Source organism: Schistocerca americana, chromosome 2 (assembly GCF_021461395.2).
Source record: "Schistocerca americana isolate TAMUIC-IGC-003095 chromosome 2, iqSchAmer2.1, whole genome shotgun sequence".
NCBI classification, from domain to species: domain Eukaryota; kingdom Metazoa; phylum Arthropoda; class Insecta; order Orthoptera; family Acrididae; genus Schistocerca; species Schistocerca americana.
In genome coordinates, this window is record NC_060120.1 from 109,480,234 (window position 1) to 109,552,322 (window position 72,089).

A 72,089-nucleotide genomic window follows, 5' to 3' on the forward strand; every position below is an offset into this window, starting at 1 on the left:
GTGATTGCAGACCGAGCGCCGCCACACGGCAGGTCTAGAGAGACTTCCTAGCATTCGCCCCAGTTGTACAACCGACTTTGCTAGCGATGGTTCACTGACAAAATACGTTCTCATTTGCCGAGACGATAGTTAGCATAGCCTTCAGCTACGTCATTTGCTACGACCTAGCAAGGCGCCATTATCAGTTGCTATTGATATTGTGAAGAATGTACAGACAAGAGCTACGTTCAACATTGATGGCTTAAAGTTAAGTATTCCACCAAGTACCACCTTTTTTGTGAAGTCTGAATTCCTTGTCCTGTTCCAGACCTCACGCCAGCCTGCGTGAGCTTAACTCCGTGGGTTGGCTCCTGCCAATCCACAACACGGGTCGTTCTTCGTCTCGTACTAAGCACACTACAGAGTTGCCGTGCAATCAATGTGAGACGCGTTGCCACACAAGTCAATAAGTCAGTAACCCACTAGGGTATAAATAGTTGTCGATTTCATCGTGATTCAGCTATGGCAAGCGGTCTCCAAGTCAGTGTAGAAATTTGTGTAATGACGTTCACAGTTATCGAAATAGCCTTCGATAATGTGGTCAGTAAGGGGTTACGATGTAGACGAGTGTGAAAGGCTCGGTGATAACCGCGAACGATATGCGCCAAGCATGTTCTCATCGTGTATTGCTGTTTCAGTTATTTATCTTCAAAAGGCACCACAGTTAATAGCTTTTAACTGTTGCACCAAATTAAGTCGAAGAAAAATACAAGTGGAGCGTTACGTTATTCGCTTATCGCTCTGCCTGTGCTTGTGTAAATCCTATTAATATCATTTTGCGAATATTAATATTCCTGATTGATAATGGGTTGCAGAGATTTGCAAGAGGATGTCTCTTTTAACTAGTAAATGTTACGATACTGTATCAAATTTTGCGCTAAATATCTGATATGCATTCTTACGCGACCACGTCAACGAATTTAACTTTCAACTGTTATTAATTGCGAAAATTTCAGCACTGTGTTGTAGGAAAGAATCAAAACTAGCGACTAAACGAAATTCTTTTACAGGGTTCTAAAGCGTATATGTACACGCGTTTCAAGAATTGCAGAGGAATAACTTCTGTATACTTCGTAGAAACTTTCCCAATAAGTACCAAAATTCTTTTGTACACGGACAGGATATTTGGTAAAGACGTAATCCATCGAAAATAAAAACAAGCACAAACGTATGTACCCTCCTGTTAGTAACAGATCAACGAGTCGACGAAGATTCATGTCACAATCTGCGAAGTGTGGCCGCTTACATAATTTTGGGAAACGACGGAAAAGTTTAATCAGGATGGCCACATGGGGATTTAAATACAATCAAACCAGAATAATTATCGAACAATTTAGAAACTGTCCTACTTCGCTATTTTGTGGAAAATTAATAACGAAATTCATGAAATGATTTCACTTGAAAATCATCATGAAATACTGTGAATGCTTGCATTGCTCATTCCCATGCAGTTATATGCCTTGAGTGGGGGTATTCCATACCCACACTTTATTGATTAACGCGATACTCGATTATTTATATTTTGCATTTAAATGTGCCTCATTCTGTTCACATGCAAACAGCATAGTGAATACAAGCACCAGGGAAACTGAAATAACGTATTCATAAATATTTCTTTCATTCCGTTTTCTGTTTTGGGTACTATACCCGTAATTGATAGACCTAGGATTTTTATGACCAATATATTTGGCGAAAAAGTTGCTAACAGGTGCCAGTTACAAACGTGTAAAGCGTACGAGAGGCGTTCGATAATTAATGCAACACTTTTGTCGGTCAGTTCCGATTGAAAAAAAGCGGAATTTGTTGTGGGACATTGTGGAATATTCCCGCTTCAACCCCCATAGTTTCATGAAGTTCCGATGGGTGGCGACGCTCTACGTAAACTACAAAATGGCGTCTGTAACAAAGGTGTGTTCTAAGCAGAGAGTTGTCATTGAGTTTCTGTAGGCAGAAAACCAACGATTCGCAGATATTCACAGGCGCGTGCAGAATGTCTATGGGCACCTGGCATTGCTGCGTTCTGTTACCTAGGAACTCTTCAATCCAATCACACAATTGGTCTGATAGTCCATATGCTCTTACTTTGTTCAAGAAACACGACACGTACCTGGGAACCAGTGTCTATGGCCCTCTGAGTCTCGTGGACGAAGAGGGCGAGCTGGGTTTCACACGATCGCCTTTTTCGAAACCCATGCTGATTCCTACATTGTAGATTTCTAGTTTCCAGAAAAGTCATTGTACTCGAACAGAATACGTGTTCCTAAATTCTACAACTGATCGACGTTGGAGATATAGGTCTATAGTTCTGCACATCTGTTCGACGTGCGGAATTGTACGCGTCATGAGGCTGATTGTTCAAATGGCTCTGAGCACTATGGGACTCAACTGCTGAGGTCATTAGTCCCCTAGAACTTAGAACTAGTTAAACCTAACTAACCTAAGGACATCACAAACATCCATGCCCGAGGCAGGATTCGAACCTGCGACCGTAGCGGTCTTGCGGTTCCAGACTGCAGCGCCTTTAACCGCACGGCCACTTCGGCCGGCCGAGGCTGATTGTGGCAAGCTCTTGTCGAACATCGTCACAGGCGACGATACATGGGTTCATCACTTCGAACCGGAAACAAAACGGCAATCCATGGGGCTGCACCACATCACATTTCCTCTGAAGAAAAAGTTCAAAGTCGCACCCTCAGCCGGTAAAGTAATGGAGACAGTCTTCTGGGACTCTGAAAGGGTTATCCTGTTTCATGTCCTCCCTCATAGTACAACGATCAACTGTGGAGTGTACTGTGCTATCCTCACCAAACTGAAGAAACGACTTCAACGTGTTCATCGCCACAAAAATGCAAACGATGTCCTCCTCCTCCATGACAGCGCAAGGCCTCACACAAGGTTGCGCATCCGCGAGGAGCTCCCAAAACTGCATTGAACTGTTCCACCGTGTAGCCCAGATCTCGTTCTTTCCGATTTCCATCTATTTGGCCCAATGAAGGATGCACTCCACTGCAAGCGTTACGCGTATGATGACGTTACTGATGCAGCAAGATGTTTGCTCCAACGTCGACCTCTAGAATGGTCCATGCGGGCATACAGTCTCTCCCAGTAAGGTGGCGTAGAGCTCCGAATTGAACGGAGATTACTTTGAAACTAGGGATTTGTAGCTGGAAGACTGGAGAGTAATATAATGTATTGGAATCCTGAGTAAAACTAACCTGCTTCCAGAATGCCCACCGTGTAATGAAATGTGTACACAAGTCATTAAATCACTCATCCCTCAAAAGAATTCACTCATAGAAAAATGCAGTAAAACACATCTCAGAACATACTGATGTACATATATGACTCTTTCAGACAACTTTCGTCACAAGTGACATTCAGCATCTGAGACATGCAGGCTGAACTCCTAATCCGTCAAAAAAATCACAGGTTTTTCACTGATATTTTCTGAGTATTTTGGCATAAGGAATCCGTTGTCTCCGATTTCTTGATACAGAGTAATCATGTAATTACGATTTATTCGAATTTTATCTCGTTGTCATGAAAATACCTTGACAACACTGAAGAAGGCTGTAATATGCAATTACTAACACGTCAACAGAAAACACAGAGTAATGCAACAACCATCAGACGCAACACGTACACTGTAAAGTTTTCGCTGTCGCTGGAAGACCTTTCAGCATAGCATAACGTCGTTGTGTCGCGCTAACTTTGCACTGGGTGAACCCATACAAGGGGTCCGTATTGACCAACTTTTCATCGGAGAACCTATTCACGCTGTTGTTTACACCTTCAACGTAAAAGTAAAACTGCTGTACAACTGCAACAGACCCAATACAGGACAGGGCAGTACTGAATGCGGCCTAGAGGGCTAATAGCAAAGTGGGCATCAGTGTCGTCGACAAAAGCACCGTGAGTGAATAGAACAAAGTCGTGCACAAAAAACACACGTAGCGTATACAGTCCACATTTGCACTACTGTGCAGGCACTTCCGGTGCAGAACAGATGCAAGATAAAAAGGGGTAATAACGGGAGCGAAACTCAAGTACACTGTAACGGATTCCCGGAGATTAGAGGTACCTTATACCAAAATACTCAGAAAATATCCGTGACTAATCTCCGAAATTTGGTCCATGGAGGTCGTGTTCAACATGTATAATCGAGATAGAGTTGTGGTGATCTACCCATTGGAAAAAGATATCAGATTAGGCCCCCATTTTGATCTCCGGGAAGGACTGCCAAGGGGGAGGTAACTATGAGAAAAAGATAGAATAACAAACTAAAAGATAACATACCACGAAACGGACCAAGGAATTTCAGGAGTTTTAACGTGGTGGGGAAGGTAAAAAATTCGAAAAGGAAATATAAAGTTTCGGTCTAGATATAGTGGATATCATTGAAGTGAAATGGAAAGATGGTAAGCATTTATAGTCAGACGAATATAGGGCAATAATAATGAGCATTATCTCATCATCAGCGACAGCAAACCAACGCCAATAACAATAGTTCAGATGTTCATGCCAACGTCACAAGAAGAATATAAAGAGGAAGAGAAAATATGCAGAAGTATCGAACGGGTAACTTGGTAAGAAGAGATAAAAGTAACAATCATCGAGGACTGCAAGGATTCAGTAATAAAAGTAATGAAATACACAGTACGAGGTTGATAGTTGGGAAGAGAGAGGAGAAAGACTTCTTTGAATCATCCAGCAAATTTCAGCTAATAATAAGACACTGCTCGAGAATCACAAGAGGAGGAGGTACACTTGAAACAGGCGTGGAGACATGGGAAGATTCTTACTGAATTGCATCATCTTGAGACAGGGACTCCGAAATCAAATATTGGCTTGTATGAGGGCACAGGAGCTGTTGATGCGCGTTTACAGTTCTCTGAGGCTGTAGACACAGCGATAATGAATATCACGGCAAGCAGTTCAGTTGAAGAGGAATGGACATCTCTAAAAGGGCAATCAGAGAAATTGTACATACAAGTATAGATACAAGAAAGGCAATTGCAATGAAAACTTGGGTACCAGAGTAATCCATTTATCGAAGAAAAAATGAAACTTAATAATACTCAGAAAAAGAAATGAGTACAGCAAAATAAGACCCTTCCGGATACCAACAGGAACAACATAGAAGTGAAAGCGACGTGGCTGCGGGAAAAATGTGAAGAAATCGAAAAGGAAATGGCCTTAGGATGAACAGATTGATCACATGCAGAAGACAAATTTAATTTCGTAGAAGTTGAAGGCAAGGGCGTCAACTTTAAGAATACAAAAGGAATTCCACTGGGACGTCCAAAAGGGCGTGAGAATTGGCTTTCAGGTCGAGCGTGGAAGCATATCCGAAACGGCTAAATTTGTAATGTGTTCGCATGCGGTCGTCGTTAAGTATATCGCGCATGGTAAAAGGTACTATCTCAAACCGGCGCGGGGGCAACTGCGGTGCACCACTGGCCATCGATAACAGGAGGAACGACGGCTGGAGAGATGCGTACGGGCGAATAGATTGTAAGTGTTGAGCAACTGGCCGCCCAGATGGAACAAAGTGTCTCCTCAACGACCATTCATCGAACGTTGCTGCGTGTTGGCCTCCACAGCAGGCCCTTGGTGCATGCGCCCAAGGTGACCGCTGTTTATCTGCGACGAAGACTGGAATTTGCACGCCAGTACCGCAACTGAGTGGCGATAGGTGGCTTTTTCAGATGGCAGATGGCCATTGGCGTGTAGGCGTGAAACGTCTGGAAACAAAAACCTAATCGTCGGAACATCTACATCCATACTCCGCAACCCACCTGACGGTGTGTGGCGGAAGGTACCTGCCGGCAGATGTGGCCGAGCGGTTCTAGGCGCTTCAGTCTGGAACCGCGCGACCGCTACGGTCGCAGGTTCGAATCCTGCCTCGGGCATGGATGTGTGTGATGTCCTTAGGTTAGTTAGGTTTAAGTAGTTCTAAGTTCTAGGGCACTGATGACCTGAGATGTTACGTCCCATAGTGCTCAGAGCCATTTGAACCATTTTTTAGGGTACCCTGAGTACCTCTATCGGTTCTCCCTTCTATTCCAGTCTCGTATTGTTCGTGGAAAGAAGGATGGTCGGTATGCTACTGTGTGGGCTCTAATATCTCTGATTTTATCCTCATGGTCTCTTCGCGAGATATACGTAGGAGGGAGCAATATACTGCTTGACTCTTTGGTGAAGGTATGTTCTCGAAACTTTAACAAAAGCTCGTACCGAGGTACTGAGCGTCTCTCTTGCAGAGTCTTCCACTGGAGTTTATCTATCATCTCCGTAACGCTTTCGCGATTACTAAATGATCCTGTAACGAAGCGCGCTGCTCTCCGTTGGATCTTCTCTATCTCTTCTATCAACCCTATCTGGTACGGATCCCACACTGCTGAGCAGTATTCAAGAAGTGGGCGAACAAGTGTGCTGTTCAGGCCAGAGGAGGGATCATTATGGTGTGGGAAACGTTTTCGTGACATTCGCTGGGCGATCTCTTCTGGAAGGCACAAGCGATCAACTCAGGTATTCATCTATCCTTGGGGACTACGTCCTACGCTACATACAGTTTTTTATTGCTCAACACTATAGCATCTACTAGGAGGACAATGCAACATGTCACTCAGCTCGTAATGTACGTGCGTGGTTCAAAGAGCACCAGGATGAGTTTACTATAGTGGCATGGCCACCACACTCCCCGGATTTAAAACCAGTCGAGAGTGTATAGAATCACATCTATCGATCTGTTCGCGCCATGGATTCTTAGCCGGGAAATTCAGCGCAGCTCGCCACAGCACTGGAATCGGCTCCACATCCCTGCCGGTGTCTTCCAGTACCTCAATGGCTCTTTTCCTGCACGCCTCAAAGTGGCCTGCACTGCGAAAGGTGATTATTCATTCTTTTGAGAGGTGGCCACAATAATATGATTGGTATGTATATATATAATAGCCAGTCGCTGTGGCCGAGCAGTTCTAGGCGCTTTAGTTTGGAACCGCGTGTGACCACTACGGTCGCAGGTTCGAATCCTGCCTAGGGCATGGATGTGTGTGATGCCCTAGGGGACTGATGACCTCAGATGTTAAGCCCTATAGTGCTCAGAGCCATTTGAACCATTTTGAACATTTAATAATATGTTATGCTAACTGAGATTCGTCTCAGTGTGCATTGCCTACGTCATGTTTTCATGTGTGCTGAGACATTTGGTGACGTTGCCATTGACCATGACTGTGAAGACTATTTGCATCAGTTAGCAACAGGCTATGTAATATCAGCGGCTGCCGGTGCTCAACGTTAAGAATATGTAACCGCTGCGTCATGGCTGTTACTCGCAGCTTCTCTCCTCCGCAGATCAAACGAGCAAGAACAAACACTTGGCATGCGGCGACGGCAGCAGCCATTGATGCCCGTCTCTTTCTTCGTCGCGGTTTCTGGTTTACTGGCATGTAAACTGTGTTCCTCAGTAGCTTTCTTCTTCTAAAAGTTCATTTGTCAGTTGAAAAGATTTTGGACTGATTCTTAAAATAATTGCACGCAACATCGTCGGAATATATTTTCACGTCTGCAAACGTTTACTTTTCTTCCCCTTCTGCTCTTCAGAGTTTAGGCACTTGTGCCTGTTCCGTCTTCACTTTTCACGGGTGCCTCGTCGTGGGTACTCCTACGTTCTTTCTTCCTCTTGGTTGGCAAAGCATAGCCTGACGTGGGATTCTCTCTACATTCATTCTTTGTAGGGGATGTTTCCATGACATTTTATTTGCTTCAATCTTTTCATTAATATTACATATCTTTAGGTGATTACATATGGTGCAAACGGCTCTGAGCACTATGGGACTTAACTTCTGAGGTCATCAGTCCCCTAGAACTTAGAACTACTTAAACCTAACTAACCTAAGGACATCATACACATCCATCCCCGAGGCAGGATTCGAACCGGCACGAATCACAAGTACCGCCGTGTTCTCGACACTGAAAGAAGTGCAGATTCCACCACGTATGAACGTCAACTGCCCATGGGCCCTGGCCACAAAATCACCACGTTGCAGCGCCGCCGCGTTCCTCGTGCAACCCGGCCTGCACCGTGTCATCACCGTCCTCTGCTACTACACTCCTGGAAATTGAAATAAGAACACCGTGAATTCATTGTCCCAGGAAGGGGAAACTTTATTGACACATTCCTGGGGTCAGATACATCACATGATCACACTGACAGAACCACAGGCACATAGACACAGGCAACAGAGCATGCACAATGTCGGCACTAGTACAGTGTAAATCCACCTTTCGCAGCAATGCAGGCTGCTATTCTCCCATGGAGACGATCGTAGAGATGCTGGATGTAGTCCTGTGGAACGGCTTGCCATGCCATTTCCACCTGGCGCCTCAGTTGGACCAGCGTTCGTGCTGGACGTGCAGACCGCGTGAGACGACGCTTCATCCAGTCCCAAACATGCTCAATGGGGGACAGATCCGGAGATCTTGCTGGCCAGGGTAGTTGACTTACACCTTCTAGAGCACGTTGGGTGGCACGGGATACATGCGGACGTGCATTGTCCTGTTGGAACAGCAAGTTCCCTTGCCGGTCTAGGAATGGTTGAACGATGGGTTCGATGACGGTTTGGATGTACCGTGCACTATTCAGTGTCCCCTCGACGATCACCAGTGGTGTACGGCCAGTGTAGGAGATCGCTCCCCACACCATGATGCCGGGTGTTGGCCCTGTGTGCCTCGGTCGTATGCAGTCCTGATTGTGGCGCTCACCTGCACGGCGCCAAACACGCATACGACCATCATTGGCACCAAGGCAGAAGCGACTCTCATCGCTGAAGACGACACGTCTCCATTCGTCCCTCCATTCACGCCTGTCGCGACACCACTGGAGGCGGGCTGCACGATGTTGGGGCGTGAGCGGAAGACGGCCTAACGGTGTGCGGGACCGTAGCCCAGCTTCATGGAGACGGTTGCGAATGGTCCTCGCCGATACCCCAGGAGCAACAGTGTCCCTAATTTGCTGGGAAGTGGCGGTGCGGTCCCCTACGGCACTGCGTAGGATCCTACGGTCTTGGCGTGCAACCGTGCGTCGCTGCGGTCCGGTCCCAGGTCGACGGGCACGTGCACCTTCCGCCGACCACTGGCGACAACATCGATGTACTGTGGAGACCTCACGCCCCACGTGTTGAGCAATTCGGCGGTACGTCCACCCGGCCTCCCGCATGCCCACTATACGCCCTCGCTCAAAGTCCGTCAACTGCACATACGGTTCACGTCCACGCTGTCGCGGCATGCTACCAGTGTTAAAGACTGCAATGGAGCTCCGTATGCCACGGCAAACTGGCTGACACTGACGGCGGCGGTGCACAAATGCTGCGCAGCTAGCGCCATTCGACGGCCAACACCGCGGTTCCTGGTGTGTCCGCTGTGCCGTGCGTGTGATCATTGCTTGTACAGCCCTCTCGCAGTGTCCGGACCAAGTATGGTGGGTCTGACACACCGGTGTCAATGTGTTCTTTTTTCCATTTCCAGGAGTGTATTTCCGGCGGCGATCTCCTCCAAACCCAGCACGGCGTGCCTCTAAATACGCTTCTCACCGGCCACCACTGCCCTCTCCCGGCGTAAGTCCAAGGCTCCGCCCAGCCAAATTAATGAGTATGTGCGCGAAGTATCGATATCGAACTGGCCCAAACTGACAGCTAGTTGCGAATGGCGCAACTAGTTGAGGAAACAGACGCCTCTGCTGATGATCTAATAGATCCAAACTAGTCATAAAATAAAGGAAAAGTAGACTACTTTGGAGGATTAGCCGAGCGGTCTAAGGCGCTGCAGTCATGGCCTGTGCTGCTGGTCCCGGCGGAGGTTCGAGTCCTCCCTCGGGCATGGGTGTGTGTGTTTGTCCTTACGGTAATTTAGGTTAAGTAGTGTGTAAGCTTAGGGACTGATGACCTTAGCAGTTAAGTCCCATAAGATTTCACACACATTTGAACTACTTTGGATCTCACAAGCGCACATTTGACTTCCATACAAGTGAACCGGGAATTTCTGCAGAAAAGACTTCCTAACACATTTATATTCAGTGTCAGGATTCCTGATTTTATTTCATTTTATATCCTATCAAGTTCAGCAGCGGCGATTTATTTGCTGCCCAAGGAGCAAGCCTCATCTACTACATTTAGTGTTTCTTAATCTAATCAATCCTCATCGTCTGATTTATTTCTGTTACTTTGCATACCCTTATCTTTTGCTGATATTCGTGCTCCAGTACCTATTCAAGACACTATTCATTTCCTTCAGTTGGTCTTTTTCGTCTCTCAAAGAGCTGAAATGTCACCAGCAAACGTCAAAGTTTGCAGTTCTTCACCGAGAAATGCGTTTCCCTTTCAAAATTTCTCATTGCTCTTCTTTACTACTTGTTTAATTAACACAAGGAATAATATAGGGAGCAGGATAGAAACCTGATCCACTCTGTTATCAGCTACTGCTTCCATTTCGTTTCGTTCGATCCATATAACGGTAGCATCTTGTAGAAAGATAAACTAGTACTCGTGTTTTGGAGTGTGCATTATAAACAGCACTGCAGCACCAAGCAACTGAGCAATTGTGGTGACAATGCAGTCTTCTGCTTCTATTCGCTAGTGGTCAAATGTTTTGCCGCCTGTTGCGTCTTTCTTCCCCTCCGTGTCCCACGCTGGACGTGTCACCGACCAGTGCGAGCGAACCAAACTTGCGATTCGTTCGGCTCCAAGCTGTCGCAACGCTTACGCTTTTTCCAGAGTTTTCCTTCCTGCTGGCTGTCCCTGCGCCAATACTGCTTGGCAGGCCATTCACCCCTCCGTTGTCACAGTAGTTCCAAGTTTCATTGTATTCACAAAGCAAGCTTAGCCGTTTTACTGTCACTTGCAGATTGTCTCTCATCGATCATCGCCACGAAGGCTCCAAATCCAATTGAAATGAGTAGGTGAGCCATATCTTGACATTCTAGAGCGTTACTGCGAGACTGTTATCAGCCTGAATCGACTATTACCCACCAAGGTCACCTTTATGTAGGCTACTGCAGTAACAACACTCGCCATTATGCAGAACCTATCAATCTAGTCTAAGTGACGGTCCACACAGTGCTTATTAATTACATGATTTTATCTTTCTAACACTGGTGTCGCATTCAGTTCCTTGTTACCATAATCTGTTTCTTAACATATACTGTGAGATTTGTGTTTTATAATAAATCTTTGTTAATGGTTTGAATGATTCAACAACTTATCGTAATGAGTCCTCGTCACCACACACACACACACACACACATTCAAACGCGTCCCTGAGAATATTACTGTGTTACGTCATATTTCGTCAATTTACAATTGAAATGGAATTCATTACCAATATCTTTATGTAGCACAGCTGAAATCTTCACTTGTATCTATAAGTCTTTTTTATTAGTACTGTCTGCTGTTACTTTTAAAAACTGAGCATACAGAAATTCCATCAAAGTGAAGCAATACTAGTTTTCATATGCACAAATGACTAGAAACGTGCTAAAACCATAATAAGAGCTGTGGATAGCGTCTGCACTACTTGATATTTAGAATTAGTGTACTAAAATGAGACAGCCTACGCTACAAATAATGTAGAAACAGTAAACACACGCAAAGTAATTAGATGGACATAGGATGTAAAACCGTATTTGACTTTCATCGGTCTAAGGCGCTGCAGTCATGGACTGTGCGGCTGGTCCCGGCGGAGGTTCGAGTCCTCCCTCGGGCATGGGTGTGTGTGTTTGTCCTTAGGATAATTTAGGGTAAGTAGTGTGTAAGCTTAGGGACTGATGACCTTAGCAGTTAAGTCCCATAAGATTTCACACACATTTGAACATTTTTTTGACTTTCATCCTTAGGACGGAGGCAGTAGTCCTCTTGTGTTGGTGAGATAAAATAATTTGGTATAAATATTATTCCTTATAGACACTATCCATAGTTCTTGGCCACGCGGAGTTGCCGTGTGGTTTGAGACCCCATGACACGGATTGGGCGTGTGTGTGTGTGTTGTTCGTAGCATAAGTTAGTGTAAGTTAGTTTAATTAGTGTGTAAGTCTAGGGACCGATAACCTCAGCAGTTTGGTCCCTTAGGAATTCACACACATTTGAACATTAGAACATAGTTCTTGCCTTTTCATGAGGTTTTAAGGCTTGGCTGGTTACATGTACAAATGACAACTGGAATTGTTTCGGTTAAATGAAACTAATGTATAATAGATTTTTAAAAGTAACTACACATAGTCTGAAACTGCATTTTGTACAGTTATGACAAGAATACGTGCATTGTATTCATTGGCCTGAAAATGGTGTAATGGAACACCGAAATCGATTGCAAATGAAATGTAATCTGTAAATGTAGCTGAAGGTGTAGTCCGTACTACATCGAGATATACACTGAAGAGCCAAAGAAACTGGTACACCTGCCTACGTTTGAAGTAGTGCTAGAGGGAATCGACACCACGAACCCTGCAGGGCTGTCCATAAATCCGTAAGAGTACGAGGTGGTGGAGATCAATTCTGAACAGCACAGTGCAAAGCATCACAGCTAAGCTCAATAATGTTTATGTTTGGGGAGTTTGGTTGGCCAGCCGAAGTGTTTAAACTCAGAGGAGTGTTCCTGGAGCCACTCTGTAGCAATTCAGGATGTGTGGGGTGAAGCATTGTTCTGCTGGAATTGCTCAAGTCCGTCGGAATGCACAATAGACATGAATGGATTCAGTTGATCATATGTACGTACCACCTGTCAGAGTCTTATCTAAACGTATTATGGGTTCCATATCATTCCAATTGCACACGCTCCACACCATTTCAGAGCCTCCACCAGCTTTAGCAGTCCCTTGCTGACATGAAGGGTCCATGGATTCATGAAGTTTTCTCCATGTCCGTACACGTCAATCCGCTCGATACAATTTGAAACGAGACTCGTCCGAACACGCAACAAGTTTCCAGTCATCAACAGTCCAATGTCGGTGCTGACGAACACAGGCGAAGCGTAGAGCTTTGTGTCGTGCAGTCATCAAAGATACACGAGTGCGTGTTCGGCTCCGAAAGCCCGTATTGATGATGTTTCGTTGAGTACTGCGCACGGTGACACTTGCTGATTGCCCAGCATTGAAATCTGCAGCAATTTGCGGAAGGGTTGCACTTTTGTCATGTTGAACGACTCTCTTCAGTCGTCGTTAGTCCCGTCGTTCTTGCAGGAGCTTTTTCCTGCCGAGCGATGTCGGAGATTTGCTGTTTTCCCGGACTGTTGATATTCACGGTGCACTCGTGAAATGGCCGTACGGAAAAATCCCCACTTCATCGCTACCTCGGAGATGCTGCATCCCCATATTTCGTGCGCCGACTATACCACCACTTTCTAACTTACTTAAATCTTGATAACCTGCCATTTTAGTAGCAGTAACAGATCTAACAACTTCGCCAGACCCTGTCTGTGTTACATAGGCGTTGCCGACCGCAGCGCCGTGTTCTGCCTGTTCTGTATTTGAATACACATGGCTATACCAGTTTATCTTGCGCTTCAGTTTAGTAATGGCTGTCATTCTAAACAACTCTTCTTTTTCACTTTTTTTCCGTCATCCTATTCTTGGCTGCATATGACCTTTATGTATCAATTAACGATATCTCTTCTTCCTCTGGTCCTCTTCCCAGTCACCATTCTTCCTAGTGCATCGTGCACTATGCAGTTTGGTCCCATAGGATCTCACCACAAATCTCCAAAAATTACGCGAAGTAACCTTACCAGGCATGTGTTCATCACAGATTATTCTGCTGGTTTTTCGATTGACTTTAATTCATGGTATTAACTTTTTATTTTTTTTTTTTTTTTTTTACATCTGAGATCAAATGAGTGCTTTTGGTCCCTTTCTCGCCCGATTACAATTCAATGATTCGTTCGTAATTACAGTCTGCGAAGAATTAACGATCATACCATAATTTTTTGCTCACACAGTGAGCTGGCGAACGTTCTTAAGTAATTTGCAAACCAAAATTATAACAGATTAAGTTTGTTTTCTCCAAATTTCACTAATTATTTCTTATTTTTACCTTTTTTTGCCAAAATTTATTTTCATTGTGCAAAAGTAGTCGTGCGATAACGATTCGGTTATAACTGTATCTGCACTTACCTGGATTATTCAGAACAGATGTCTTTTTCAAACAACAGGGCATATTAAGCAAGCAGTAAAGGAAACAAAAGAAAAATTCGGAGTAGGTATTAAAATTCATGGAGAAGAAGTAAAAACTTTGATGTTCGCCGATGACATTGTAATTCTGTCAGAGACAGCAAAGAACTTGGAAGAGCAGTTGAACGGAATGGACAGTGTCTTGAAAGGAGGATATAAGATGAACATCAACAAAAGCAAAACGAGGATAATGGAATGTAGTCAAATTAAATCGGGTGATGCTGAGGGGATTAGATTAGGAAATGAGACACTTAAAGTAGTAAAGGAGTTTTGCTATTTAGGGAGTAAAATAACTGATGATGGTCGAAGTAGAGAGGATATAAAATGTAGACTGGCAATGGCAAGGAAATCATTTCTGAAGAAGAGAAATTTGTTAACATCGAGTATAGATTTAAGTGTCAGGAAGTCGTTTCTGAAAGTATTTGTATGGAGTGTAGCCATGTATGGAAGTGAAACATGGACGATAACCAGTTTGGACAAGAAGAGAATAAAAGCTTTTGAAATGTTGTGCTACAGAAGAATGCTGAAGATAAGATGGGTAGATCACATAACTAATGAGGAGGTATTGAATAGGATTGGGGAGAAGAGAAGTTTGTGGCACAACTTGACTACAAGAAGGGATCGGTTGGTAGGACATGTTTTGAGGCATCAAGGGATCACAAATTTAGCATTGGAGGGCAGAGTGGAGGGTAAAAATCGTAGAGGGAGACCAAGAGATGAATACACTAAGCAGATTCAGAAGGATGTAGGTTGCAGTAGGTACTGGGAGATGAAGAAGCTTGCACAGGATAGAGGAGCATGGAGAGCTGCATCAAACCAGTCTCAGGACTGAAGACCACAACAACAACAGGGCATATTAGGTGCATTTGTCATTTAAAAATTCCTAATTAACCGAAAGTGTAGGTCCGTTATGAACCTAAGCAGCATTTTTAACCTGGAGACAGTGCAGGGCCGTCGTAGGCAGTCGCTGAGATGTCTTTGGTTGCGTCCCCAGCTACATTGTGCCACCACGGTCGAACTTGTTTGGGTGTCGGCGAGACTGGACCAGGAAGTGCCGGTGTCGGTACGGTTTCGTAAGGCGGAGGACGTGCAACCACTATCGGTATCAAGGGCAGGCAGTCCGCCGTGAGAAAGGAGCAGAATAGGCCTTAAAACTGGAGCTCTACTGATACTGTCTGGAGACGGAGCTAACAGCGTGGCAGAGCAGAGAGGCAGTTGGACCAGAGGATGGCCAAGCTTGGCTGTGCCTCTCTGTCAGCGTGCACCATGTGCTGATGGAGCAGCAGGTAATGTCTGTCTCTGTATGTCCAGAGGACACAGCTCAACTGCGACCGAGGAGTTCATAGCGGAAGGATGATTTCCGTTATGACATTTGGCAGTGTTTAGTAGTGAGCTGGGCTATCTTGTTATGACAAAAGCATGTGCCCTGTCAAAGGAGTCATCCCTGAATTTGCCTGGATCGATTTAAGGAAATCAGGGAAAATGTAAATATGGATGGCCAGATGCGGGTTTGAACTGTCACCCTCCCAAATGTGAGTCCATTGTGTAAACCACTGCGCCGCCACGCTCGTTCTTGTTGTGCCAACCATTAAACCTGTGTTCGGATGTTTCGTTAGCCAAAGTTTACGTTTATGAAATTCGGTGAGACCTTGGTTGCGCCTGTAATCGGTGGAGCAGTAATTTCTGTGATTCAGTTGTATTTTGGCGAAAAAAAGAGAGGCCAATGTTAGGCCTGAAAATTTTGAAGCAGAGCTTTACCTGTGGAATGGTATTTTGACGATAGGTTTTCTAGTTATTGGTATAGTTTTTCCTTGTGTCTTGCTGTTGAAGGTACATTTTTAATGTGCCGCCGGCCGCGGTGGTCTAGCGGTTCTAGGCGCGCAGTCCGGAACCGCGCGACTGCTACGGGGACTGATGACCACAGATGTTAAGTCCCATAGTGCTCAGAACCATTTGAACCATTTTTTAATGTGCCACTGTAGAACAGACACGGCCAAACAACGCTCGGCGAGCGTGAGCGCTCGGGCCGAGCTCCTGCCTAGCGCTCTGAGCGCTTTGGAGAGTGGGGCTGAGAGGTGTGCAGGAAGAGGAAACTAAAGGCTGCAGTCGGATGCCCCTAGAGCAAGTACACTTACTTATCAAATGTAGTAGGGTAGTGGGGCACAGATGGCGCAGGTGTGTTGTAAGTGCGTCACACATCCCCTGTGCCAGCTGCATTTGAGTAGGAGACTTGAGAAGTAGTTGTGCAAGTGAATTGTGCAACAAGCAACATTGTCGTGAGCTGATGCCATTTGAATGGGGATTGATATTCGGTGGCCGATTGATGGGAATTTCGATTTCGGCAGTGCTGCACACCAAGTTCAACCATGTCCAGGGGGTGTATCTTGAATGGTTGGAAAAGGGTGTCACAGTCCACAACAGATGAACCACAGCCAGTCCAGCCATCCTCGATGACCATGACAGACGATATACACTACTGGCCATTAAAATTGCTACTCCAAGAAGAAATGCAGATGATAAACGGGTATTCATTGGACAAATATATTATACGTTTTCACGCAATTTGGGTGCATAGATCCTGAGAAGTCAGTACCCAGAACAACCACCTCTGGCCGTAATAACGGCCTTGATACTCCTGGGCATTGAGTCAAACAGAGCTTGGATGACTTGTACAGGTACAGCTGCCCACGCAGTTTTAACACGATACCACAGTTCATCAAGAGTAGTGACTGGCGTATTGTGACGAGCCAGTTGCTCGGCCACCATTGACAAGACGTTTTCAATTGGTGAGAGATTTGGAGAATATGCTGGCCAGTGCTACAGTCGAACATTTTCTGTATCCAGAAAGGCTCGTACAGGACTTGCAACATGCGGTCGTGCATTATCCAGCTGAAATGTGGGGTTTCGCAGCGATCGATTGAAGGGTAGAGTCACGGCTCGTAACACATCCGAAATGTAACGTCCACTGTTCAAAGTGCCGTTAGTGCGAACAAGAGGTGACCGAGACATGAAACCAATGACACCCCATACCATCACGCCGGGTTATACGCCAGTATGGCGATGACGAATACACGATTCCAATGTGCGTTCACCGCGATGTCGCCAAACACGGATGCGACCATCATGATGCTGTATCAGAACCTGGATTCATCCGAAAAAATGACGTTTTGCCATTCGTGCACCCAGGTTCGTCGTTAAGTACACCATCGCAGGCGCTCCTGTCTGTGATGCAGCGTCAAGGGTAACCGCAGCCATAGTCTCCGAGCTGATAGTCCATTCTGCTGCAAACGCCATCGAACTGTTGGTGCAGTTGGTTGTTGTCTTGCAAACGGCCCCATCTGTTGACTCAGGGATCGAGACGTGGCTGCACGATCCGTTACAGCCATGCGGATAAGATGCCTGTCATCTCGACTACTAGTGATACGAGGCCGTTGGGATCTAGCACGGCGTTCCGTATTACCCTCCTGAATCCACCGATTCCATTCTGCTAACAGTCATTGGATCTCGACCAACTCGAGCAGCACTGTCGCGACACGATAAACCGCAATCCCTCGGGATACAATCCGACCTTTATCAAAGTCGGAAACGTGATGGTACGCATTTCTCCTCATTACACGAGGCAACACAACAACGTTTCACCAGGCAACGCCGGTCAACTGCTGTTTGTGTATGAGAAATCGATTGGAAACTTCCCTCATGTCAGCACGTTGTAGGTGTCGTCACCGGCGCCAACCTTGTTTGAATGCTCTGAAAAGCTAATCATTTGCATATCACAACATCTTCCTCCGTCGGTTAAATTTCGCGTCTGTAGCACGTCATCTTCATGGTGTAGCAATTTTAATGGCCAGTAGTGCATTTGAGACGGGTCATCTATAGTGACCGAAGGGCAACAGTGCAATAAATCACGGCTCAGTTCAACACAGGACGTGCTGGACACGTGTCTCAGTGACCAATCCATAGGAACATGGGTTCCATGAGGTATGGGAGCCAGCGCCATACACGGGTGCCATTGTTAACCTGAAATAATCTAGCACAAAGGTTTGCATTTGTCGCCAATCACCAGGGGTGGACACTGGAACAATGGCATAGCGTAATGTTCAACTGCACCATGCCGATGGGGGAGACTGTGTGTGGCGCAGACCACATAAATCGATGGATCCCACCTCCGAAGAAGGTGGTCCAAGGCGATGGTGTCTCCGTTATTATCTAGTGTGTATTTTCCTTATATGGGATGAGCCCTCTTGTTATCCTGGAAGGCACTTTAAATGGTCCACAGCATGTTGAGCTGCTCAGAGACCATCACCGCCCATTTATTGCGGTTCAAATGGTTCAAATGGCTCTAAGCACTATGGGACTCAACTGCTGTGGTCATTAGTCCCCTAGAACTTAGAACTTCTTAAACCTAACTAACCTAAGGACATCACACACATCCATGCCCGAGGCAGGATTCGAACCTGCGACCGTAGCAGCCGCACGGTTCCGGACTGCGCGCCTAGAACCGCGAGACCACCGCGGCCGGCATATTACGGTTCTACGGTGTTTCAATATGATAATGCGCCGCCACATCGCTCCCACGTCCCCCGAGAATGGTTTCAGGAACATGCATGGCAGATCCAGAGGTTGAGATGGCCATCCTGGAGCCCATATTTGAAACCCATCGAACTTACAACGTAGATCATGGAATTCAGGCTCTGTGCTACGGATCCTATACCCAAGAACCGACTAGAATTGATTGCCGCTCTGCATTGATTTGGTGTCAGCTGCTTCCATAGGAGTAACAAGGACTTGTAGACCCACTTCCACGGTGTCTCATTGCAGTTCACAGGACCATAGGAGGCCCCACGCAACATTTGCTACGTCAGTGTATTGGCCTTGTCAAACAGCAAGCAATGCCGGCCGCTGGGGCCGAGTGGTTCTAGGCGCTTCAGTCCGGAACCACGCTGTTGCTACGATCGCAGGTTCGAATCCTACCTCGGGCATGGATGCGTGTGATGTCCTTAGGCTAGTTAGATTTAAGTAGTTCTAAGTTTAGGGGACTGATGACCTCAGATGTTAAGTCCCATAGTGCTTAGAGTCATTTCAACCATTTGAACAGCAAGCAGTTCACTGACAATACTGCTAGCATTGAATTAGATTTTCGTTCTCCTTTAGGAATACTAGGCGTCTCACTCTTGTCTTATAAATAAAAAGCGGAGAAAAGCCACATCTATCAATTCCGGATGGGAATTAAATTATTTTTCGTATCATTTCAAGATCACGGAAAGTGGTTAATAGGCCACTGCCCTACTATGAGCTGGAAACACACTCATTGTAACGTCATTACAACACCAGGCAGAAACACAATAAGATGCACTTGTCTTCTGACGAACGACAGTGACTGCTGACTGAATTAAAGGTGGCAATTGAGGAAAAAATTGTGGGCAGAACGGTGATAAAATCTTTTATGGCCGTCATCACCAATTATTTGAACCCATTAAGTGTCTTAATGCGAGGGGAGAATCATTATGTGACAGATATGGTGGACAAGATTGATGTTATCAAACAAAAAGTATTCCTCCAGAAAAATAAGTTTAAAGTTCATGACATGGAACATTGTCTTTAATTCAAGGCAGTCATTTGTGGACCAGACATGAATGGCTACATTTTCATCATGAATTCTCAATGAGATTCCAAGACACTGCACTAATGAGGACGGATTTCGATTTATCTGTGAGACCTTTCTCATTTTTGGCTGATGATGTACCTCACTACTTCCAACTTGAGCTGATAGAAGTACAAAGCATAACGACCTTTTTCTCCAATCCAGGGACTTACAAGATTTTTATAAAATGTTACCCCAAGTACAATATCCTTGACTACACAGACAAGCCGCTAAAGTGATTTTAGTATTTGGTTCAACACATTTGTGCATCTTCTTTCTTCTGTTGTGAAACTGACAACGTCTGGCTAACTTTACAGTTTAACAGATTTTAGTCTGCATAACTCCATGTGTTTGAGTGTATCACAAACCATATGACCAGATACATTACATAATCCAAAATCGAAAAGTGTATAAATGTATAAAGATCACAACTTAATGCTGAATACCTGTATCAAAAGTATTTTTTAATTCTGCTCGCTGTACTAGCCCTATCTAATGTACTTCTTTACTGAATAATGGAAGTTATTGCTTTGGTAAAAAAACAAAAAGTTAAAAGTGAACACTCATGTCGAAATCCTGTTTGTAAAAATATGCTGCAACTATCGCCTCTCATAAGTAGTCGCACTGTGTTGCAAACTCGTCTTCCCAGGTTTCCAACGCGTGTAGCCTTCGGCATATAGCTGTCTCAGTCACACACCTGCTTGGAATAGTGCAGTGGTGGGGGTAGCCAGAGTGCTGAGTAGAATCGACTGCGCTCGCACAGCGCGAGTGCGCTCACGAAGCGCATTTCTTGGCCAAGCCTCCTGTAGACTGTATTTGTCTGTATGTGTTGTCTGCCTGATGTTTATTTAAAAGACTCATTCTTTGATGGATATCCTTGTGTTCACTTGTTGACAAATGTGTTGTTATTGTAGCTGGTAATTCATGCCACTTTTATTGTAAAGTATGGATCCCAGTGGGGCGAAAAGTAGATATTTTAAGCTCTGTAGTAGGTTAAGGCTTTTGATATTATATATCTATTTGTGCCTCTTTGGATGCTGGTTTTATTGATTATTATTTCACTGGATCATGTATTAAAATCATTTTATGAACAGAGCACTAGTTTCTGATTTCGGAATGTAATTTTCGCGCTACAACAGAGTGCGTGCTGATATGATATTTCGTGACAGATTGGAAGATAGGAGACGAGACACTAGCGGAATAAGCAGTGAGGATGGGTCGTGAGACATGCTTAGGTAGCTCAGTCGGTAGAGGAGATGCCCACGAAAGCTAAAGGTCCCAAGAAGCAGTGAGGATGGGTCGTGAGACATGCTTAGGTAGCTCAGTCGGTAGAGGAGATGCCCACGAAAGCTAAAGGTCCCAAGCTCGAGTCTCGGTCCGGCACACAGTTTTAAACTGTCAGGAAGTTATAGTTCCTCACTTTTCTTTTTCATGCACGGAGGCTGATTTATTATATAGCTAATATAAATTATTTTGGATTTGATTAAGAGTCTAAACCCGCAGAAACCCCAGCCAAATTCCACTTCCCCGTCATCCTGCACCACAAAATGAGCTCATTACTAATGCTTGCTTTTATTTTCTTTGAGTGCCTTGTACAAATCTGTCTCCAATTGTACACAACTATCTTTATTCTATATTCCTCATAGCTCGTGTTCAGTTCTTATATCATGGTGTTGTAGGTCTTCATATTTTCGCTCATTGTTAGTAATACCAGGTCATTCATTACCAGTCTGACCAAATCTTACACATTTGATAATCCTTCCTGCTATTGTCACACCACTGTTTTGTTGGAAGCAGTTTTTAACTGAATCATATAAAAAGATATTGAACCGTCATGTAATAGACAATTGCCTGTCCAACGCTTCTGGCAATTTTAATTCCATTTGTCATTTCATATCCTCTTCTTACTTCTACTCTTTGTGCGATACATAAATTGCTTGTCAGCCTCCTTTCCTTCCAGTTCGTTCTCGTCTTGTCGAGGACATCTAAAAATTTAATCTAGTTAACTCTGTCAAAGGTTTTTTCCAACTGAACAAAAAGTGCACAAAAATCACTACTTTTTCTATATATCTTTCCCCTATTATTTGGAACAGTCCAATTGCATAGATTGTACGTTTGCCTCTTCTGAAGCTGAGGGCTCTCTTATCTGCAGATCGCAATCGTCTATTAATCATTGTTACTAAAATTTTTGCCAAATTAGATGTAACCTCCCCCTCACTTATCGACCTTAATGACAGTAAAAATTAAACCGCGTGTACCTAATGGAAATTTGGGAAAAGCAATCGTCACCGAAGTTAATTTGTCGGTAAAGAGGGAGGAAAGGGTTACATCTAAATGAAAGGAAAAATGCAAATGAAACTGGTGGAAATCAATTTTAAAAAGGGGTAAAGTTAATAAAGAAAGTAAATGTGGCGTCATCACGTTAACAATTAATTTGCGCTAATTAGATATTTGAGATTTGGAGGAAATTACGGTCGCCAGTCCTATGGACAATTACTATAGTAACTGAAAAAGAACCTCAACAATCATTTCAAAAGCTACTTGAATCTACGCAATTTAGAAATAAGAGATTTAACTTTGAACTTGAATTAAATGACTCTGAACAATTAACAATAGTAAAATTCAGTACGTACCAAGCTGAGCTGCAGTCACAGGTAAGCTAAAATACGGTAACAAAACTCGCACTCTTAATTTGTGCTTGTGTAATCTAAATATTGTAGCCAGCTATGAATACCTTAACTGAACTTTGAAATTAAAGCAGTGAAATCAAATGATGCTGGCGTTTGAATTTCAACGACACTCGGGTTCATTCCGAAAAAGGAAGGGACCCTGCTCGGTAATGCAGTTGGGACAATGAGCGACAAAGGTTCATGCTACGTTGCTGTAATTTTGTGATTTAAACAGTTTGAAAAGCTGAGGTCTGCCATACAGTTCTAAAACTTTACGTGCTTCCAGTCCTCCTTGTTGGTTGATTGAAGGTTTGAAGCCGTCGATCGAGGAGGTGGCGACAGTCACTCATTGTCGGCCGTCGCTGTTGCAGAAGCTGGATGTTGGCGCGCCTTCTTCTCGACACGGTCACCAGGCGAAACGGGCTCTTGATGTACGCCAGCTAATGCTTCCCGTCCGCGACACCGTGTCAGAAACTATCATATCAAGTCGAGCGCAATTACATGCTGCCCAACCCCGAAAGCGCGGCAACTCGCGGGAGCGTCACACAACACACCTGCTCCACTGCACTACCCCAGCCAGACTCTCTCTGCTCAGCCCGCCCTCCACGCGGCAGAGTTAACACTACCAAAGATCCTAAACACTTTCGTTCTCCACACGACCTATCGATGTATTCGTTCGATAGCATAGTTTTCCCTAGGCCAGACCCAGCGTATAAATACAAATAATATTCACAAAACAAACCAATTATACATCGACATAAATGCATATATATACAAATAGTAAAACAATTACAATATACAAAGACACAGAAATGTTATATCTTCAGATAAGAAAATAAGGAAAAAAATTTGCAGTGCAATAGATGGAAATAGGAGGATATGCATTTCCGGCGTTACAGAGATACCAAACTTATTCTCTCATATTCTGCACATTCCGTGGCATTTATTGTTTTCGTACTGACTCCATCATTGTTTCTCGAAAGTCATCTGGTTACTCATCGTTATCACAAATTCAGTATTTCCGCCTTTCCTTCGCTCAAATCTTTAAAGAGTTCTGTCCGAATCTCATCTCCACCAGTTGCTTTTCTGCGTTTCATTTCGTGCAAGAGGCTTTGAGCAGCTCTGTCCCTTCACATTATCTATCAATCCGTTGTTAGATCTTCTGACATTTATTCTGTTCTCCGATATAGAATTCTATTTTAATTTAGGAAGTCGTGTGTTGTACGTCCTCTAAATATTTAAGTATTCTACATTCAGTTGGCCTTTCTTGACGCTCAATTTTGTTTCGTATGTGATTTACTTTGTAACAAATTCTTTTTTACGCATATGTTTTACTTCGCTACTCAGCATTTAACCCCCGGCAAGCCCGTCCGGTTAGCCGCGCGGTCTAGCGCACAGCTTTCTGGGCGGGAAGGCGTGCCGATCCCCGGCACACGAATCCGCCTGGTGTATTAGTTTTCCATCTGCCTCGGCGAATGCGGGCTGGTTCCCCTTATTCCGCCTGAGTTAAATTGTGTCGGCGATTGCTGAGCAAACACTGTTTCCTTGTACGCTTACACCATAATTACTCTACCACGAAAACATTTGGGGTTACACTCATTACACTCATCTGAGGTGAGACGTTCCCCAGGGGGGGGGGCGAGGGGGAGGGGGGGGCCGACGGGGGGGGGGGGGTCCACTGGGAGCCGAACCGCACAATAACCATGGGTTCGGTGTGGGGCGGCGGTGGGGTGAGTGGACTGCTGTAGCCTGTTGAGGGGTTGTGAACCACTGAGGGCTACGGCGGGGACGAAGCCTCTCCGTCGTTTCTAGGTTTCCATTTCAGCACAATACAACCCCCGGGCATAAGTGCTGCAATAGCCATAGTTTTATAAATTTGAATTCGTTTTAAGTTATTTAGTTGTTCATTCATCCCAAATCATTTACCAAATGATATCAGGCATGTCATCTTAAATGCAACAGGACAGAACTTAAAAAGATACTGATTAGCTCATGCACAAAATAATATTACCTCAGGTTCATTTTCTGCACTGTTGAAATCAAGACCCTAACGATACTTCCGTTATTCTGTCGAATTTTTCGTGTTGCCCCTGTGATCCATCTGAGAAAGCAGAATGAGCACTTCACCGTAATACATGAAATTTTGAGCTCAACAAAGACTATGTTTACGGTCCACTACATTTTCAATGAATTATGGATGCTGCCACATATATTTTAAAATAATTACAGAACTTTATTTTTGCACAAATTTAAGTTTGAATGAGATCTTTGCTCCAAAAGGCGATAACTTAACATTGTGGGCTTTCAGTTGGTTGGTTGGTTGGTTGATTTGGGGAAGGGGACCAAACGGCAAGGTCATCGGTCCCATTGGATTACGGAATGATGGGGACGGAAGTCGGCCGTATCGTTTCAAAGGAAGCATCCCGGCGTTTGCCTGAAGCGATTTAGGGAAATCAAGGAAAACCTAAATCAGGATGGCCAGAACCGGATTGGAAACGTCGTCCTCCCGAATCATCTGCATTAATATTTAAAAAAAGGAGGTTAGATTCTTTTATAAGTTTACTGAACGTTGCTTCTAGTTTTGGATGAAGTTACTTGTACAAATATCGAAAGAGGAGGTGATATTACACATCACTGCCTAACTCCTTTATGTATTAAAATTTCATGAGTCATTGAATCTTCACCTGCTTGCACAGGATGGTTAATTTTCTAGAGTTCCACAAATTTTATTTCTTCAAATGCCTGTTTATATTTAGGAAAGCTATGTTACTTGTATGTCGAATTTCCGTCTTTTCTCTATAAATTGTCGTGGCGTAAATTAATTATCTATACCGAGCGAGGTGGCGCAGCGGTTATCACACTGGACTCACATTCGCGAGGACGCCGGTTCAACCTACGTCCGGCCATCCTGATTGAGTTTTTCCGTGATTTTCCCGAATCGCTTCAGGCAAATGCCGGGATGGTTCCTTAGCAAGGGCACGGCCGATTTCCTTCCCCATCCTTCCCTAATCTGAGGTTGCTCCTCGTTGTCGATGGGATGTTAAACACTAATATCATCCTCCTCCTACTCCTTAATTATCTATATTCAATTTTTCCACTTCTAAGTCGACTTGTAATAAATTTTGGTATTCTAAGATATCTATATATTCAGTTGAGAACTTTTCACTGTAATTCTTATATACTGTGCAGTTACCTTTGTTCCACAAAGGTACTACTTAGATTATTTTATATTCATCAGGTATATCATTTGGTCACTGGCACTGATTGATTATATCTATTAATCTCTTGTACTGCATAAACCATCCGTATTTCAAAAACTCAATAATAAGTTGTTTTCTCTTCTGCCGCAGTAACGATGAACCCATTCAGCTTTATGTATCATATCTGTTCTCACTGTATTCTTATCATTCTTATTCATAGTTTAAAAATTTACACACGAAATCTTACTATTATAAAAGTAAACGAAAGAACAAAAGCACTATGACAAAGCTTTCATGTAATCTATTTTGACTCTTTACTTGTACTGCCACCTCACCCCCCAAACCCCACTATTTCATGAACCAGGACCTTGCAGAATGCGGGCTTTCAAAAATAAAAGTGAAGTGAAGGTGATGGTGTGTGGCCCTCAACTACGCACCCTCTGACTCAGTGATGAAATATTAAAAGTTTTGGCTGGCTTCGTTGTCTAGGGCTGGGATACGTAGTTGCCTCATTACAAGCCAAGTACTGCTGAGTCTACAGTATACAATATGAATATACACATGAATCGAATGGTCGAACGTTCCTATCACTCGACAATTGCGAATTTTATAAATGAAAGATTGCAGTTAAATAAAATCTGCAGGTACTATCTTAACGACTTTAAATGATGAGTAGGATAGTAGAAGCACTTTCAAGAATGTGGTATATTTCTGCAAAACACTTACTGGTGTCGATGGTCCAGCAATAAAATAAAATATAAGTTGAATAACATGGAAACAATAGATTCCTACTGCACGTAATTAGCTATGAACAACAATATAACTCGTGAGATATTCACTTCTAAATGCACACTGCATCTTCACTGTAGAAGCCATGGAAATCTCACAAGTGCACAAGTCCGCACTCCGAAGTATTTCTATCTCTCGAGACCACGCGGGAACTGCTGCACACTCTCCAAGTCTCTTCCGCGACTGTGCATCCGTCGCGCCGTACTGTCCAGCACCTCTCCGTGTCCTGTGTGGCTGTCCCTCGCGCCACACTGTTCCGAAATCCCCCTCCATTCAATTCAGTAGTCGTCTCCCTTAGTAACGAGCGCTGTGATTGGCCATAGCTCTTCCATCATGTCTCCGAGCCAAGAGATACAGACATTTTGAAACACATTCGAAACACTGGATTTACATTTAAATAACTTGAAATTAAATAAATATTCCCTACGGCTGGACCATAAACACGCTCTAACACACATTATTAAATACATAAACAATTAAATAAACATATATCGAAAGAATAAACAGATGTAAGTAAGTAGCCTACTGTCTCTGTGCTTTCTAAAACACAGTAAATAATTGACCAATTTCTTCATGAATAGTATATATTGGATACAAACAAAGACATAGATTAATAAATATATTCATAAGCATGTTGCTGCCGTTTTTTCGTGCAACTGTGGAGTACTTACGGCCTGACGCGATCGATAGTAATCGGCCTCTATGACCTCAAATAACTCACGTACTATTCCAGTTACATGCCTATAATTTATACCAATTTAGGTTTACATTAATAGCTTCCGGATGAACCGTTTGGATTTTGGAAATTCGTTGCTGGGTGTAGCTTGTATAATTTACTGTCAGATACTAAACTTTAAGCTAATAAAGGTATTGAAAATCTGATTACACCATAAGAATCGTCGTGAAAATAATAGTAATGTACATGTTTCATTTTGAGGTATCATGATTCACCTGGCTACTATTAATTTCCATACGAACTGTGAAATGTCTGCCATGATGGTTCACAAAGTCTGCCATCTTTGGCACTCTCAGCATACAATCCTCTTTCATCGACACGGCGTCACCACGGAATTCCCAGGCATGCGCTCGGGCTGGACCCCTCTTGCTTCGGCCAACATCTGGCACCGTGTGGGCGGCCTGCCGAGCAGCCCCTGCGGCCACGCAAACTCCGAACTTAGAATATTTTCAGGGCGTCACAATTCGCCCGGTACCTCGCAAGAAATAGGGTGGCTAGCGTGCCATACATTACATACATCCTTAGCACGGGTGCAAGCACAACAGAGATTAATTGTGGAGATTCCACATTAACCTTTGGTTCCCGAAGAGGGCCAGCAGCCTTTTCAGCAATTACAGAGGCAACAGCGTGGATGATGAAATGATCAGACATTATGAGATTAGACAACATGGTCTTACTATGATGATACTGCTAACAGCAGAAAGCAATGGGAAACTACAGCTGTAAATTTTTTCCCAGGACGTGCAGCTCTGTTGTACAGGTTAGTGTTGATGGTGTCTTCTTGCGTAAAATATTCCAGAGGCAATACAGTTTGGATCTCCAGGCAGGGACCGCTCAAGAGTAAACAATTATCAGGAAAAACAAAACTGGCGTTCTGCGTACTAGAGCATAGAGTATGCAATTACTGAATCGTGTAAACAGGGTAGAGGATTTAAAAACGAAAATGGACGGACTGAAATTAGATATAGCCGGAATTATTGAAGTGCTGCGACAGGAAGAACAAAACTTGTGGTCAGGTTAGTAAGTCGGTTACAGACACAAAATCAGATATGGGTTATGCAGGAGTAAGTCCAATTATGAACAAGAAAATGATGCTAACACCCACCATAATAGTACAAGTTTAATTACCAACAAGCTCTGCACTTAATGAAGAGAGTGAAAAAATTTTTGATGAGTTAATATAAATTATTGAAATGATTAAAAATGATGAAAAGTCAGTCGTGATGGCGGACTGGAATTCGTTATTAGGAAAAGCTACAGAAGGAGAAATAGTAGGAGGACAAGGATTAGTGAAAAGGAATAAAAGTGAAGGCCGCCTGGTAGCTTTTTGAACAGGAAACAATATAATCATCGTCAACACTTGGTTTCAACACTATGAGTATACGTTGAAGAAACCTAGCGGTAAAAAATGTTTAAGACTGATTATGTAAGGATAATGGTCAGTAAGATATTTCGAAATCAGATTTAAACCTCGCTGAAAGTTTCCGGTGACAGCTGTAGATTGTGATAATAATTTATTGGTTAGGAGATCAAACTCAAGAACTTGTAAAAAGTGGAAAAAAAGAAGAGTGACGATTTTTCTGAGAAAACTTTAGACGATCCACGGAAGCAGTGGAAAGGAATACAACAGAACCTCAATGGGTGCCTCTAAGAGACACTGACGGCAGCTGAGGATGAAATACGCCAAAAGAAAAGAATCAACAAAAGTCTTTGGGTAACATACCTTACGTTGAATTTAAATACTGAAAGCGGAAATAAAAGTACAAAAAATTAAGCAGGAAAAGGGGGTATAGGAGTCTAAAATGATATTGACAGAAAGAGAAAAAATGTTAAAGCCGGAAGGTTTAGAGGACAGATGCAAGGCTGCAGAAGTATGATTGACTAAGGGAGATATACATGCTGTCTGTAGGAAAATTAAAGAAAGACCTTTGGAGAAAAGAGAAACAGTTGTATGAATATGAACAGCTCAGACGGCCAGCAGTGACCACCTATCAAGTGAAAGCTAGAAGACTGAAGGAATATGTGAAGGTCGGTACAAGGGAAATGCGGGCAACAATATAAAGGGGGAAGAGTAAGTAGATGACGAGAGCCAGTAGAGATGATATTGAGAGAGCTCTGAAAGAGTTATATCGCAACGCGGCCACTGGAGTGGAGAACATTCTCTAAATGTAAATTATTGAGACCTTGTTTCTGCTATTCAGTTGATATGTCATTGCCAGGAGATCCTATGGATAGTCTGTTGCTCAGTTGGCACCACCCGGGAGGCACGTGTAGGGTATTTTAAGGTTAAATCTACGGACGTGAGCAACGTTACCTCATTGTCAGTGAATGGAAGATTCGAGCCTATCATGGCGCCAAAGAGGACTTCCTGCTAGCAACTTCAGATGCAGTGCATTGGATTGAAGGACTGGATATTCAGTTGTAAAGACAAACTTAAGCTTCTTGTGTGTCAATGTGTACATTTGTATATGTAATGTAATTTCATGATAGGTCTGTATTAGCCATACGCTAAATAAATAAATAATAATTGAGACCTTGGGAAAGTGAGCAATGACAGTACTCTTCCGCCAAGTGTGCAAGAAACACTGATGAGGTAAAACACTGTGAGCAGCTGCTTGGCTGAAATGGCTCTGAGCACTATGGGACTTAACATCTGTCATCAGTCCCCTCTACTTAGAACTACTTAAACCTAACTAACCTAAGGACATCACACACATGCATGCCCGAGGCAGGATTCGAACCTGCGACCGTAGCAGCAGCGCTGTTCCAGACTGAAGCGCCTAGAAGCGCTCGGCCACAGCGGCCGGCGAGCAGCTGTTTAATAGAGTGTTGATCTACCTTTAGAACGCAATACAGCAGCGGTTCTGTATGGCATGGATTCGACAAGTCCTAGGTAGGTTTCCAGAGGTATGCAGCTCCAAAATTTGTACGCACGGATCTCGCAACTATCGTAAATTACGGGCCAGTGGTGTGTGGGTACTGAACGGCTCCCGACAGCGTCCCAGATGCGTTCCATCGGGCTCAGATCAGACGTGTTTGGAGACGGAGAAATCAACGTGAGTTTACTGTCATGCTCCTCAAACGACTGTAGCACGATTCTGGCCTTATAACACGGATTGTTATACTGAAGGAAAATGGTCGCCATCGGGGAAGACATCCACTCGTAATATGAACGGATTCAGTTGGTGAGATAGTGCGTTCGATTACAGCCACATGCCGCGTAGAAGCACAGGTAAATGTCCCCAGCCGGCCGGTGTGGCCAAGCGGTTAAAGGCGCTACAGTCTGGAACCGCGTGACCGCTACGGTCGCAGGTTCGAATCCTGCCTCGGGCATGGATGTGTGTGATGTCCTTAGGTTAGTTAGGTTTAAGTGTAGTTCTAAGTTCTAGGGGACTGATGACCTTAGAAGTTAAGTCTCATAGTGCTCAGAGCCATTTGAACCATTTTTAAATGTCCCCATAACAGCAAAACAGGGTCCGTGGCGTGGAGCATGTTTCGAGCAACTGTTCACCTCGATGACGGCTATCGACCTGGGTATAACACGAAACGTGATTAACTCGACCAGAGGACACGTTTCCATATATCCGCTGTTGTCACGATGATTCCCTGCCCACTACAGTCGTAATTGACGATGTCGCTGGGTCAACAACGGCATTCGTGGGGGCCTTCTGCTGCACAGCCCCGTGTTCAACAATGTGCACTAAATGGTGTGCTCCGAAACACTTGAGCGTAGACTAGCACTGTCTCTGACGTTATATCTGCAGTGGATTGCTTTACAAGGCGGGCAAACCTCCGATCTCCACGTTCTGTGATGAGGCGTGGACATCTAGCACCTAGTTACAAACCCGTCGTTTCACTGCACATCGTCCGTAGATGCTCACGAGAATAGTATGCGAACAGCCTACGTCTTCGCCATTCTCGAGTGACGAACAATAACAATCTGCCCTTTGTCAAAGTCGCTTATCTCGGAAGATTTTCCCGTGTCGTCACTAGAATGATTCCCCATTTGTCTCCGCTCCGCTTGTGCACGTTCGTTAGGGTGTCATGTACGGTGAGTTTTATTTTCGCTGATTAGTACAGGTTCAGAGGCCAGTGTCATTCCCGCTACTTGGAATAAATTGCACACACTTGAGCAGTATACTCGGGTGACAGAAGTAGTGCACATAGCAATGTGCACTTATACAAATGGCGGTAGTATCGCGTACAAAAAAATGGTTCAAATGGCTCTGAGCACTATGGGACTTAACATCTGTGGTCATCAGTCCCCTAGAACTTAAACCTAACTAACCTAAGGACATCACACACATCCATGCCCGAGGCAGGATTCGAACCTGCGACCGTAGCAGTCGCCCGTTCCGGACTGAGCGCCTAGAACCGCTAGACCACCGCGGCCGACTATCGCGTACACAAGGTATATAACAGCGCTATATTGACAGAACCGTTGTTTCTACTCCGATAATTCACGTGAAAAGGTTTCTGACGTGATTTTGGCCACAAGACAGGAATTAACTGACTTCTAACGCGGAATGGTAATTGTAGACGCATGGGACATTCCATTTCGATAATCGTTGTTGTCGTTGTGGTCTTCAGTCCTGAGACTGGTTTGATGCAGCTCTCCATGCTACTCTATCCTGTGCAAGCTTCTTCATCTCCCAGTACCTACTGCAGCCTACATCCTTCTGAATCTGTTTAGTGTATTCATCTCTTGGTCTCCCTCTACGATTTTTACACTCCACGCTGCCCTCCAATACTAAATTGGTGATCACTTGATGTCTCAGATCATGTTCTACCAACCGATCCCTTCCTGCATTCAAGTTGTGCCACAAATTTCTCTTCTCCCCAATTCTGTTCAATACGTCCTCATTAGTTATGTGATATACCCATCTAATCTTCAGCATTCTTCTACAGCACCACATTTCGAAAGCTTCCATTTTCTTTTTTGTCTAAACTATTTATCCTCCACGTTTCACTTCCCCACATTTCAAAAGCTTCTGCTCTCTTTTTGTCTAAACTATTTATCGTCCACATTTCACTTCCATACATGGCTACACTCCATAAAAATACTTTCAGTAACGGCTTCCTGACACTTAAATCTATACTCGATGCTAACAAATTTCTCTTCTTCAGAAACGCTTTCTTTGCCATTGCCAGTCTACATTTTATATCCTCTCTGCTTCGACCATCGTGAGTTATTTTGATCCCCAAATAGCAAAACTCATTTACTATTTTAAGCATCTCATTTCCTAATCGAATTCGCGCAGTATCACCCGATTCAATTCGACTACATTCCATTATCCTTGTTTTGCTTTTGTTGATGTTCATCTTATATCCTCCTTTCAAGACACTATCCATTCCGTTCAGCTGCTCTTTCAAGTCCTTTGCTGTCTCTGACAGAATTACAATGTCATTGCCGAACCTCATAGTTTTTATTTCTTCTCCATGGGTTTAATACCTACTCCGAATTTTTCTTTTGTTTCCTTCACTGCTTGCTCAATATACAGATTGAATAACATCACGGATAGGCTACAACCCGTTAAGGAATTCAATATTCCGAGATCCACTGTGTCAAGAGAGTGCCGAGAGTATCATATTTCAGGCATTACCTCTCACTTAACGACCGAGAGCAGCGGTAGTTTGCGTATGGTTGTCGTTGTTAACAGACAAGCAACACTGCGTGGGATAACCGCAGAATACAATGTAGGACGTATGACGAACGTATCCGCTGGGCCAGTGCGACGAAATTTAGCGTTAATGGGCTATGGCAGCAGACGCCCGACGCGAATGCCTTTGCTAACAGCACGACATCGCCTGAAGCGCTTCTCCTGGGCTCGTGACTGTGTCGGTTGGACGTAGACTACTGGAAAACCGTGGCCTGGCCAGATGAGCCCCAATTTTCAGTTGGTAAGTGCTGATGATATAGTGCGTGTGTGACGCAGGTTCTTCGAAGCAGTGGACCCGGGTTGTCGACAAGCCACTGTGCAAGCTGGTGGTGGCTTTATAATGGTGTGGTTTATATTTACGTGGAATGGACTGGGTTCTCTGGTCCAACTGAACCGATCATTGACGGGAAACGGATATGTTCGGTTACCTGGAGACTATTTGCAGCGATTCGTGGACTTCATGTTCCCAAACAGCGATGTCACGTTATTGCGCCACAATTGTTCGCGATTGGTTTGAAGAACGAAAGTTTGGGCCACCCAGATCGCCCGACATGAATCCCATCGAACATGTATGAGACATAACTGGGAGGTCAGTTCGTGCACTACATCCTGCACTGTCAAAACTTTCACAGTTACGGACGGCTATAGATGCAGCATGGATCAGTATTTCTGAAGCGGACTTCCAAAGACTTACTAAGTCCATTTCATGTCGTGCTCCTGCACCACGCCGGGTAAAGGGAGGTCCGACATGGTATTCGGAGGTTTCCCACGACTTTTTTCACCTCAGTCCAGTGCAGGATGGCGTTTTGTAGACAGTGTGCTTTGTAGAGTTGCTGCTGTTTTTCATTATCCTAACAGTGAATTGAAGTCTGCCGTCTGCTTTACATGCGACTAAGCCTGCCCTTACCGAGTCACTTGCCTGCTTCGTCACCAGGTGGCATTCAGTCTGACAATGGACAGTGATTGTAATATTTGGGCTCATGAGTGTACGTTCAACATCTACATCTACATCCATACTCCGCAAGCCACCTGACAGTGTGGGGCGGTGTGTAGCGGAGGGTACCATGAGTAATTCTATCGGTTCTCCCTTCTATTCCAACCTCGTATTGTTCGTGGAAGAAAAGACTGTCGGTATGTCTCCGTGTGGGCTCTAATCTCTCTGATTTTATCCTCATGGTCTCTTCGCGAGATATACGTAGGAGGGACCAATACACTGCTTGACTCCTCTGTGAAGGTATGTTCTCGAAACTTCAACAAAAGCCCGTACCGAGCTACTGAGCGTCTCTCCTGCAGAGTCTTCCACTGAAGTTGATCTATTATCTCCGTAACGCTTTCGCGATTACTAAATGATCCTGTAACGATGCGCGCTGCTCTCCATTGGATCTTCTCTATCTCTTCTATCAACCCTATCTGGTACAGACCCCACACCGGTGAGCAGTATTCAAGCAGTGGGCGAACAAGTGTACTGTAACATACTTCCTTTGTTTTCGGATTGCATTTCCTTATGATTCTTCTAATAAATCTCAGTCTGGCATCTGATTTACCGACGATTAATTTTATATGTTTATTCCATTTTAAATCACTCCTAATGCTACTCCCAGATAATTTATGTAATTAACTGCTTCCAGTTGCTGACCTGCTATATTGTAGCTAAATCATAAGGGATCTTTCTTTCTATGTATTCGCAGCACATTACGCTTGTCTACATTGAGATTCAGTTGCCATTCCCTGCACCATTCGTCTATTCGTTGCAGATACTCCTGCATTTCAATACAATTTTCCATTGTTATAACCTCTCGATATACTACAGCATCGTCCGCAAAAACCCTCAGTGAAATTCTGATGTTATCCACAAGGTCATTTATATATATTGTGAATAGCAACGGACCTACGACACTCCCCTGCGGCACACCTGAAATCACTGTTACTGCGGAAGAATTCTCTCCATTGAGAATGATATGCTGCGTTCTGTTATCACATCCCGTGTTAGTCCTTCAATTTTGTCCTGTTCCTGCACTCTTGAACAATATTTTAGGATGGGTCGCACGAGTGTTTTTTAAGCTGTCTTACTCACAAACTGAATTCTTTCTTTATCCAACTAATGGACCAATCTCTTCCATTTGCTATACTTGTGATTGATTCTATATGGTCATTCCGTTTCATATTTCCACCATTCGTTCAATCCAGTTAACTGCACGATTTAACTTATTCCATTTATCACTTACTGACATTGTCGCAACAGGATGCTATATTTCTTGCCTTTTTTGAAGTGTGCAGCGTCACATTTATGATTCAAAGCAAGTTGTCAGTCTCTAAACCTATTTTATGTTTTATCAGCGTTATGGTGCTCATTCGTTCCACACAAGGATTGTTAGCATTTAGTTTTCGTTAACAGTCATAGAGAACTTAAAGCAAGACTGGGGAATAGGACACGAGTATAAGTCAGTCTGAAGCCAGTACGCCATCTGTCTGGTTTCACATGATACTACGGATGGAGCTACTGTGTCGTCATGGTTACCGTGCCTCTCTCGAGGACACAGGAAATCGGTCCAGCGACGGGATGTTGCTAGGAGGCACAGATCATGTGTGCCGAGTCCACGTGAAGAGCACGCTTGTGCTGACGGCCTGGTGGCTAACGCGCCGTCGATAACGTTGCGCAAGCGGCCAGCTTCGGAACACAGCGGGCGGCCGCTTGTTTTCTCAGCAAACGCCTCGACCTCCACCCACAATGGCAGCCTCTCACGCGGGAGAGTGTTTGGACGGTGAAGACATCGCGGTTGCCTCTAACAAACAAGACAGCCAGAACGCACGCTTGCGGTTACTCTCGGTCGGCCCTGCGCTACTAAATCGTGGTAAAACTCCATCCAAGACAGTAGTTTCTACGCTTTATTGATAATGGAGTTTTCGTGTTCTTTATTTGGGCTGACACCGAACTGGAAACATCAATTACTGGTCAACATTAGTGAGTCTACACTCTCGATTACATCTTTGTAATCAGTAACATTATATCAGGTCATTTTTTCGGATAAAAAAGATGAACCTCCCGAAATTTCTCCTTGTAACTATCATATTTACATGGAAGGTGTTCAGTTCCATAGGAGCACCAACAGTTTCTATAAGCTTGATTAACATAAATTCTCAAGCTTTTTGTCGGCGGACAAACGAATCCCGCTAAATCAAGCAAAATTATCACATATCGTCAAGCCCTCCTCAGTTTGCATTCATCGATATTTCTACAAAAAATATAGAAACCGCTTTCAGTCCCTCAGAGAAATTGGTATGGTACTGCGTGATAGCTGAAAAAAGGAGTAATAATAATGTATCTATGTCTCAGAAGTGTATGTATCGCTTCATATTATACGAAAACGGTTAACGTATTTATCTCCACACATCATAAGAAATATGACGCCTCCAAGGAACAAATGTTGGCAGTTTCTGGAATGAGAGAGGAGAAAGGCTAATTGAGTTCTGTAATAAATATCACCTAGTGGTTGCGAATACCCTGTTCAAGAATCACAAGAGTAGGAGGAAAACGCCGGGTGATACGGGAAGATGTCAGTTAGATTATATCATAGTCAGACAGAAATTCCGAAATCAGATACTGGATTTAAAGGCCTACCCAGGAGAAGATATAGACTCAGATCACAATATAGTAGCGATAAATAGTAGGCTGAAGTTTGAGGAATCAATACGCAAAGCAGTGGGATACGGAAGTACTAAGAAATGACGAGATACCCTTGAAGTTCTCTAAGGCTACAGATACATCAATAAGGGATAGTTTCCAGAATGAGATTTTCACTCTGCAGCGGAGTGTGCGCTGATATGAAACTTCCTGGCAGATTAAAACTGTGTGCCCGACCGAGACTCGAACTTGGGACCTTTGCCTTTCGCGGGCAAGTGCTCTACCAACTGAGCTACCGAAGCACGACTCACGCCCGGTACTCACAGCTTTACTTCTGCCAGTACCTCGTCTCCTACCTTCCAAACTTTACAGAAGCACTTGCCCGCGAAAGGCAAAGGTCCCGAGTTCGAGTCTCGGTCGGGCACACAGTTTTAATCTGCCAGGAAGTTTCATATCAGCGCACGCTCCGCTGCAGAGTGAAAATCTCATTCTGGAAACATCCCCCAGGCTGTGGCTAAGCCATGTCTCCGCTATATCCTTTCTTTCAGGAGTGCTAGCTCAACAAGCTTCGCAGGAGAGCTTCTGTAAAGTTTGGAAGGTAGGAGACGAGGTACTGGCAGAAGTAAAGCTGTGAGTACCGGGCGTGAGTCGTGCTTCGGTAGCTCAGTTGGTAGAGCACTTGCCCGCAAAAGGCAATGGTCTCGATTTCGAGTCTCGGTCGGGCACACAGTTTTAATCTGCGAGGAAGTTTCAATAAGGGATAGCTCAGTAGGCAGCACAGTTGAAGGGGAATGGACATCTCTAAAAAGGGCCGTCACAGAAGTTGGGAAAAAACGTAGCTACGAAGGAGGTAACTGCGAAGAAACTATGGGTAACAGAAGAAATACTTCAGTTGATCGATGATAGGAGGAAGTACAAAAGTGTGCCGGGAAACTCAGTAATACAAGTGGCCGAGGAATTAAATAAGTAGGAAGTGAAGGGAAGCTAAGACAAAATGGCTGCATGAGAAATGCGAAGAAACCGAAAAAGAAATGATTGTCGGATGGACAGACTCAGTATACAGAAAAGTCAAAACAACCTTTGGTGACGTTAAAAGCAAGGGTGATAACATTAAGTAGGCAACTGGAATTCATTGCTAAATGCAGGGGAGAGAGCAGATAGGTGAAAAGAATGCGCAGAAAGCCTGTATGAGGGGGAAGATCTGTCTGATGTGACAGAAGAAGAAACAGAAGTACAATTAGATCAGGAGAGGAATTTATGGCGGGCCGCATCAAAAATAAAAATGAAAAAAGTTACCTTGTCCTCTCCAGTTCTATCCATCTCCTATGCCCCCTCCATTCGCCCCCTCCTCCAGCTCCCCTTCTGTCTCTCCATCACCTCCTAACCACTGTTTCTATACATCTCCTCCTTCCCTCTCTCTATATCAGTTTCATCCCTTCCCTCCTTCCGTCTGCTTGCTCTTCTCCCCTCTCTCTGATCTTGAAGTTTGCTTATCATTATTACCAACTAATACTTGATTGTGAATTGAAATCGCTTAAAATGAATGGGTAAATCGGATCACGGTTATAACAAATATCCCTTGCTGTTACATCTGTAAGGCAAACTTTTAGTTTCCGAACGGGCAGGATAACAAAGTATTTGGACGGTTCAGATTCCGTATTCTAATCACAAGCTATCAGGAGCGCTGAAGGTATCAGGGATTTCCTTAAGTTGACTCGACTGTAGGAATGTCTTAGTAGAGAAAGATAAATGTATTAAAAGTTCATACATGATGCGGCACTATTTTCATGCATCTCCAGTGTTTATGACGTCATATCTGTTGAACTATGTGCCATGCACTGATGTGTTTGTATGGTTACATTTAGCAGTGTATGAAGATACTGTCTGCCAAATACGTTGTGAATATAATTAGTAGCAAAGGACTGAAAAATTTTGAAGTCAACTATGATGCGTCAGTTTTTGGAGTACCTCATAGATCTTGAACTATGTGTTGTACCATTATATACTTTTGTAGTTGCATTTGTAGATATCCTCTGTGAAATTTATTGCGAATACAGTTATTAGAACAGAAGTAATACATATGAATGCCATGCATTTGTAACCTCCCTCTTACTAATCGGCCTATCCTGCTTGCGATATAAAATATGACTGTGGATCGCGTGTATGCCTAATGGATTTTTTCTAATTGGATAAGGCTATCTTTCCCGAAGAAGTGATACCGATAAGTAGGAGGAAAGTGTACAACCGACCCTTCTGATGGAAAGTCTACTAAAATTAAAAGAAATTAAACCGAACAGGGCTATAATTTGGAAAATGAAAGTTATTTTGTGGAATCACACACGAACAACACTGGACAGAAAAGGGATACCACTGATCATGAATCCAAAAGTTACACTAATGAACGAAAAGGAAATAATTAACGGTCGCCAGCCCACTAGGGCAATTAACATCCAAAATCCTGTACAAGATGATGGGAAAGAAAAACATGCATTATTAAACACTGAAGTGGCAACAAAAGGTTGTCACCGTTTTATGACACTAATTTTAAGTCAGTATGTAATGATAAAGAAAACTGAGAAGTCACTCTTACGTTATGTTTGGCATTAAATTTTGAAAAAGGCAATCGAGTAATGATTTGAAAGTATGTAATTAAACTGTGTGTTAGTACTGAACTTCGTTACGTGAAGAATGACTTTCAGTGACCTCAGCATAACGTCATCAAAGAAATTTAGAAAAAAAGCAAGCACTTTTTACTTTGCTGTACTTATTTTGCAAATTGGATTTCACATTATTGACTGAACAACTGAGCCTTTTTTACTGACTTGAACAGCATTAAATACTAGATTATGTACCAAACCAAACAGCCATGTGCACCAAGCTATATGTAAAATAAATAAAACTCCCACACTCTTAATTTGATCATTTCTTAAGATTTGGATTTTTTTTCCAATGATTGACTCTCAAACTTGAAAAATGAAATTGCTTTACTTTAGTCATATACTGAAGCCTCTGTTAATTGAAAGTAGACTGAGGCCAAAAATTCGTAAAAGAGAATTTATTCATTAATAAACTGGCTGTAACTATTCGATTTGTTTCTTATGACAATCAGTTAGCGTGTTAGGAAAAAAAGGAACAAGGATCCTGCTTGGTAACAATGTATGGAGGCAATGAGGACACAAGCGTCCTGAGTTTAACTGATTATTATTTAAATAAATCTTAGCAATCAAATCACATTCAGTTGTGCTGCTCGGTTAGCCGTTAATACTTTCTACCAATGAACAGTCTTACTTCAGTACTGTGCATACGACGAAACTCGGAGCCGACAACGAAACTGTGTTGCTGGAACTGCTGTTGTTGAAGACGGTACCACGGTAGCATCTTGTGGAGCCACGGCTAATTATAGGGACGGACAATCGTAATTAATACAGCCTCTTCCGCCCGTCCACTGTCCGTACTCCTGCTCTAGACATCTGGCCGGCGCGCGTACATGATGCCGCCGAAAATGGTACACTCTACCGCGAGAGCGTTAACACCACACTTCCGCACACTACAAGCGCTGGAACCCGTCTCTCTCTCTCTCTCTCCGCGCGCTCTGCGCAACAACTCCCTACCCAAAGATTTTACAACGCACAAGCACTGCTATTGTCGTTGCTAGTCGATACAAATAACAATTCCTTTGGCTTTTTCCCAGAGCTTATAAGTTTCACAGTAAAACACAGATAAATACAATGAAACGTCAACAGACTTCTACCTAAATGTACACATACAGTGAAGCAGTGTCCTTACTTATTAAAAGAAAGCATTTAAATTACAAATATTTACATACAATTCTAAAAATATATATATATATCGGTAGCAGGTGCCATGCATCCTGCGTTTTCGGTGTTACACATTGACGTCATATTTCTGAGCTAGGTGCTTCTTATCTCCACCGCCATTGTTGGCGGACAGTAAGGCATATGGTGTACCAAGTTTGACTGAAATAGGTAGAGTGCTTTAGGAGAAGATGTCAAAACTAAATGCAGACACACACACACACACACACGCAGACACACACATCCATATTTAGATAATGTGTGGATAACATGCTAATCATGTTTTTAGCCGTCTGCCGAAATCTTTAGCGAGATAGGGTTCTCGCTGAAGTGATGTGTCTCCTGGGCAGAGTAGTCTTGAGTGTTTCTCAGATAATAGGGACTCCCACTCACTCGATATATACAGGCGATACTGTGTCGGGCAGTCGCATGCGCCCTCTTTTCAGGCAAGCCAGGGGTCCGTCACGCTAAAATCTCACTGAAATGCACGGAAGAGGGCAGCCTTCTGATTGACAATGGGGATGTTGCCCAGGCCGCTTTGGTAGCGCCATCTGCGGCTGACTGTGAACCGTGGAACGCCCGAGGTTTCTCGTGATCTGGTTTAGATGTTTCGAAAAATTAAGTCTCGTTCCAGTGGGATACAAAAATGAGAGAGACGAAAAGCTCAGAAAACATTCAGACATTAAGCGTCCGAGTTCGGTGGAGTGGGCTTTCGATACTGGTGCAGAAAGCATTCGGGGTCCAGTGTTGGCGAAGTGTAGATTGAGGCTCCATCTTTGGTGAGATGTAGACTGCTAAGAGACGCAGAGTTTTGGCAGCAGTGGGATTCCGACTCTAGTGCTTTGAGGGCTGGTAAGTGTTGTCGCTTCGGTGACCGAATTTAACTGAGACTTGCGCCATGTGAATCTCAGGGACGCCACAACAACATTAGATGGTACTTAAAGCCATATTCATCACTCTTATTTTTGCTGTTTCAATTCATTCATGAGTGGGGATGGATGATCATGCCAGTGAATCTTGTTTTACTGTGTCTTGTTAGTTATCTTGCCAAACGTTCTAATTAATTATGACGCATATCTGAATACCATCTCTTCTTACACCATGAGTAAGGCAACTATTTCTGCCACATCGTTTAAAGTCAATTCAGTCGCCATCTCTGGGAGTAACACTTCTTTTATGCAATGTTTGCCAGTAATCTACAAGTCAGCCATGTATCTGTTATGTATAACTGTGACAGTTTAATGCTTCATGTGCACTGCATTATGTTTAGTTTTTCCCCTATGTGTGTAAATCCTTGTGAAATAAAGGTGCAGTAACTGAATTTCTTTCACTATTCTTTCGGTAGCTAGTAACGTCTGTCACTCTATAGTTTAAGGAGCGCTATCAGACATTCTAATATGTGGAGGAGATGTTTTTTGAAAATCCTGTTGTGCAAACTTTTATCCAGAAACAGACAGCATTTCAATTCGTCTTTCATTGCCAGGCTAGTTCTATTTTGTATCGTCTTCCCATTAACAGATACGGTTAACGGGATTAACCAGAAATAGAGGAAAGTTACATTGGTGGTTTTAATGCCACATAGACTCCGCCTACTTCACAGAACGATCACAGAATCACATGAAACTATCAGAAACGTCCTTCTTTGGAAAGTTGTTCAACTCGCAAGTGCCACTGGCCTAAATATCGGTTACGTCACCAAGGTGTTGACACATCATGTAAATTTCTGCACTTTGTCGTTTTGTGGTAGGTTCGCATATACAGGGTGTTACAAAAAGGTACGGCCAAACTTTCAGGAAACATTCCTCACACACAAAGAAAGAAAATATGTTATGTGGACATTTCTCCGGAAACGCTTAATTTCCATGTTAGACCTCATTTTAGTTTCGTCAGTATGTACTGTACTTCCTCGATTCACTGCCAGTTGGCTCAATTGAAGGAAGGTAATGTTAAATTGTGCAATCACGTCATCAACACAGACTTTCTGTGAACGTTTGGGCAGGCATTGTTGGTGATGTCTCGATTGGGCCCCATGTTCTTCCACCTACGCTCAATGGAGCATGGTATCATGATTTCATACGGGATACTCTACCTGTGCTGCTAGAACACGTGCCTTTACAAGTACGACACAATATGTAGTTCGTGCACGATGGAGCTCCTGCACATTTCGGTCGAAGTGTTCGTACGCTTCTCAACAACAGATCCGGTGCCCGACGGATTGGTAGAAGCGGACCAATGCCGTGGCCTCCACGCTCTCGTGACCTCAACCCTCTTGACTTTCATTTATGGGGGCATTTGGAAGCTCTTGTCTACGCAACCCCGGTACCAAATGTAGAGACTCTTCGTGCTCGTATTGTGGACGGTTGTGATACAATACGCCATTCTCCAGGGCTGCATCAGCGGATCAGGGATTCCATGCGACAGAGGGTGGATGTATGTATCCTCGCTAACAGAGGACATTTTGAACATTTCCTGTAACAAAGTGTTTGAAGTCACGCTGATACGCTCTGTTGCTGTGTGTTTCCATTCCATGATTAATGTGATTTGAAGAGAAGTAATAAAATGAGCTCTAACATGGAAAGTAAGCGTTTCCGGACACATGTCCACATAACATATTTTCTTTCTTTGTGTGTGAGGAATGTTTCCTGAAAGTTTGGCCGTACGTTTTTGTAACACCCTGTATAACAGAGGTCCGTTCACCCGTGACGATTTTTATCAGAACAGAACTGTCCACGTTTCGCATTTCAGTCACGTAGCGGTAGGTGTCCATGCATCATTGTTCCTGTTCGAGAATCGAGGTTTGTGGCACAAACGTTGTACAAACTTTTCCTTCTTCAAAACATTCGGGACAAAATCTTGAACATTTGATGTTGCTAGTTAGTTAGTTAGTTGGTTGCGTGTTCCATTTATCAATCGCACGGTACGGTACCGTTACGATGTGGAACGTGTCAAGTGCACAAGAAACGCACATATAAAAACAAAATTTTTAATATATATATGTATTACGATACTGAGTTAAAGATTAATATTTCTATTATTTACCCCATTCCCTTAAATGGCACAAAATGCATATACTATATCTTTAGATTTACTTATTCCTATTCAAGAATTCATCTATGGTATAGAAGGAGTTGTCAAGGAGATACGATTTCAATTTATTTTTGAAGCTATTACAGCTGTCTGTCAGACACCTTATTTCATCTGGTAATTTGTCGAAAATTTTTATAGCAGCGTATTTTACCCCTTTCTGTGCCAAAGATAGGTTGAACAAAGGATAGTGTAAGTCTTTCTTTTTTCTGGTATTATAATCATGAATGTCACTGTTGTTTTAAAACTGGTCCATTAGTGAGCAGATGTATTGTGAGGCTGTTGTAAGAATTCCCAATCTTTTAAAAAGATGCCTACAAGATGTGCGACTATGAACCCCACACATTATTCTAACCTCTTTCTTTTGAGCAGTGAATACTTTTTGTCTAAATGTTGAGTTACCCCAAAATATTATTCCGTATGGCACCAGAGAGTGAAAATATGCAAAGTATGTTAGCTTACTAATTTCTATATCCTCAAAATTGGCAATTATTCTGACAGCAAATGTTGCTGAACCTGGTCGCTTTAGGGGATCCAAAATACGAATTTTCCAATTAAGATTCTCATCAATATGGACACCCAAAAACGCAGTATGCTCTACCCTGTCTACTGACTTCTGTTGATGTGTTATATTTATTGAAGGAATTGTACTTTTTGCAGCTCCATGTTGCTCCATTGTGATTTGTGACCCAATGACGTTGACACACTACGGCTGCACGTCCGCTACTTAACGTTGCCTGCTAGCAACTGACTGGTAGCATGCACATCTATTGTTTTCAGTCACTAGTTCAAGCTGCCACCATAGTTATTGCACTGACGTCGCTTATACGACAGGAACAGTATCAGTCTCTAAACGTTTTGGACAGAATGTTTAGTAGCTAGCTACGAGCATTTAATATTTTCTATTGTTAGAATAATGGAAAAGACAAAGCGTCTGATACGTGTATCAGAACTACGTCACTTATAAATGAATCAAAATTGGCGATTTTACAACCCTCACAGCTTTTTATAACTAAAACTACCTGTACGGAATTACAAAACAGAGAATTTGATGTAAGCGAGGGTGGTTAAGAAAATTTGTATTGTGGTTTTACTAGTTGACGTTACTGAATATCTATTACCGATTATTCGACATAGGCTACGTGTGTTTACATTGTCACTGACAAAATTGCATACCGTTACATTTAACAAGCTTTCCATTGAGTCCTGTGTTCGAAACGTATTACAAGTACGCCAGAAAGTGTGCTTCAAGTTAGTTTTTATGACGAATGTAATAGTCCTCCCTGATTCAAGACGCTCTAATTTATTTTTACTATCGTCTCTGCTATGTTCTTTTTTTAAGTCAGGCGTAACAGAAAAAAATACAGTATGAATGAAGATATTTATGATGTGTTAGTTTCTACTGATACTATGAAATATTTCATAGCCCTTCATTGTCATGTACGAGGACGAGTCAATAAAAAAGTCGCTAACGTCAGAATACATGTCGTTTTAAATTTCGCACAGTGGCAGCAAACGTCGCGTGGAAGGTAATCGATACACAGTAACCTGCGGCCAATGATTAATCATCTGCTGTCAGACCAAGATGGCAGATGTGCTACGAGTGCGCACCCGACTAGAACAACGCGATTTTTTCGAGCCGAAGGACTGTCAGCAAAACACGTCCATAGCGAAATTCGTCCTGCATGTGGTTCGAACTGTATTTTATGAAAATTTTGTACAACTGGATACAGAAATTCATCAAAAGAGAAACGAGGTGACAAACACTGTCGTGCTGTCCATCCTCGTTATCCACTGACGGCACATTTCTCTACATCCAGGACACATCGGTCTTGTATGTTGCAGCAATTTAAGGAACCAAATAAACTTCACAAACTACTTTATATTCTAGGCATACGCAGCTGTTGAAATGTATGATGTTAGGAAGATTCCGCTAACAGCTGGTAAAACTGTTGTTTATTGAAACACAACCGGTTTTGCACAATCAGGTGCAACAACGTTAAAAGCTCATAGGCATACCCATTGCTCCTAGTCAAAATTTACTATTCAGTCAATATTGCCAATACTATGACGAGCGAAAGGCAACGAAGACGTGCTCCATTCATTTAGGACAACTAGCTGATAGGTGTCCTAAATGAATGGAGCACGACTTCGTTAGGACAATTTGCCGATTGGTGTCCTAAATGAATGGAGCACGTCTCCGTTATCTTCCGCTCGCCATAGTATTGACAATACTCACTGAATAGTAAGCAGATTTTGAATAGGAGTGATGGGCAGGCCTCTGAGCTTTTAACTTCGTTGCACCTGTTGATGTGGCTTTAAGCCGCGAAACCGGTTGCATTTTACCAGCTGAGAGTGGAATTCTTCCTAACATTATGCCAAATAAACTTGTTACATCCCGAGAGGTCACTCGTTAGATGCGAACGCTTTCATAAGAATTCTGTGCTTCAGGCAGGTTCACGTAATAAATGGATTTAGAAGATGAGTTAAGAACTCTTATTATATTGTGATTGGCCCGATGAAAAAGTTTGATGACAGGATAATTATTTTGTTGGAAGCTTCTCTCTCTCGGAACCAACCTCTGTCTCGTTTATTTCACTCATTTTACGTCATATATCTTAACACGTCCTTGTCCTCTGTTTTACTACTCGTTTTCATTGTTCATCTATTCTGTCTTTGTTCTTCGGCCAAGAAAGCTCCAGTCGTTACTGCTATAGACTTGCAACGAGATGACTTCGACATCATAGAATATTGGCGTAGAGAGTGTGTGGATGCCTTTGTCGGCAAATCACAGAGAGATCCAGCGTATATTCGAAAAAAAAACCGTCTGTTCCTAGGAGAGTGTGGACCGGGCCAAATAAGATAAGAGCGAGCCACGGAATATATGAGGACTCCCTGTATAAAAGGCACATTGTTACTTCTCGCGTGTGTGACTGCTGTGCTGAAGTAAAAAAGATTGGACACATACCGAGGAATGCCGTATTAGAAAGTACCAGAGTCAGACTGGTGATTTCCCGAAAGCTACCGAGAAGGCCACCGGTTACATTAGTAATCTGGACATATGTTCATGATGTGCTGTTTATTTTGTTGTGCACTGACTAAGACTTTATATGGATGTTAATATCTTTGTTTATACTCTTGTTTATATGTTTCTCTGCATATTTATGACCTGTCTGCAGCTCCTAATCGCATTCTTCTTCCTCATTTAGGAATTTATGTACTTGACTCCTTCATAAAGTGTGATTTGTGCCAAACGCTACATAAATTTAAAAAATGCATGCTACATTTATTAGCGTGTCCGTTCAGTTTACGGAGAGAAGTGGCCCAGTGCAGAGGATTGAGGAGACGCATTTGAGATGATTGAGGCCTACATCCTTTTTCCATGATTTTTGTAAATATATCAGGGCAAGTGGTAGGATGCTTTTTTGAATAATGAGATGGCGAGTTTCATTTCGCGCCTTCGTCTCATCCGAGCTTGTGCAAAATATCTAAAGGGCTCGGAACTTTAAAGTCTGCTCTCCTTCTTCCAGTCAATTTAACATTTATAAATTTCACATGTTCAACCAGAGGGGCTACATCGTTCTGAAAATTTTAGGATTGGTAAGAGGTCGTGTTCTCAAATATTTTCTTTCAAGCCTTTCACTTTTTCTTAGATTTACAACTTCATTGGGAGAGATGAGAAATTGCAGCGCTGCCTTATATTCTGTCTTACAAAGTTTTTTAATTTTTTTTTTTCATCTAGGAACTTCCGTGACTACATCTTATTGTTTGACAATTTTGCGGGTCGTTGTTAAATGTAAGATAGTCATTGGCAATAGCTGCACTTAATTCATATATCCCCATGTAAATTTAAATTTACCGTCTTTGATACTATATGGAGGAAGTAAAATTTGAAACTACTTTCCTGTCGACAACGTAATCGTTAGGGACAGTACACAAGCTTTGATTGTGCAAGAATGGAGGAACGAAATGGACTGAGTTTTTTTCTATGGGAAAGAGCCTGACATTCGTCTTAGGTGATGTAGATAAGCAACGGGAAACTGAAATCTGAATAGTCGGAGGGGAATTTGAACCTCATTCTTCGCAAATACGAATCCAGTCTTCTGCCATTGCGCAACCTGACTCTGTCCCTGTGCTGCAGATCCAATTCTCCGGGATAGTTAGTTATTAATGGAATATGATATTGCGGGATAATGCCAGGCCAGTCTGACAAAGTCTGAGCGGCTCCAGAGACTGTCTGCCGTGAGCTAAAATGTCATCGTAGCCAATTTCCTGGGGGAGCAATACAGCAGGTTAGTGCCCTAGTGTGATAGTCCGCTGTCCATTTCGTAGTCTGTACCCCGAATACAGTGAAAGCCTTTCTGCTTTCAAGAAAGGCTATATGCAGATGCTGTTATAGAATGTTGATTATTTTAAATTCACCAAACATTTTGTATCAGACTCGGTCATTTCTTTTACCAACTAAATTCAGTATAGCTGATAACAGCCTCATTTGAAATTAATGTAATAGCATGTCCCATAGGGAAATTCTGTGGAACCTCGTCTACTCATAATATGCAGCATTTTGCCACAAACTGTATTTTAAGTTGAGAAATAATTTTTCATTAACTCTAGACATTGACAGCACTGTAATATCAGTTCATTTTAGTGAAATAATTTGTCTCTGATCTATAAACTGACATATTAAGAGTTTTTAACTTTTCAAAATATTATTTGCTGTTCTACGAGCAAGTGTTATTTCTTGTGGTGAAGCAGTAATAGAGTTGCTGTTAATGGAAATTTAACTGTGCGATAACGTCAAAACATTAAGACTTTAAACAAAAATTAGGAAGGAGGTGGAAGGGGGAGGGAGAGAGAGAGAGAGAGAGAGAGAGAGAGAGAGAGAGAGAGAGAGAGAGGGGGGGGGGTTATTTAAGTCAATTTCGTACTTACATATGGTTTGTGTCACGTTTCCGCTGAATCGACATGTTCTTGCTACTTTGGGCAACCTTTACATCTCCATCCTTTGAGGATTTTGTAGCCAAGGCACATTAAGTAGTTTAATCTGGTTAAGCACCTCATGTCGTGATTTTGACTCTGATCTTAGCAACAAGATCTCATGACAGAAATCAAATAATAATAATAATATCATCTGTAAATTAACATTCGTACTAACAGCAAATCCGAATCTCCTAACGAATTTATGATAAACGCTAGTTACATTGTCGTTACAAAATTTACAAACTTTCTGTCATTTGCTTCATCACAATACTGATTAATATAATCTTTGGAAGGGTGTTATGAGTTTCAGCAGCATGAACGTGACGAATCCTAGCATAAAAAGAAGTAGCAGACTATTTTAGTATTTGCACGACACGTTTAGCAGGTTCAGCAGCTTCAGACATTTTGGTTGTGAATGTAACAGAGCCTTAGGTCCTTCTTTGTAATATTGTGCAACACACTTGAATAAATGGAAAGTTCTCAGGCCTGCCGATGGAACCAGTTCACAATAGCCATCAATCACGGAGTCAACTGCTAACACTCTGGACCGATACTTGTATATTTCGCTGCTGGGAGAATAAAATTTGGAAAAAAAATATTTAGACGCTACAAAAACTTATACGATGCATTTAAGAATGGTTTATCTCGGGAAAGGTGTGTCACAAGTGCCATGGCACGATGCAGTTACCAGTATAACATATATCAAGTAAAAATGAATTATGACGAATAACCACGTCAGATTCTTCTTTACCACACAAATGCCATCGCGTTTACCTTCTGATTTTCATGTTTCATGCCGTGGTAGTTACTGTACATCTTCATTGTCTGAAAGCATTCTTTCATCGCGAAAATAGCGAATTGAATTATACTTAAAAAAAAAGAGGAAAATAAAAAAAATAATGTAGAAAGAAGTATTCGATCGGACTTCAAGGAAAATAATATGCACGTTCGACTTTGTATGAAAGTAATATTTACACCACAGGACGAGATATAGCACTCGGTCGTTCTGCTGTCAAACACTGGGTCACAATCCTGACACGTGTATCTGAAACACGGAAAAATTCACACAACAAATTAATGTGATCAGTTATGGGAGCCTACAAATGATTGATGAACGCCATTTGAATAAAATTAATTTTATTATTCAATAAATAGTCCAATACACAGAGAGCCCTGGAAACTTACATCGTATTATGTCGTCTGTAACAGTAGAAATGACACACCAGAAGAGGAAGTCCTCTTTCCACAATATTTTGTTTCAAGTAAAATGAAAGTGTCACGGAGAATATCTTTTTAACTCCTCGCGTGCAATGTCTATGCGCTACATTTAACATGGACTCTTTGGCTTTTAATATATTACATGTTTCATGAAATATTTTTCTTTAGATAGGAACTGGTTCATCTTAAGAATTTACGGAGAAAGTGAAAAATTAACACACTTACTACAAGATACGCTTCATTTTCTAGGTACTTATTACTGTTTGCCAAGTGCCTAGAGATAACGATCTTCTTTTGATGTAATTACTCATGGATGATGTAATCAAACTCTTCCATATCCTTCTGTTGACTGAAAACAGCATGTATGGTAATGAACAAGGAGGTTGGTTATGAATATCCACGTGCTAGTGCGTCTTTTCTTGTAATAACACGTAGCGCTTGTACGACAAGATGTCCTAGGTTCAATATCCTGCCCAGGACGTATCAATATAAATTATGCCATAACTGTTTTCGTCAATTTTCATTGACTAATAGGGACTAATAGACAATAGGAACTCTCTTGAGCCGCATGCACCCTACGAAATGTTTTTGTACGACCTGCTGAGCCACCACTGATTTTTCCATGGAACACAGAACGTAACAATCGGAGATCTTATATGTTTTACGTGCTCGAAAATTAATTTAAAAAATACAGTTGGAAATAATAAAAGGCAATTCCAATTAAATTAGCTCATTTTACTGTTAACATTAATCCTCGTTTAAATTATCGATCACAGCTCAGCTCAGGAACATCAGTTTTGTCTGTACAGTCTGTACAGTACCACAACAAGAAAAGCATCAGAGCTCTAACTCTGGTCTGCGTTTTTAAGGCCGCGAACGGAGTTCGAAGCCTATAAAGCTAGAGAAGCATCTACCCTTCGGGCAGTGGCCTCTTTCTGACAATTTTTTGCAGTCTTCGAAACCACTACGTGAGTTGTAAGCGGCACTATTGTTATTATACATGAAACGTTACAATTAGCAATGGCTATATCTTATCGGTTAATTGAAGTTGAAATATTCCTCCCAGGCTGTGCAGAATAAAAATGTTTCTCCATGTAAATTTTCTCTTCTGCAAAGCGATTCAAGTGCATGCGTATTGTTCGAAGTTTTTTCTTATGTGAAACAGTGCATTAAAAAAATCCAGCTGGTTAGAACCCTATTACTCCATAAGATTCATTTTAACTGATTTTCAGCATTGTTGGAAAGTTGTGTGGCCCACAAGATACTCAAGTGAATTAGTATATAAATCAATGTGTCACTCTATATTCAGATACAATACATTATCTGCAATTTAAAATTTTCAACTGTCTTTGGAAACGTAACAACAACGACAGAACGTTTGGGTTAGAATTAAAATTAAATGTGAGAGCATTTTGCAGATCAAACAATCAGAATTATACAGATTCGTGTGATGCCCCAGAATCGAAATTAATTGAAGGATGAAGTCGAAGTGAATCGACACAATGATTTTGTCCCATAGACTGCAGATTCCATTACACTGCCTAACGTTCGTACAATCTACTTCAAGCTACTTAAACTGGCATGGCCTCAGTAGTGCATTGCGAAAATCGAATAGTGCCTGTCTTCTTACCTTCATCAATAGAATATTTCAACAAAACGCAGGGGCGAACGCGTGTTGAAAGGGCCAGCTTTCTTATAATTAACATTCATAATTTTTTAAACATTTCCGACTCACGTTGTTTCTTCGAGGTTGAGGAAGTGAGTTGTTCGTTTGTAATCTTTGTTAGATTCACAACAAGTTAAACGCCAAACAGCATTTAATAATCTGAATTTCAGATGCCAAAGAGAAGGAGGCTACACAGGGGCAACGAAAAAGTAAGACTGCTAGATAATTTGCTCACGAGTAGATTCCGTAAGCATTTTAATTAACTGCGACTTACAATGGACCTCGGTCGGAGTGAGTATGTAACTTATTTGAAAAGTGGTACAATTACAAATAATGTTATTATTAAATGAAACTTCGTCAAAGAGGATAAAGTAAGTAGCAGATAAGTTACGTCACAGGTTTCTCTTTAAAAAATTGAGTTGCTCCATTTATAGCTACATATAAGAATGCTAGTGCATCGAAAATTATTATTTGTAGAGCTGGAACATACCTACTTTTCCTCAGAATCTTAACAAATTACTACCGTCAATGAAACATTACTGCCAAAATGGCAGTTTGAAATGAATCATCCTAATCACAGTGGAGAATAAAACATTAGTAAATGAACGTATTGTGTTTCATGTGTCAGGCAGTATTTTCCGAGATTGTGAACTGAACACAGATAGTCCGTTAAATATCCTTAGTGTCAAGAGAAGTCACAAGGCAAGGGACAGAATTGGAAATTTCAAGGATCCATTCCGCAAGATAAGCAGGTCACCAAGCAGCTGACAGTCATTCTGTAATGACCACTACGGTCGTGTAGTCTAATTACGGCGTAAGTGTGATGACTGTCATCTCAATACCCTTTGATAACCTTCACTTCACTAGGCTGAGGATGTTGAAAGTTTCAAGCTGTTACTTTTTTGTTAACGCCAGAGTGTACAATGGCCCAACCAGACAGCAGAAATTGGAAAAATTATATCAATGGGAAGCCCACAGGGACCAAACTGTCAGCCTGATCTGTAGAATGTAGTGACAGGTCACGTTCTTTAACTCCTGAAGGACCATGAAGAAGTAACTCAGTTTGAGTATAAGCACAACTTATTGGTTGTCGTTTCAGAAGACTCCATTGCTCAGGGGCGCAGAACTGGTCGCTACAAAACAGTATGCAGGTGGAAATTAATAAAATGATACACGTTCATAACCAGTGAAGCTAAATAACGATTCAATCGAAAGACAATATAACTGTCGGCATGTATCCTCCGTCTTGACGGTGCTCTATTCCTAATTTGTAGGGATATATAATGGACATTATCACATAAACCCAGTTGTAGGCAAAGCGGGTTTTTTGGTAGGATACCAGGAAAACGTAATAAAAGTAAAAAGGAGATAACTTGAAGAAAGACTCTTGCTTTCCATGTGGAATATTGGTCAAGCGCGTGGGGGCCATGCCATATGGGACCTACAGTGGCTGTTAAACGTATACAAAGAAGGAAAACGCGAGTAATGACTGCTTTATTCGACCCACTGGTGAGCGTCACAGAGATGCCGAAAATCCTGAACTGACACCAGCCAGGAGGCAGGCCTCTATTATCTGGCGAAAGCTTACCTGTAAAGTTCCCATATCCGTTATTAAGTGAGCAATCTAGGAATGTACTACAACCTCTTACTATTGCTCAGCACATAATATAAGTCCCCAAAGATATACAGGATGGTCCATTGATCGTCACCCGGAAAAATATCTCACGAAATAAGCGTCAAACGAAAAAACTACAAAGAACGAAACTCGTCTAGCTTGAAGGGGGAAACCAGATGGCGTTATGGTTGGTCCGCTAGATGGCGCTGCCATAGGTCAAACGGATATCAACTGCGTTTCTTTAAATAGGAATCCCCATTTTTATTACATATCCGTGTAGTACGTAAAGAAATATGAATGTTTATTTGGACCCACTTTTTTCGCTTTGTGATAGATGGCGCTGTAATAGTCACTTAAATTGCAGAAAACATACATATTAGAGTGTGAAGCACGTAGATCAAATTGTGAAAACTGGTAGTGGAAAACCACAAGGCGATCACCGAAAGCGGGAGTGCGCATTGCAGATGCGGCCCTGCCGTGACTACGTTTGAGATGGCTGCAGACGAGTTACCGTCTGCTGTACTTCAGTGTCCCAATAGAAAGGGCAGAGTCTGAAAATTTCGCAGACTCACTTGTGAATATACTGTTCTGCCATTGCGCGACCTCACTCTGTTACTGTGCTGCAGTGCATAGCTTGTGGAGACAGTGACTGGAGGCAAAACACAGCGGGACAGCGGAAAATAGACAGCTGAGGACCCCACCGAAAGTTTGCCAACAAGTGCAATTCTCACCCTTTCCACCACTGCTTTCCCGCTCTGCTAAGAAGGCGCCAGTCGACCGTTCCAGCGACCATTGTTCGAGGTACATGCAGGATAATCACTGAAAGGATTGCTCGCCTGCCCGAGAGGCCCGCTGACGTAGAACCTGCACCTTTTTTTGGGTGACATGCAGCTCCTCAAGAGCTTGAGAAACATTCCACCCGTTTCTGTCTCCGTAGAGGAGGAGTTCCGTTGACCAACACCAGATAGATTAAAGAGAAAAACTTCTACAAGAATGAAATGTTAACATTCGATACAGAGAGATGAGTTATTTACATTGCTGCAAGCTACACCCTAACCGTTCATATAATGAGCGCGCAAAGCAAGTGAGGAGTCGGAAAAAAAACCGGAATCAGGAAGTAGACGAAACAAGAGACTCTTGCATCCAAATAGAGCAAAATGTGAGAAGAGGGCCTGAAAGAGGACACCGCCTCATATCCTTTTCATGTCATAGTAACACTTGCACCCTACATCGTCAGTTATTTGTTCGTTGTCCTCCAATCCCTGTATTCCTCTACAATTTTTACCCTCTAGTATCATGGAAGTTATTCCCTGATATCAAATTCTTGTCGGCTTTCCAGCCAGATCAAACTGTCATCTGAGCACAGTATTTCAGCGGTCCACCTGGCCGCCATCTTCAGGTGAGAAATGCTACGCTGCTCTCGCCGATAACTGATTCCACTCGCAAATGACTGCACCTTTATATGCGTCTTAAGTACAACAGCGCATGCGCTAGATACAGTGCGCACGCGCTCAATCATTCCTGCTGTCCCCTGGCGCAAAAAGAGTTGCAGCGCCTCCGGTGGTGAATACTGTTGAAAACGAAATATCGTTACAAATGATTATTCATAGCCGGCCGATTCAGATGCCGTTGTTTCTTCATGTCTGATAAAACAGGATTCCACGTTTTACTTAGCGGGTATCCGTTATCACGATTAATGATATTATCTGCTAGTCTGATTTCGATAGATTCTTTTAAAACGCAATCCCAATACCGAGAAGCATTTGCAACTACTTGCATCTCATTGTATAGCATCCTGTGTCCCTTTGTAAGGCAATTCTCAGCCACCGCAGATTTATCTGGTTGCAATAATCGCGTATGGCGATGATGTTCAATACACCTGTCGTTGGCGATACGAGTAGTTTGGCCAATGTAAATTTTCCCGCACTCACACGGTATTTTGTAAGTGTCAGACTTCCTCAAACCTAAATAATCTTTGACAGAGCCAAGAAGTGCTCGAATCTTAGCTGGTGGACGAAAAACACATCTGATCTCATATTTCTTCAAAAGTCTGCCTATCCTGGCGGACACATTCCCACGGAAGAAAAGCCAGAGACTTAAGGTGTCTTCAGAAAGTTAAGGTAGAGATCCAAACGCAAAAACAAGTCAAATTTGTCGGTCCGTATAGCCGTTATTATTAAACACGTCCTTAAGATGTTGGCCGGCCAGTGTGGCCGAGCGGTTCTAGGCGCTTCAGTCTGGAACCGCGCGACCGCTACGGTCGCAGGTTCGAATCCTGCCTCGGGTATGGATGTGTGTGATATCCTTAGGTTAGTAAGGTTTAAGTAGCTCTAAGTTATAGGGGACCGATGACCTCAGATGTTAACCCCCGTAGTGCTCAGAGCCATACCTCATACCTTAAGATGTTGCAGCTCCTGTGGTAAATTTTCGGCATCCATGCTCGTTTAACAAAGGTCCGAAGGACTCATGTACGTTGAAAAGGTGGATGGCAACTGGTAGCATGTAAATACCTGTCGGTATGAGTCTGTTTCCTGTAAACACTGTGTCCAAGAGTTCCGTCTTCTTTTCTATAAACTAGTACATCCAAAAAAGGTACCTTTTCCTCCTTTTCAATTTCCATCGTGAATTTGATGTTCGGATGAAGACAATTAAAATAGTCCAATAACCAGTGCAAAGAGTCTATTCCATGTGGCCAAACAAGAAAATTATCGTCAACATATCTCAGAAAATACGAAGGTTTCAAAAAAGATGTTTTCAGGGCCATATGCTCAAAGTCCTCCATTAAAAGTTTAGCGACTGTGGGGGACAAAGCGCTCCCCATAGCCACACTGTCGGTTTGTTCAACATAATAAAAAACTCGATATGGAAATGGCGAAGCTCTGCCGTCATGCACTGACGCCCACCTATTTTTTATTTTATGACAAATATTTTGAACACTTCACATCACTGACCCCCTATGTACACTGCTGGCCACCGTAAATACAACACCCTGAAGGAAACATCCGAATCAAGTGAAATTTACACCATGAGTTTGCAGCGATGAGATATGCAACTGATTAGAATTTCAGCGCAGACGCACATCACGCGCGCCTGTGGCGCCACCTCATAGCGCCATTTAAGGCTTGGCGATTTCGACGAGTGTACGTTCGGCACGTGTGTTTACCTTGTGGTTGTTTCACAAGACGATCAGTTGTGGCTCGTAGACAACAGCGAACATCTTTTGATCAAGTATCCGAGTTCGACAGAGGAAGGATAGTGGCTTACCGAGATTGTGGATTATCATACAGAGAAATCGCTAGTCGTGTTGGACGAAACCAAACAACTGTAATGCGGATATGTGACCGTTGGATGCAGGAGGGTACGACGGACCGACGTGGTCGATCGCATTCACCTCGGTGCACCACTGCACGTGCTGATAGGCAAATTGTGCGCATGGCAGTGACGGATCGCTCAGTGACATCCCGAATCATAGCACAGCACATTGCGTCTGTAACGCATCATCCAGTGTCTGCGCGTACCATTCGACGCCGTTTACAGCAGAGTGGTCTGTCCGCAAGGCGTCCATTGCGTCGTCTACCATTGACGCAGAACCACAGACGTCTCCGTCCCCAATGGTGTGATGACAGACGGTTGTGGACGGCAGAATGGAATGACGTTGTCTTTACTGACGAGGCACGCTTCTGTCTGCAGCACCACGATGGTCGGATTCGAGTGTGGAGACACCGTGGAGAGAGGATGCTGGACAGCTGCATTATGCACCGCTACACTGGTCTTGCACCGGGTATTATGGTATGGGGCGGTATTGGATATTACTCTCGCACGCCTCTAGTACGCATTGCCGGTACTTTAAATAGCCGGCGCTACATATCCGAGGTGCTGGAGCCAGTTGTCCTCCCTTACCTTCAGGGCTCGGCCACAGCCATATTTCAACAGAATAATGCGCGACCACACGTGGCACGCATTGTCCAAAGGTTCTTCGTCAATAACCAGATTGAATTGCTTCCCTGGCCGGCTCGCTCTCCGGATCTTTCGCCGATAGAAAACATGTGGTCCATGGTTGCTCAACGAGTGACCCAGATTACATCCCCAGCTGCCACACCAGATGATCTTTGGCAACGTGTGGAAGCTGCTTGGGCTGCTGAACCCCAGGAACACATCCAACGTCTCTTTGACTCAATGCCGAGACGTGTGGCAGCGGTGATCTCCAACAATGGCGGCTACTCTGGCTACTGATTCTGGCAGGAACCACATGTCACAGACGTCTGTAAACGTAATCATTTGATACTTGGTCAACATGTTATCTACAAAATAAATTTTGTTGTGCTACCTGTTGTCTTTCTTGGTGTTGCATTTACGGTGGCCAGCAGTGTATGTAGATCGAGCCTTTGGAGTTCCCTTTTCACAGTTTCTAGCTTTCCCACCACTTTCAAACTTCTGACATTCCACGCCCCGACTCGTAGAACGTTATCCTTTTGTTGATTATTCAGTATTTTTCTAATGGTCACCTATCCCTTTGTCAATCCCATCTCGGAGTCCGAATGGGGGACTAGTTCGGAATCTTTTGTCAATGGAGAGATCATCATGATACTTTCTCAGTTTCTGGCTACATGTCCTGTGGAAACACATTATGTGTCTTTAATGCAGTGGTTTCCATTGCCTTCTGAATCCTCCTGCCGTTGACAATTGCTGATTCTTCCTCCTTTTACGGGCAGTTTCCCACTCCAAGGACAAGAGAGTGCCCTGCACTTCTATTCGCTCCTCCGCCGTCCTTTACAAGGCATTTGACAGAGTGAGGGTGGCTTCTCATGCAGGAGGTGTGTGATCGCCGTTGTTGAGTACTGGAGATTCTATTACTTTATTTATTTATTTACCTAATCTGATCATATTAGGGATTTTAGCCAATATCTCACATCTGAGAAGTGTTCCACACATACAGTATGATTTTTTACATCATAGTTATATAAGAAATAACGATAATTTTAGTATGACAGATAGTAATAACATGATATTAATATAATAAAAAATGATGTGAACATATCTAGAGACAACGTGAATAACTAGCACTAATTATGAACTCGTAAAGTTAATACTAACAGCACCACTACTAATGCTTCTACTGCTGCAGCTATAATAATGGTCATACTAATAACAATAATAGTGATATGGGCAGATATAATTTACTTATAGGTGTACAAAGGCTGTTTCTGACACACTGAGGTCTGAGGGAGATCACCAGTAGAAGCGTACCGCTCCAGTTTCCAACTCACTCGCCAGTTAACCAGAGCATCTGGCAATCTCTTCTGCGTGTCCATTCCTCAGGTCACACGATATCGGTTCATTTGCGTAATGACGACGTTCCATTTAATTATAATTTTCGACTGTATTAGGTAAATATGTTTATTTATGTTGTTAGCACTACAAAATTTTAATATCAAAACGCTTCCCTCAGTATCTTATTAACAAGTTTAGCATAAATGAAGAACCGGCGCTCTTTAGGGTCTCCTTTTATGTTATTAATCACTGAATTATGCGGCCAGTTAATCTTCAGCCTCAAGTGCGAATATATTAAGTGTTAATGGAGCAAGGAAGCATGTTATCATTGTAACATAGAGTTCTTACGACACCAAATGATGTGACGAGCACAGCTACAAAGCAATCAACATAAGTAGAGATCAAGAGTTGATTCGCGGAAGCGTTGTAGCAAATATGTCTGAAAAGACAGCATTTTGACGGACTCTTGGTGCTCGCTTCCTATTCGGACTACGAGAATGAGGTAAAAAGGTTTTCATTTAGTCCGGACCAGCGGCCATTTGTATAGTCATTCGAAAACTGTTTTACTGTACTTAAGTTATGGTATATTAAGCAAAGTTTGCACGACGAACCAGAGCTGACGTCCATGCAAGTCGTGCAAATCGATTAATTCCCTTATCAAAAAGATTTTAATTGGGCACTATTTGGACCCGCACCGCTCACATTTAACGTACAAAAACAGTCGCCCTCGTTCGGATTTTACACGCGAAAAGAGTCATCCTTAAATAACTCTGGGCTGGAGCGCTGGAGCGAAATAAGCAACATGGATCGACAATCAATAAATAAACCTACACCGATATTTTCGTCATACGTGTCAACAAAAATCTGCATCGGTTGCAAAGCTATGGCAGTCGAATGTCAAAATTATGGTAGAGTAAAAGTTGGAATACTATATGAAAAATGCTCCTATTGTAGCACAAAAAAGGCGAATATGTCCTGGCCAGAGACAGGGATATAAAACAAGGGTACTAACTTTTCGATTTATCTGACAGCTTCAAGGAAATTTGAATCAAGATATCTTGACATATTCGTGCTTTCTTACGAGTTAACACTACTTTCCCATCGCAGTGAATTCTCTCAGACTCACATCCTGCCCGTTCGGATTTGGGGATTAGAATAGGCTCAAGGTATTCCTGCTTGTCGTGAGAGGCGATTAGAAGGAGTCTCCCACTTTTCGACCCAATAAATTTTGTCCTCCTTTTAGGGTATAACTACATACTTTCCAAATACTACAGAAGTGCAGGCCATTTGGGGAAGGACGTCTTTAGGTGGTGCACCAGATTTCCATTGTGTGATTTAATCTGCTGCACCTCTTATAATCATGGATCTGCAACTCCACCAGCAAATCAGCTATTTGGGAGAGGACACCTTCTGCAGTACATCTCCTTGTGTTGCCCACTGTCCTCTTTCGCCCCCATGACAATATTGGACTTCTGCGCACCCAACATGCAACATAGTAGCCAGTCTGTCGAGGTGGGGCCATCGTGTACTCATTTGGTGGTAGCCCCCTGAAAAACATAGGGATCACACTGCTGATGCCTGAGCTGCAAACTCCCCACGTGTGCTATGGAGTAGATGCTGGTCTTCTTGGGGCATCAGGACTCCTGGCAACGGCCACCGCGCCAGTTGCCCTTTGCTGTGGCTGGGTGGCGCCCATTGGGAGAGCCCCCGATCGAAGTAGGTGGCATCAGAGGAGATGACCAGCGGTGGAGCGGACCAAGTCATCTTTTTCTGGTGACTGAGTGGCCCCGGCAGTCTCTGAGAGAGGAAAAGTCGAATTTAATGCTAAGGAATATGACCCCAAATAGTTTACCTTCCTAGCCACACCATGGGAGAAATGTGGAACTATGGGAAAAGGAGAACCTTAGTCGCCAAGGTATTATTCTGTTGGAACAGATGGAGACTCCTTTCTCGTTACAAAGCCTCTATTTTTTGTCGAATTCCTAGAGGACAATTTTGGCGCAGTGCCTGTGCTGTCCAAAATGAGAAATTTGACAGTCCTCATTCAGACAGCACCCCAGCCCAGTCCCAGGCAATGCTCGCCTGTGACCAGCTGGGTGATATTCCCATTTCCGTCACCCTTCTTAGAAGCCTCAGCACTGTCCAGGGGATTATTTTCCATCGCAACCTTCTCTTGCAGTCTGACGACGAGCTCCATGTTAATTTACAACATAGGGTATTCCCTTCACCCGGCGCATTTATATGGGACCAAAAGACAGTAGCATTGCTACCGGTGCCTTCATCTTCGCCTTCGAGGGTGATTCATTGCCCGGAAAGGACAATGTGATGCTATACCGGTAACACATAAAACCATACATCCCTCCCCCCAATGGGAGACTTTAAGTGCTGGAAATTTAGGCACATATTTTCGCGCTGCAATTGCAGCGCCACATGTCGTGACTGCAGATGTCCACTGCATCCGAATATTCCATGTGTATCTCCTCCCACCTCTGTCATCTGTGGAGAGCACCACTCCCCCTGCACACTAGACAGCACAGTTCTCCAAAAGTAGCGGGAAATTATAGGTACAAGACCCTGGACCAGCTGAGCCATCCGGAGTGGCGGAGCAGTTCTAGGCGCTTCAGTCTGGAACCGCGCGACCGTTACGGTCGCAGGTTCGAATCCTGCCTCGGGCATGGATGTGTGTGATGTCCTTAGGTTGGTTAGGTTTAAGTAGTTCTAAGTTCTAGGGGACTGATGACTTCTGGTGTTAAGTCCCATAGTGCTCAGAGCCATTTGAACCAGCCAACTTAGCAAGAGGCTCAACAGATATTTGAATGGTTGCACTCCATTCACTTGACATCTACGCATGCTACAGCCACGTCGACATCATCCTCACCAGCAACAGCGCTTCGTCGCCTCTGCCTCAGACACTGGGTCTTCAGGGCCACCCTATTACATACCCTCCCCTCCCTTGTGGTTGGGGCACTTCTTCTTCCATTGCTCCCTAAACTTCTACTTCGTGGAAATGCCTCCCCAAATGCCAGGGCCAACAGTCACCACATTCCAGCTGTGGCTCCTCTCACATGGAAGAGGTCACTTGGGACTCTCCCTTCCAACGTCTCCACCACTGCAAAAGTGGACACTCGTCGGTGGCTGAAGGAGCCAGAAGGTACTGGATGAAGAGTTTCATGGTCTTCTTCTGTGCCTGAAGCTACTTTGGAGAATTCCTCTCAGCAAGCCCCTAAAAAGTAGCATGAGAGAAAGCAAGTGAGGAAGAAGTCTGGTAAGAAACAGGACACTCTGGTGGCCTCAACACCACCATTCCCTAACTGCTATATGTCTGAGGATGAGGTGGAGATTTTAGTGTCCCCTGAGGATCTAGATCTTGCCGACACTTCAGATGGAATGGTCCTGAATAACAGCACTCAACTGGTGGCGGCAGGTGATCCTGAGGTGTAAACTGCTTCTTTGATCCCCTCAGACCTTCCCAGACAACTGACAGTGTCATCCTCCAGTGGAACTACAGCAGTTTTTTCTCCTACCTAGCTGAGTTATGACAACTTTTAAGCATTACACCTGCTTTTTGTGTTACCCTACAGACAACCCTTTGTGGCTATAAGGTGCACTACAAAAACCGTACTGACTGTGACAGATTGTCAGATGGAGTCCATAACTGTGTCCTTACCTCTGTCTGTAGCCAACCATTGTCACCTGTAGAAGCTGTGGCACAATTCTACAAAAGTAGCGGGAAATTATGGAGTACAAGACCCTGGACCAGCTGACTTAGCATGAGCCTCAACAGATATTTGAATGGTTGCACCCCATTCACTTGACATCTATGCATGCTACGGCCATGTCGACATTATCCTCACTGGCAACAGAGCTTCGTCGCCTCTGCCTCCTATACTGGGCCCTCAGGGCCGCCCTATTACATACCCTCACCTCCCTTGTGGTGAGGACAACACAGGAAATTACCACCTGTAACATCTACCATCCTCCAGTTGATGAAGTGCTGCACTGTGTATTGGCTGCACTCATTTCCCAGCTCTCCCACCTTTTCTACTTCTGTCAGATTTTAACGCTCATAATCCTTTGTGGGGTGGAACCAGGATTACTGGGCATGATAAAGATGTTGAGAATCTACTAACTCAATTCGATGCTTGTCTCCTAAATACAGGTGCCACCACACATTTCATTGTGGGACACGGCATATACTCAGCCACTGACCTCCCAGTTTGCAGCCCTAACCTTCTCTTGTCCACCCACTGGAAACTTGTGTGGTACTGACCACTTTCCACTCTTCTTGTCCATCCCCCAGCATCACTCACGCAGATGCTTTCCCAGATGGGCTCTTACCAAGGCTGACTGGGACACTTTTATCTCCACTACCACCACTTAATCTCCATTGCATGGCAACATAGATGAGATGATTCATACCATCACTACTACCATTGTTGCCACAGCTGAATAGGCAATCCCTTGTTCCTCAGGTTGCCCCTGCTGGAGTTCAGTGCCTTGGTGGTTGCCAGAAATCACTGTGACCATCAGAGACAGTAGGCAGGTTGTCCAATGTCACAAGCACTACCCATCCCGGGAGCACCTCATTGGCTACAATTGGCTCTGTGCCTGGGTCTATCAACTCATCAAACGATGGAAGCAGGAGTGTTGGGAACTATATGTCTCCAACATTGGAACATGAACCTCTCCTTTCCAGACTTGGACCAAGCTCAGATGCCTTTGCAGTTACCAGACCCCTGAAGATTTACCTGGAATTTCCAAACATGAAGTTGTATCCACCAATTCCAGATGTAATCGCGAGTGTCTTGCCAAGCATTATGCTCACACCTCTGCTTCTGAGACTTACCGCCCCACCTTTCATCTCCTAACACAGCAGGTGGAACGACAACACCTATCTTTTGCTCCATGCCGCCCTGAGCCATATAATGCTCCCTTCAGTGAGTGGGAATTTCCAAGTGCTCTTGGTGACTGTTCTGACACATTCCCTGGCCCAGACCGCATCTGTTACCAAATGATTAAACATCTGTCAGCGGATTACCAGCGCCACCTGCTAACCATCTTCAACTGCATCTGGAGCGATGCTGAATTCCCGTCGCAATGGCTGGGAAGTATAACCGTTCCAGTGCTAAAGCCTGGTAAGAACACGCTAGCTGTAAACAGCTGTAGTCCTATCAGCCTCACTAACATTCTGTGCAAGCTGCTTGAACGTATGATGAGTTGGCGGTTGTGTCGGCTCCTTGCTAGGAGCGCCCTTACATTCGCCAAGGGCGCTCCACCACTGACAACCTGTTCCACCTGGAGTCGGCCATCCAATCGTCCTTTTCCCAGCAATACCTTATTTGCATATTTTTCGACCTGACGAAAGCCTATAATACCAATTGGCGACATCACATTCTCGCTAGGGTGCATGAGGGAGGTTTCTGGGGCCCACCCCCGATTTTTATACAGAACTTTTTGTCGCTCCACACTTCCAGAGTTCCAATAGGTGCTTCATACAATTCGTCCCACGTCGAAGAGAATGGGGTCCCGCAGGGTTCTGGGGTTCTGTCCAGAGCGTGCCCCTCTTTTTAATTGCCGTTAATGGTCTCGCACTAACAATTGAGTTCTCTCTACCTCCCCTCCTATATGCAGACGATTTTTGTATTTCCTTCTGCTCCTCCTCTATTGCTGTGACTGAACGCAAGCTGCAGGAAGCAATATTAAAGGCACAGTTCTGGGCCTTCACTCGCAGCTTTCAGTTTTCAGCAGCCAAGAGTTGCTTCGTACACTTCTGTCATCGTCACACTGTTCACCCCCATACAGAACTTTACCTCGATGACCAACTACTTAATGTAGTGGAGACTTCTCGCTTTATGGGACTGGTCTTTGACATGCACTTAACTTGGCTTCCCCATCTTCGCCAGCTTAAAGAAAAGTGCTGGTGGCATCTTAATATTCTTCAATGCCTGAACCACACCGACCGGGGTGCTGATCGTCCTACACTGTTGCAACTGTACAAGGCTCTTGCACAACCCTGTGTTGACGAAGAGTGTGGTGTATGGCTCAGTATCAACCTCAGTTTCGTGGCTGCTGGACCCTATAAACGCCTGTGGAGTTCGGCTTGCGATGGGGGCTTTCTGAACGAGCCCAGTGAACAGCTTCCTCGTGGAAACTGGCGTTCCTCCAATGCTGATTATGCAACAGTAACTGCTTGCGAATTATACCACAGACATTCATTGTTCTCCTCACCATCCAAATTACCTTCTCTGTGTCCCTCACATGGTGATCCATCTCCCACAACAGCAGCCAAGATGAGAGATTCTAATTGCAGTCCATGTCTGGTCGCATCTAGCTACACTCGACATATTCCCTCTACCACCTTTCCTGCGGGTCCACTCACGTACACCTCCATGATCCATACCTCGACCACAGCTTTGTCTAGCTCTATTGCAGGGCCCAAAATGCTCAGTTCCCCTGGGGCCTTCTGCCAGAGCTTTTTCTCTACTCTCGGCGAGTTTGAAGGCTAAGAAATGGTCTACACCGATGGCTCGATGGTCGATGGTCACATTGGCTTCACTTACGCTCACGTTGGCCATAGCGAACAGCGCTCCTTGCCAGATAGCTGCAGTGCTTTCACTGCTGAGTTGGCAGCCATCTCTCGCAATCTTGAGCATATCCACTCCTGCATAGATGAGTCCTTCGTCAGCCATAGTGATTCCTTAAGCGGCTTACAAGCTCTCAACAAATGCTTCCCTCTCCATCCAAGAGTGACTTACGCCCTCGGAAATAGTGGACATTCAGTGTCCTCCATTTGGCCTCAAGGGCATGTCAGGATCCTGCTCAATGAACTTGCTGACAGGCTGGCCAATAGGTCTTCCGCCATAAAGTTTTTATGATCTGGGATACTGAATGGCGCACCCTCAGTAAATAATCCACAAGTCAGCCGGCCGCTGTGGCAGAGCGGTTCTAGGCGCTTCAGTCCGGAACCGCGCTACTGCTATGGTCGCGGGTTCGACCCTGCCTTGGGCATGGATGTGTGTGATGTCCTTAGGTTAGTTAGGTTTAAGTAGTAAGTCAAGGGGACGGATGACCTCAGATGTTAAGTCCCATAGTGCTTAGAGCCATTTGAACCATTTTGAAACCACATGTTACCAATGTGTGTGGTGGTCACCCATGTGAGCCACTTGCAGGGACTCCACTGTTCTTTGCTGGCTCTATGTCGGCCACACTTATCTACCACATGGTGACCCCCTCTGCTGCGATGACCCACCTCTTTGTTGCTGTGTTTCTCACATGACTGTCGCCCACATTTTGTCGGCCGCCCAATTTCTGCCACGCTGCAGCGGATTTTTAACCTTCCCTCCACATTGCCAACGCTGTTGGGAGACGATGCCTCAATGGCTGACGTTGTTTTTCGTTTTATTTGTGAGGGGGGGCTTTTATACCACAATCGAAGGGTGGGCGTCTCGCCTTCTCTCCCAGGCCTCCACCCTCCCTCCATTTTAACTCTTCCTACTACTTCTTTGCTGTTTGTTCACCTTGGTGTTCGTCTTTTCCCTAAATGTGTTCCTCTAGCCTTGTCTTTTAAGCTGGAGATTTTAGTGTGATGCAGAGTGGCAGGCTCATCCTTCTTTCTTTTGGCTATTAGCAAGCCCTGGCCATTTGCTATATTTTTTAAATATCTTCCATTACTTTTTCCTTTTAGTGTATGTTTTCCCCTTTTTGTTAGTTTCTTTCATTTTCTCTTTCAGTGTGGTTCGAAGTTAGTTTTCGCCTTTTACTTTTCCCGACTGTTTTTGGAACTATTTTTAACCCTAAACCTGTTTGAATGTGGAAAAAGGGACTGATAACAATGTAATTTGGTCCCTTTACTCCCAAAGCAACCAACCAACTCACATCCTGTTACACTGTCGTGAGGGGTGTAAGAACAAATAGACACAGCTTTATGTGCTTGTAGACAATAGGATATATGCGAGAGTTAGGGGTGCATCTATAATAGGAGGTATCCCTGAGTGGGGATGCATGCATCCTCAACTTTAGACATGTTTCCAGCCCTTCTTCACAGTAACTCACGCACTTGCTCCATTCGGATTACTTCACTTGCATTGTTAGGATGCTCCTGTAACGTCTGCACATTATCAGTAGGTTGAGATTACACCAGTGCTCTTTAATGTTGCCATAGCCAGAAATCCAATGGATTCAGATCCGGTGAACGGTAAGACTGTGCCACCGCACCTACTTTACCCTTCCGTCACCAACGAAACGTTGTGGTAAGGTAATGTCGCGCGATCCGCAGAAAATGGTGTAGTGCCCTGTCGTGCATAAACCAGAGCTGTTTTTCTGCACGGGTAACATTATCCAATAGCACTGGTAATGTGTCGGGCAGAAATCGCTGACACACAGCACCTGCTAAGCTGGTTGGTAAAGTGGTTTGGCAAAGTCATTCGCCAACAATTCCTGCCCATACCTTGATTCTGGACCGAACCTGATGCCTCACCTCCATGACTGCTGGAGAATTTGCATGTACCCACACTTGCATATTGCGGTAATTTATTGTGCCATCTCTTGTGGAAAGTACGAATAACTACACCACCGTATATTAAACATTGCTTGTCACAACTAAAACGGCCCGTATCTCTACGAGTGTTGATTTTCGAACATACACTGAGATGACGAAAGTTACGGGAGAGCGATATGCGCGTATACAGATGGCGGTAGAATCACATACACAAGTTATGAAAGGGCAGTGCATTGGCGGAGCTGTCATTTGTACTCAGCTGATTCATGTCAAGAGATTTCCAACATGATTATGCGCCCACGACGGGAATTAACGAATTTTGAACGCGGAATGGTAATTAGAGCTGGACGTATGGTGTGGTGTCACCACCAGACACCACACTTGCTAGGTGGTAGATTTAAATCGGCCGCGGTCCATTAGTACATGTCGGACCCGCGTGTCGCCACTGTGTGATCGCAGACCGAGCGCCACCACAAGGCAGGTCTCGAGATACGGACTAGCACTCGCCCCAGTTGTACGGACGACTTTGCTAGCGACTACACTGACGAAGCCTCGCTCATTTGCAGAGCCAATAGTTAGAATAGCCTTCAGCTAAGTCAATGGCTACGACCTAGCAAGGCGCCATTAGTAACATTGTATGTATCTATGGAGTCTCACTTATATCGTCAATAGCGATGTACCAAAGATGGAGTAAAGTTAAGTATTCCAGAAGCTACGTACTTTTCTTTATAGCATTCACTACGTATCCTGTTACAGACCTCTCTCTTGCCTGCTAAACGCGTGCCTTTCGGCTACTTCCGTGGCGTGGCTGTCTTGCTACGCCACAACATATGGGACTTCCCATTTCGAAACTCACTAGAGAATTCTGTGCTCCGAGACCCACAGTATCATGAATGTGTCGAGAATACAATATTTCAGGCGTTACCTCTCACCACGGACAACGTAATGACCGACGGCTTTCACTTAACGACCGAGAGCAGCGGCGTTTGCGTAGAGTTGACAGGGTTAACACAAAAGCAACACTGCGTGAAATAACCGCAGAAACCAATGTGGCATGTAGGACGAACGTATCCATTAGGAGGTGCGGCGAATGTGGCGCTAATGGACTATAGCAGCAGACGACCGACGCGAGTGCCTTTGTTAACAGCACGGCATCGCCTGCTGCGCCTCTGCTAGGCTCGAGACCACATCAGTTTGACCCTAGATGATTAGAAAACCGTCACTTGGGCCTGTTCATATGAGTCCCGATTTCAGTTTGTAAGAGTAGATGGCAGCGCAGTCCGTACGAAACTATGGGCCTGAGTTGTCAACAAGACGTTGTATAAGCTGGTGGTGGCCCCATAATTGTTTGGACTGTGTTTAAATTGAATAGACTGGATCCTCTGGTACAACTGAACCGATAATGGTTATATTCGGCTACTCGGAGATCATTTGCACTCATTCATGGACTTAATGTTCCCACACAAGGGTGGAATTTTTATGGGTGTCAGTGCGCAATCTCACCGGGCCACAGTTGTTTGCGATTGGTTTGAAGAACTTTCTGGATAGTTCGAGTGGATGACTCGGCCACCCAGATCACTCGACATGAATCCCATCGAACATTTATGGGACATAATCGAGAGGTCAGTTGTGCACAAAATCCTAAACCGACAAAACTTTCGCAATCATGGACGGCTATAGAGCCAGCTTGGCTCAATATTTCTGCAGAGGTTTCCAACGACTTGTTGAGTCCATGCCACGTCGAGCTACTGCATTACGCAGTTCAAAAGGAGGTTCAAAATGGCTCTGAGCACTATGGGACTCAACATCTGAGGTCATCAGTCCCCTAGAACTTAGAACTACTTAAACCTAACTAGCATAAGGACATCACACACATCCATGCCCGAGGCAGGATTCGAACCTGCGACCGTAGCAGTCACACGCTTCCGGACTGAAGTGCCTAGAACCACACGGCCACCGCGGCCGGCTCAAAACGAGGTCCCACACGATGTTAAGATACATCCCATGACTGAATTGTAGGGATTTTCTTTATAATTTTGACCAATTGTACTCCAGGAGCAGTAATGTGACATTTTTTAAACACGCAGTATATATGGTGTCGGGGGAGGGATGAATAGTGCTCAGGGCTACAAGAGCGATCTTTCGAAGCAAAAAAGTCCGGTAACCGTGTGGTCTTAACTGCATACGTTAAAACCTATGAATCCTTGTTTAGTAGAAGAGATGTATTTCACAGTAGCAAAGAGGAACAAGTGCTAATAGCTCTTTTTCTTATTTAGTTCCATTCTACCATTTCTCAAATAATGGAAAATAAAGAGGTTGCAGCAGCAGAGATTTGTTTTACAGAATCGAAGATGTAAAAGTGCTCGCAGCTCTCAAGTATCCATTTTAGAGCTCGTTTGTTGGTTCAAATGACTCTGAGCATTATGGGACTTAACTGCTGAGGTCAACAGTCCCCTAGAACTTAGAACTACTGAAACCTAACTAACCTAACGACATCACACACATCCATGCCCGAGGCAGGATTCGAACCTGCGACCGTAACGGTCGCACGGTTCCAGACTGTAGCGCCTAGAACCGCTCTGCCACACTGGCCGGCAGCTCATTTGTACTAGACTTGTTTGTTCAAATGATAATTCCTGTCATATCCCTGAATATCGACTGTTCCTCCTGAGACACCCTGTGTGTAAATCGATCTTATTAGGAGCTGGTTGTATTGGTTGCACAAGCTATCAGGATGTGCGTCTGACCGTTTTTAATAAGGTAACAGCGATTTCGGCCATGCTTATTTACGCACAATTTCTGTGGTAGTCTGCTATTTTTTTTTTATTTTTTCTATCTTTTGAGACAAAATCTGATTTAGTGAACAACAGAAAGTGAGGATCGTGTTGAGAAGATTGTCGAACCCGTTTCAGCTGCAAATGATATTCCGTTAGCGTGATTAGTTTCGAAGGCTATTGCTCTATCGTAAGTTAAATGATGTGATTGTAGCACCTGATGATGGAGCCATAGTTTCCGTATCTAGCCATGCTAACAAATGTCATTTACATATTTTTATATATATACAGGGTGAGTCACCTAACGTTACCGCTGGATATATTTCGTAAACCACATCAAATACTGACGAATCGATTCCACAGACCGAACGTGAGGAGAGGGGCTAGTGTAATTGGTTAATACAAACCTTAAAAAAATGCACGGAAGTATGTTTTTTAACACAAACCTACGTTTTTTTAAAATGGGACCCCGTTAGTTTTGTTAGCACTTCTGAACATATAAACAAACGTAGGTTTGTGTTAAAAACATACTTCCGTGCATTTTTTTATGGTTTGTATTAACCAATTACACTAGCCCCTCTCCTCACGTTCGGTCTGTGGAATCGATTCGTCAGTATTTGATGTGGTTTACGAAATATATCCAGCGGTAATGTTAGGTGACTCACCCTGCATATTTGAGTGGCGTCTGTTACGTCGGGCATGTCCAACAATACAGACACCACTCGAGATTATACGCCTCGTGCATTCTTTTACACTCCTCTCAGAGAGGTCACATTTCGTAATGAGAGACGGTAAATCATCCAGTAGGACAGAAGTGATATATGGCGTTCCGCAAGGTATAGTCATAGGCCCTCTACTGTTCCTGATTTACATAAATGATCTAGATGATAATCTGAGCAGGCCCCTTAGATTGTTTGCAGATGACACTGTAATTTACCATCTAGTAAAATCATCAGACGATCAATTCCAATTCCAAAATGATCTGGAGAGAATTTCTGTATGGTGCGAAAAGTGGCAATTGGGACTAAACAAAGAAAAATGCGAGGTCATCCACATGGGTACTAAAAGAAATCCGACAAATTTTGGGTATACGATAAATCGCACAAATCTAAGGACTGCCAATTGGACAAAATACCTAGGAATTACAATTAAGAGCAATTTAAATTGGAAAGACCACATAGATAATATTGTGGGGAAGGCGAAACAAAGAGTGTGCTTCGTTGGCAGAACACTTAGAAGATGCAAAAAACCCACTAAAGAGACAGTCTACATTACATTTGTCCGTCCTCTGCTGGAATATTGCTGCGCGGTGTGGGATCCTTATCAGGTAGGATTGACGGAGAACATCGAAAAAGTGCAAAGAAAGGCAGCTCGTTTCGTGTTATCGCGCAATAGGGGTGAGAGTGCCACTGATATGGTACACGAGTTGGGGTGGCAGTCACTGAAACAAATGCGGTTTTCTTTGCGGCGAGATCTATTTACGAAATTTCAATTACCAACTTTCTATTCCGAATGAGAAAATATTTTGTTGACACCCACCTACGTAGGGAGAAATTATCATCATAATAAAAATAAGAGAAATCAGAGCTCGAACGGAAAGATTTAGGTGTTTCTTTTTCTCACGCGCCATTCGAGAGTGGAATGTAGAGAAGTAGTATGAAAATGGTTCGATGAGCCCTCTGCCAGGCACTTAAGTGTCAATTGCAGAGGAACCATGTAGATGTAGACGTAGATGAGTATATACATAACTTGTGGAGACGATGTCTAGAGACAAAACACACCGGGACAACGGCAAGTAGACTGCTGAGGACCCCACGGAAGTTTGCCAACAAGTGCAGTTCTCACCTTTTCCACGACTGCTTTCCCGCTCTGCTAAGAAGGCGCCAGTCGACCGTTCCACGGATCATTATTCGAGGTACCTGCAGGATAATCACTGAAAGTCTTGCTCGGCTGCCCGTGCGGCCCGGTAACGTGGAACCTGCACCTGTTTTTGGGTGACGTGCAGCTCCTCAAGAGCGTGCGAAACGTTCCACCTGTTTCTGTCTCCGTAGAGGAGGAGTTCCGTTAATCAACACCAAATAGGTTAAAAAGAAAAGCTTCTACAAGAATGAAATGTTAATATTAGATACAGAGAGATGTAGATGAAATAGAGATGGGGAAAGAAAGTGTAGGGATGTGGTGGGAGGGAATTCGCGGCCTCCAGCCGTACAGGGCAGTGTGGAAATGCAACGGAGAAAGTAAAAATATGTGCCGCACGGGGACACGAACCCGGATTTATGAATTCTCTCAAGCGGTTGCCTAAACCACTGCTGCCAGCCGGACATGGTCCGTGGCTGACTCAAACATCCAACTTGTCACCTGCTGCAATGCAGCTTCCCTCGTCCATTAACCGCCTGCTCGCAAATTATTGATTCCCATAGGAGTTCAGACGATATTAGCACATCCATCAAGATCGTCGCACTCTTAAACAGTTGGAAGTCACAAATTCCCACCCATCTCTTCCCTTTCTTTCCCCATTCTGCATTTCATATTTTTTTTTTTTAAAGAAAGATGTCAATTGCAACTGATGCACATTTCTCAATCTTTCAATTTTTTTTA